Raw genomic sequence first — 72,089 nt, forward strand, 5'->3', positions numbered from 1 at the left:
CGCAAAATTATTGCAAGGAATCAAACATATCATATTCAGCAATGCATAAGTTTTATGTAGGATTTTATGACTAATCATGTGACTAACCAATTCCTATTGACTCGCTAAATAGATATAAGTGAAGCAAGAGAGTTTAATTTTTTTCTACAAAAGACCATGCTCTAATAATTATAAGTGAAGCAAAAGAGCATTCTACAAATAATGGTTTTCTATATATAGAGAAACAGGCAATCCAAACTTCAAATGATATAAGTGAAACACATGAAGCATTATATAAAGCCATACTCAAAATATATAAGTGAAGTGCAATGAGCATTCTATAAATCGACAATGGACTATCTCATACCAGCATGGTGCATAAAATAAAATTGAAAACTAAACACAAAAGACGCTCCAAGATTTACGCATATCACGTGAATGAAACAAAAACTGAAACATACCAATACTTGTTGAAGAAAGATGAGATGCCTTCCGGGGCATCCCCAAGCTTAGACGCTTGAGTCTCCTTGTATATTTATTTTGGGTGCCTTGGGCATCCCCAAGCTTGCACTCTTGCCTCCCCTCCTTCTCCTCATATCGAGACCTCCTCGATCTTTGAACACTTCATCCACAAAAAACTTACCAGAAACCTCTCAAGATCCGTTAGTATAATAATGCAAATTACTAATTTAAGTAATGTTGCAAACCCATTAATATTTTGTTTTTGCAATATCCCTATTGTATCCTAACTTCTCCATGGCTTATATCATCACTAAGATCCATAGTTCTATCAAAACAAGCAAAACAATGCATCAAAAACTGAATCTGTCAAGAACATGACAGTCTGTAGCAGTTTGAACATTGACCATACTTCTGTAACTCTAAAAATTCTGACAAATTAGGACAAAATAAACAATTTTCATAGCAGTACCTTTTAAAAATTTCAGAAACTTTTGACTTTCTAGTAAAAAAATGTAAAATCATGCACTACAACCAAAGCTTCTGTTTTTGCACCACACATACCAACAAGCAATCTAATCACCCTAAAGGCAAATCTTGGCACATTGTTTTTATAATACTATGAATTTTTACAAGGGGATAATCATTTTTGTTGAAAAGTTTTTGTAATTCCAGATTCACAAAGTTTCCATGGGCATGGACAAAGTTCAAGGAGCTCCCCCACTTTAAGGTGCTCGTCTTTCTTACTTTCACTTTTCTTTTTGAAAATTTTTAAGTACCCCTCTATATTTTTTGTTTTAAACTTTTTAAAAGCACACAACATAATAAAATGACTCTCTAAAACTTCGGGGTTGTCTCCCTGGCAGCGCCTTCTTTAAAGCCATTAAGCCAGACATATAGTGCTCAAATAATTGATCCACTCGTATCCCAAGGTATATTAAAGCCAATGTTAATTAGCAATGACTTGTATTTTAGTAGTGACCACAAATAAACATATACCATGCCATGACGAAACCTAAATCTATTCCTATGTATCGGCATGTCATAAAATAACAATTCATGCACATCAATTAAAGGCCAATACATAGCATAAACAGTTTCTTGCAATTTTATCGTGTTGGAAACACAGAAAGGTGGAGATGTAGTTCCTCTCTCATAATAATTGCAAGTAGGAGGAGCAAGCACATGCATGTTATATTTATCAAAATCATCATGTGTAACGGTAGAACGCAACCCATCAATATAATCCTTAATAAGAGCAAACTTCTCCGACAGAGTGAAGTTGGGAGAATTCAAAAAGACAATAGGACTATCATGTGTGGGTGCAATAGCAACAATTTCATTATTAACATAAGGAACTATAGCAAGTTGATCTCCATAAGCATAATTCATATTGGCATCATGGCTGTAAGCATAGCAAGCATCAAGTTCATCAAAAGGGATATGTCAACAGAATCAACGGGATCATAGCAATTATCATAGCGTTCATCCTTCATATGTACGAAGGGAAATTGAACAATATATGAGTTCAAAAGTTACTCTCATTAGAAGATGGGCATAGGTAGCAAATCCACTCTTCCTCCTTTTGTTCTTCGCTCTTCTCCTCATCTTTATCATCTAATGAGCTCACAATTTCAGCACTTTCTTCTTCCATAGTTTCCTGCAGAATATTAGTCTCTTCTTGGACAGCGGAGACTTTCTCAATAAATACATCAATATCAGAATTGTATTTATATTTCTCATAGCAATATTTAAGTATAGCAAAAAATTTCAGGTCCATAAACGGCATCATCATAATCTTCATACTTTTCAAACAGAGATTCGATTTCAAAAGCACCCTCAAAAGCAACAAATTCTTCTATTCGTTCCACATCATAGTAATCATATCTACCATTAGCATAAGAAGCCAAGGTTTCATTATTATTAAATTCACATGAAAAGGGAAGGTGTGGAGTCTTCATCCTAGAGAAACAAGTATAATCATATCTCAAGGATAAATTCCAAGCATAACAATGCAAACAATCAATTTAATCCCATAAGAGTCTCCCTTTTTGATTCAAGCGATAATCCCTAAAGTATTCACGTTGATCCAATGTGTCTCCCATTACCAAGTTGAATGCAGTTTTCCCAGGATTATCAATGTAGTGCTTAATATTTTTCACATAACGAGCATCGAGGGTTCTAGGAGGTTCCCATCTCCATGAGTAGCAAGTACAACTATTTTTTTTTTGGTATTTCGTGTCCCATATCCATAACTCAAGATATAAAACAAGTTAGAACAGAAAATAAAAACTACTTAGTGATAAAGAAAACAAGCATGCCATTTGTTCGGCTGGTCATCGTGGGAGTAACATAACACATCTAAAGACAAGTTTGCTTATGTGGCAAAGAGTTAACAAGGACAGAGCTGTTTGTGGTAATATAATATGTTACCGAAACATAACACAACCCAAGGTAAAAATAAGTCTACAACCTTATAAATGCAATCATTTATGATACTACTTTTAGATACTTTGCACTATAAATGTATAACATAGACTAGTGTCATATGCATGACACTACTCTAAGTTACTCTGCACTATGACTCGCCTTCAAATCAATCCACTTGGTCACCGCACATTTAAAGTATTTTCATCTAGTGCGAAAATAAGTGTTCATAGATTTTTTGCAAAATGTTTTTATCATTAAAAAATGTCCATGACATTTGTAGAATGTTCACATGTTTAAAAATTATGATCATTACCTTTGAGAAAAAATCATGAAAATTTAAAATATTATCCATTTAATTTGTAAAAACCAATTATACCATTCAAAAAAGGTTCAAGACATTTATAAAATGTCGCACATTTGAAAATATATTTCATCACATTTTTCAAAAAAGTTCATGGACTGTAAAAAGTTGTTTGGACACCTTTAAAAAATGCTCAGAACATACAAATTTTTTTATGTTCCATTTAAAAAAATGTGACACGATTTAAAATTAATTAATTTTTTCAAAATATGTTCATGATAATTTTGGAAAACTATAAAACGTTTGTTTAATAATGTTCGCAGTGTATTAAAAACTACTTAGTGTGCATTTTTCAATGCGCAACATGTCTTTGGAAAAAAAATAACATGTATTTGGAATATTTAAATTGTATCTAGAAAATGTTCAACATGTATTCAAATAAAGTCAACATGTATTTTTGAAATGGAAAAAATGAAAAGAAGAATTTTAAAAACCGAATGACAACCAATAAAAAAACACATGGAAGACAAGAAATAAAAAAACCAAACAAAACAAATAAAGATAAAAGAGTAAAACCTAAATGAAATCAAACCACGTTAAAGGTTCTAAAACGGGTCCTTACCGCTGTGTAGAACCTTCTCAAAACCAATTCATTAGGCTGTCCCACAAATATAAGCTACATCTGGCATTAGCGAGATATAGTACTGACACAAAGCGATCGCCTACAACTTCCAGATCGTGGGCCGCGGGCAATCAAGCAGTTTTCCATCAAAAAATTCCTCCCACGTTGAGTTAGCCTGGTTTTTTACATGGGAGGATTTTTATGGAGGTTTGCTCCTACTAGACCTTTATTTGTTCTTGATTTCCTTTTTTATTACATTTTTATTATTTCATTTTTCCGTTTCTTTTTTTTCTTTTCTTACAGTGTTTATTTTCTTTGATAATCGTGTATGGAAAAAGTTCATGGTGTTTAAAAAAATGTTTGTCATGTATTTAAAAAATGTTCATCACATATTAAAAAATATTCATCATGTATAAAATAATTTCTTAGTGTTTTCATAAATGTTAAGCATGTATTTAAAAAAAGTTTACAGTGTATTTGGAGAGACAGAAAAAAAAATCAACGTGTACAAAAAAAGTGCATCATGGTTTGGAAAATGTTCGCCATGTATCTAGGACTTGTTAGTCACGGTCAAGATTATTGAGCTTGTTCATCCACTATCCTCGCCAGAAATCAGCAGCACTTGTGCTCGGCAGGCAGCTCAGCTGCTCGATCGTTTATCTCCACCTAATTGATAGTTATACAACCGCACACATGAGAGAGAAACCCTGGCCACCAATACAACTGAAACTGAAAGCAACGGATATATGTTATTTAGCGACTGCAAGTTTGTGCCTTTATAGGAGATATCTAATTTTGGATCCCAATAAGATGACAGATGATACTAGACATCATAACTAATTATGTTCTACTCCATCTAGTAGGATGGATGAACCGCCCAGGCAACCAGTAGTACCATTCCTCTTCTTCTATAGATGATGCAATAAAATGGTTTGGTGTCATAAAGAAAAATAATTGCCACGATATCTATTGGATACTCGGCCCCGACCGTGATTCCAGAAGTTGCCGACGCATTCTCTAGAGTCAAGTGTCGATTATGAGGGCAGTGTGCTCAGCAACAAGCGACTCGAAGCAGGTCTTTTCTCAAGTCAAGTGTCGATTCTGGGGCTAGTGGATTGAGTTGCCTGCCGAGCACAAGTAAAGATGGCAATGGGGCCCAAAACCCGCGTCCCCGTGTGTTACCATATTAGGGGACAGGGAAGGCTGACTTTCTATCCCCGTGGGGCTGCTAGTCGGCACATTATAAAACCCACACCCAAAACCTGACAATACGCGTCAAAATATGTTTTTTAGCATGCACAGTTCTATCTTGACTGAAGCGGTCCAAAGCCACAGCGGCCTAGCCCCCCAGCGCCGAGGCCTGAAGTACAAAACAACCCCTTGCTTAGGCGCTGGAAGCTCCATGGAGATGTATGGCACAATGTTTTCATTGTAAGAAGAAACTTGGAGGGGAATCAATAACTGGGAGAAAGCATCTTCATGTTTATTTGGCGGCTTCAAATGCTGTTGTTTTCATTGATTGCTCATGGGGATGGGTGTTGGGGAATGCAGTATTTCAAAATTTTCCTACAATCACGCAAGATCTATCTAGGGATGCATAGCAACGAGAGGGGAGAGTGTGTCTACGTACCCTCGTAGACCGAAAGCAGAAGCGTTAAGTAACGCGGTTGATGTAGTTGAATGTCTTCGCGATCCAACCGATCAAGTACTGAACGCACGACACCTCCGCGATCTGCACACGTTCAGCTCGGTGATGTCCCTCGAACTCTAGATCTAGCTGAGGCCGAGGAAGAGTTTCGTCAGCACGACGGCGTGTTGACGGTGATGATGAAGTTACCGACGCAGGGCTTCGCCTAAGCACTACGACAATATGACCGAGGTGGAAATCTGTGGAGGGGGGCACCGCACACGGCTAAGGGATCAATTTGTGTGTCTAAGGGGTGCCCCCTCCCCGGTATATAAAGGAGTGGAGGAGAGGAGGGCTGGCCTCCTATGGAGCGCACCAAGGGGGGGGGATTCCTACTCCTAGTAGGAGTAGGTTTCCTCCTTTCCCTAGTTGGAGTAGGAGAAGAAGGAAGAGTGAGATGGAGAGAAGGAAAGGGGGGACCGACCCCCTCCCAATTCGGATTGGGCTTGGGGGGCGCGAGCCTCCCACTTGGCCGCCTCCTCCTCTCTCCCACCATGGCCCATTAAGGCCCATTAACTCTCCGCGGGTTCCGGTAACCCCCCGGTACTCCGGAAAATGCCCGAACCTATCCGAAACCTTTCCGGTGTCCAAACATAGCCGTCCAATATATCAATCTTTATGTATCGACCATTTCGAGACTCCTCATCATGTCCGTGATCACATCCAGGACTCCGAACTATCTTTGGTACATCAAATCACATAACTCATAATACATATCATCATCGAACGTTAAGCGTGCGGACCCTACGTGTTCGAGAACTATGTAGATTTGACCAAGACTCATCTCTGATCAATAACCAATACCGGAACCTGGATGCTCATATTGGTTCCTACATATTCTACGAAGATCTTTATCAGCCAAACTGCACAACAACATACATTTGTTCCCTTTGTCATCGGTATGTTACTTGCCCGAGATTCGATCGTCGGTATCATCATACCTAGTTCAATCTCGTTACCGGCAAGTCTCTTTACTCGTCCCGTAATGCATCATCCTGTAACTAACTCATTAGTCACATTGCTTGCAAGGCTTATAGTGATGTGCATTACCGAGAGGGCCCAGAGATACCTCTCCGACAATCGGAGTGACAAATCCTAATCTCGACCTATGCCAACTCAACAAACACCATCGGAGACACCTGTAGAGCATCTTTATAATCACCTAGTTACGTTGTGACGTTTGATAGCACACTAAGTGTTCCTCCGGTATTCAGGAGTTGCATAATCTCATAGTCATAGGAACATCTATAAGTCATGAAGAAAGCAATAGCAATAAACTAAACGATCATAGTGCTAAGCTAACGGATGGGTCTTGTCCATCACATCATTCTCTAATGATGTGATCCCGTTCATCAAACGACAACACATGTCTATGGCCAGGGTTAAAAAAACACATGTCTATGGTCAGGAAACTTAACCATCTATGATTAACGAGCTAGTCAAGTAGAGGCATACTAGGGACACTCGGTTTGTCTATGTATTCACACATGTACTATGTTTCCGGTTAATACAATTCTAGCATGAATAATAGACATTTATCATGATATACAGAAATATAAATAACAACTTTATTATTGCCTCTAGGGCATATTTCCTTCAGTCCCCCACTTGCACTAGAGTCAATAATCTAGTTCACATCATCATGTGATTTCACACCAATAGTTCACATATTTATGTGATTAGTTCACATCTCCATGTGACTAATACCCAAAGGGTTTACTAGAGTCAATAATCTAGTTCACATCGCTTTGTGATTAACACCCAAAGAGTGATCATGTTTTGCTTGTGAGAGAAGTTTAGTCAACGGGTCTGCCACATTCAGAGCCGTATGTATTTTGCAAATTTTCTATGTCTACAATGCTCTGCACGGAGCTACTCTAGGTAATCGCTCCCACTTTCAATATGTATCTAGATCGAGACTTAGAGTCATCGAGATCGGTGTCAAAGCTTGCATCGACGTAAATCTTTACGACGAACTCTTTGTCACCTCCATAACCGAGTAATATTTCCTTATTCCACTAAGGATAATTTTGACCGCTGTTCAGTGATCCACTCCTGGATCACTACTGTAACCTCCTGCCAAACTCATGGTGAGGTACACAATAGGTCTGGTACACAACATAGCATACTTTATAGAACCTATGACTGAGACATAGACAATGACTTTTCATTCTCTTTCTATTTTTTTGCCGTGGTCGGGTTTTGAGTCTTTACTTAACTTCACACCTTGCAACACAGACAAGAACTCCTTCTTTGACTGTCCCATTTTGAACTACTTCAAAAAACTTGTCAAGGTATGTACTCATTGAAAAAGTTTATCAAGCATCTTGATCTATCTCTATAGATCTTGATGCTCAACATGTAAGCAGCTTCACCGAGGTCTTTTTTGAAAAACTCCGTTCAAACAGTCCTTTATGCTTTCCAGAAAATTCTACATCATTTCTGATCAACAATATGTCATTCACATATACTTATCAGAAAGGCTGTAGTGCTCCCACTCACTTTCTTGTAAATACATGCTTCACCTCAAGTATATATAAAACTATATGCTTTGATCAACTTATCAAAGCGTATATTCCAACTCTGAGATGCTTACACCAGTCCATAGATGGATCGCTGGAGCTTGCACATTTTGTTAGCACCTTTAGGATTGACAAAACCTTCTGGTTGCATCATATACAACTCTTCTTTAAGAAATTCATTAAGGAATGTAGTTTTGATATCCATTTGCCAGATTTCATAAAATGTGGCAATTTGTTAACATGATTCGGACAGACTTAAGCATCGCTACGAATGAGAAAATCTCATCGTAGTCAACACCTTGAACTTGTTAAAAACTGTTTTTCGACAATTCGAGCTTTGTATATAGTAACACTACTATCAGCGTCCGTCTTCGTCTTGAAGATCTATTTATTCTCTATGGCTTGCCAATCATTGGGCAAGTCCAGCAAAGTCCATACTTTGTTCTCATACATGGATCCCATCTCAGATTTCATGTCCTCAAGCCATGCTGCGGAATCTGGGCTCATCATCGCTTCCTCATAGTTCGTAAGTTCATCATGGTCAAGTAACATGAATTCCAGTACAGGATTACCGTACCACTTTGGTGCGGATCGTGCTCTGGTTGACCTACGAAGTTCTGTAGTAACTTGATCCGAAGTTTCATGATCATCATCATTAACTTCCTCTCTAGTTGGTGTAGGCATCACGGGAACAGATTTCTCTGATGAACTACTTTCCAATTCGAGAGAAGGTACATTTGCCTCATCAAGTTCTACTTTCCTCCCACTCACTTCTTTTGAGAGAAACTCATTCTCTAGAAAGGATCCATTCTTAGCAACGAAAATCTTGCCTTCGGATCTATGATAGAAGGTGTACCCAACAGTTTCCTTTGGGTATCCTATGAAGACGCATTTCTCCGATTTGGGTTCGAGCTTATCAGGTTGAAGCTTTTTCACATAAGCATCATAGCCCCAAATTTTAATAAACGACAGCTTAGGTTTCTTGCTAAACCACAATTCATATGGTGTCGTCTCAACGGATTTAGATGGTGCTCTATTTAACGTGAGTGTAGTTGTCTCTAATGCATAATCCCAAAATGATAGTGGTAAATCCGTAAGAGACATCATAAATCGCACCATATCTAATAAAGTACGGTTACGATGTTCGGACACACCATTATGCTATGGTGTTCTAGGTGGCATGAGTTTGTGAAACTATTCCACATTGTTTTAATTGAAGACCAAACTCGTAACTCAAATATTCGCCGCCGCAATCAGATCGTAGAAACTTTATTTTTCTTGTTAAGATGATTCTCTACTTCACTCTGAAATTCTTTGAACTTTTCAAATGTTTTTTACTTGTGTTTCATTAAGTAGATATACCCATATCTTCTCAAAGCATCTCTGAAGGTCAGAAAATAACGATACCCGCCGCAAGCCTCAACACTCATCGGATCGCATACACCAGTATGTATTATTACCAATAAGTCAGTTGCTCGCTCCATTGTTCCGGAGAACGGAGTCTTAGTCATCTTACCCATGAGGCATGGTTCGCAAGCATCAAGTGATTCATAATCAAGTGATTCCAAAAGCCCATCAACATGGAGTTTCTTCATGCGCTTTACACCAATATGACCTTAACAGCAGTGCCACAAATATGTTGCACTATCATTATCAACTTTTCATCTTTTGGCATCAATATTATGAATATGTGTACCACTACAATCGAGATTCAATAAAGCATTCACCTTGGGTGTATGACCTCAGAAGGTATTATTTATGTAAACAAAATAACAATTATTCTTTGACTTAAATGAATAACTGTATTGCAATAAACATGATCCAATCATATTATGCTCAACGCAAACACCAAATAACATTTATTTTAGGTTCAACACTAATCCCGAAGGTAAAGGGAGTGTGCGATGGTGATCTTATCAACCTTGGAATCACTTCGAACACACATCTTCTCCTTCCCCTCAACTAGTCTTTGTTCATTTTGTAACTCCTGTTTCGAGTTACTAATCATAGCAACTGAACCAGTATCAAATACCCAAGGGCTACTATGAACACTAGTAAAATACACATCAATAACATGTATATCATATATACTTTTGTTCACTTTGCCATCCTTCTTATCCGGCAAGTATTTGGGGCAGTTCCACTTCCAGTGACCATTTCCTTCACAATAGAAGCACTCAGTTTTAGGCTTGGGTCTAGCTTTGGGCTTCTTCATGGGAGTGGCAACTTGCTTGTCATTCTTCTTGAAGTTCCCTTTCTTTCCCTTGCCCTTTTACTTGAAACTAGTGGTCTTGTCAACCATCAACATTTGATGGTTTTCTTGATTTCTACCTTCGTCGATTTCATCATCACGAAGAACTCGAGAATCATTTTCGTCATCCCTTGCATATTATAGTTCATCACGAAGTTCCAGTAACTTGGTGATAGTGACTAGAGAACTCTGTCAATCACTATTTTATCTGGAAGATGAACTCCCACTTGATTCAAGCGATTGTAGTACTTAGACAATCTGAGCACATGCTCACTAGTTGAGCTATTGTCCTCCATCTTGTAGGCAAAGTACTTGTCAGAGGTCTCATACCTCTCGACTCGGGCATGAGTCTGAAATACCAATTTCAACTCTTGGAACATCTCATATGCTCCATGGAGTTTCAAATTTTTTTTGAAGTCCCTGTTCTAAGCCGTAAAGCATGGTGCACTAAACTAACAAGTAATCATCATACCGAACTTGTCAAATGTTCATAACGTATGCATTTGCTCCTGCAATAATTTTGTCACCTAGCGGTGCATCAAGGACATAATTCTTCTATGCAGCAATGAGGATAATCCTCAGATCACGGACCTAGTCTGCATCATTGCTACTATCATCTTTCAACATAGTTTTTCTCTAGGAACATATCAAAAATAAACGAGGAGCTACATCGCGACCTATTGATCTACATCATAGTTATGCAAATACTATCAGGACTAAGTTCATGATAAATTAAAGTTCAATTAATCATATTACTTAAGAACTCCCACTTAGATAGACATCCCTCTGGTCATCTAAATGATAATGTGATCCATATCAACTAAACCATGTCCGATCATCACGTGAGATGGAGAAGTATTCAATGGTGAACATCACTATGTTGATCATATCTACTATATGATTCACGCTCGACCTTTCGGTCTCAGTGTTCCGAGGCCATATCTGCATATGCTAGGCTCGTCAAGTTTAACCCAAGTATTTTGTGCAAAACTGGCTTGCACCCGTTGTATGTGAACATAGAGCTTATCACACCCGATCATCACGTGGTGTCTCGGCCTGACGAACTGTCGCAACGGTGCATACTCAGGGAGAACACTTGTACCTTGAAATTTAGTGAGAGATCATCTTATAATGCTACTGCCGTACTAAGCAAAATAAGATGCATAAAGGATAAACATCACATGCAATTAAATAAGTGATATGATATGGCCATCATCATCTTGTGCCTTTGATCTCCATCTCCAAAGCACCGTCATGATCACCATCGTCACCGGCTTGACACCTTGATCTCCATCGAAGCATCGTTGTCGTTTCGCTAACTATTGCTTCCACGACTATCGCTACCGCTTAGTGATAAAGTAAAGCAATTACATGGCGATTGCATTTCATACAATAAAGCGACAACCATATGGCTCCTGCCAGTTGCCGATAACTGTTACAAAACATGATCATCTCATACAACAATTTATATATCATCACGTCTTGACCATATCACATCATAGCAAGCCCCACGCAAACAAGTTAGACATCCTCTACTTTGTCATTGCAAGTTTTACATGGCTGCTACAGGCTTCTAGCAAGAACCGTTCTTACCTACGCATCAAAACCACAATGATTTTTCATCATGTGTGCTGTTTTAACCTGCAACAAAGATTGGGCGTAGTCAAACTCGATTCAACTAAAGCTGGGGAAACAGACACCCACTGGCCACCTGTGTGCGAAGCACGACGGTAGAACCAGTCTCATGAACGCGGTCATGTAATGTCGGTCTGGGCCGCTTCATCCAACAATACCGTTGAATCAAAGTATGACATGCTGGTAAGCAGTATGACTATTATCGCCCACAACTCTTTGTGTTCTACTCATGCATATAACATCTACGCATAGACCTGGCTCTGATGCCACTATTGGGGAACGCAGTATTTCAAAATTTTCCTACGATCACGCAAGATCTATCTAGGGATGCATAGCAACGAGAGGTCTGAGTGTGTCTACGTACCCTCGTAGACCGAAAGCGGAAGCGTTAAGTAACGCAGTTGATGTAGTCGAACGTCTTTGCGATCCAACCGATCAAGTACCAAATGCACGACACCTCCGCGATCTACACACATTCAGCTCGGTGATGTCCCTCGGACTCTAGATCTAGCTGAGGCCGAGGGAGAGTTTCATCAGCATGACGGCATGTTGACAGTGATGATGAAGTTACCGACGCAGGGCTTCGCCTAAGCACTACGACAATATGACCGAGGTGGAAATCTGTGGAGGGGGGCACCGCACACGGCTAAGAGATCAACTTGTGTGTCTATGGGGTGCCCCCTCCCCCGTATATAAAGGAGTGGAGGAGGGGAGGGCCGACCTCCTTTGGCGCGCCCTAAGGGGGATTCCTACTCCTAGTAGGAGTAGGTTTCCCCCTTTCCCTAGTTGGAGTAGGAGAAGAAGGAAGAGGGAGAGGGAGAGAAGGAAAGGGGGCCCGGCCCCCTCCCAGTTCGGATTGGGCTTGGGGGGCGCGCGCCTCCCACTTGGCTGTGTCCTCCTCTCTCCCACCATGGCTCATTAAGGCCCATTAACTCCGGGGGGGGGGGGGTTCCGGTAACCCCCCGGTACTCCGAAAAATGCCCGAACCTATCCAAAACCTTTTCGGTGTCCAAACATATCCTTCCAATATATCAATATTTATGTCTCAACCATTTCGAGACTCCTCGTCATGTCCGTGATCACATCCGGGACTCCGAACTATCTTTGGTACATCAAATCACATAACTCATAATACATATCATCATCGAATGTTAAGCGTGCGGACCCTACGGGTTCGAGAACTATGTAGACATGACCGAGACTCGTCTCCGGTCAATAACCAATAGCAGAACCTAGATGCTCATATTGGTTTCTACATATTCTATGAAGATCTTTATCGAACAAACCGCATAACAACATACGTTTGTTCCCTTTGTCATCAGTATGTTACTTGCCCGAGATTCGATCGTCAGTATCATCATACCTAGTTCAATCTCGTTATCGGAAAGTCTTTTTACTCGTTCCGTATTGCATCATCCATAACTAACTCATTAGTCACATTGCTTGCAAGGCTTATAGTGATGTGCATTACCGATAGGGCCCAAAGATACCTCTCCGACAATCAGAGTGGCAAATCCTAATCTCGATCTATGCCAACTCAACAAACACCATTGGAGACACCTGTAGAGCATCTTTATAATCACCCAGTTATATTGTGACGTTTGATAGGACACTAAGTGTTCCTCCGGTATTCGGGAGTTGCATAATCTCATAGTCATAGGAACATGTATAAGTCATGAAGAAAGCAATAGCAATAAACTAAATGATCATAGTGCTAATCTAATGGATGGGTCTTGTCCATCACATCATTCTCTAATGATGTGATCCCGTTCATCAAATGACAACACATGTCTATGGTCAGGAAACTTAACCATCTTTGCTTAACGAACTAGTCAAGTAGAGGCATACTAGGGACACTCGGTTTGTCGATGTATTCACACATGTACTAAGTTTCCGGTTAATACAATTCTAGCATGAATAATAAACATTTATCATGATATAAGGAAATATAACTAACAACTTTATTATTGCCTCTAGGGCATATTTCCTTCAATGGGTTCCCCATGCGTTTAGAAAACCCGACATGTTTAGGGAACGGGCGAAAAACTAGTCCTGTGCATGGTGACGAGGATGGGGACGGGCTTGCGATTTTCTCGCGGGGATGGGTTTTGGCAAGCAAAACCCGGTGGGTTTCGTCCTCGTTGCCATTTTGAAGCACAAGTACTACTGATCCATCGAAGGCAGTTTTTTAGTTTGTCACATCAAAGCAGGTATAGTGTTGTATATACTCCCTCCGTTTCTTTTTAGTTCGCATATAAGATTTGGTCAAAGTCAAACTATGTAAAGTTTGACTAGCTTTGTGGAAGAAAATATCAATATTCATAATATGAAATAAATATTATTAGATGCATGATGAAATTAGTTTTTATAATATATAACTTTAGTATTGTAGATGTTGATATTTTCTACTAAAAAGTTGGTCAAACTTTACAACGCTTGACTCTGACCAAATCTTATATGCAGAATAAAAAGAAATGGAGGGAGTATATAAATACCCAAAACTGTCACCAGAGAACAATCAGAGGCCTCCCTTACGTACAACAAAGCAGAGAAAGGAGGCAACATTCATGGAGCCTAACATAGGGCAAGCCCTATGAGGGAGTCCTGGATTAGGGGGTCTCCGGACAGCCGGACTATCTCCATTGGCCGGACTGTTAGACTATGAAGATACAAGATTGAAGACTTCGTCTCGTGTCCAGGTGGGACTCTACTTGGCGTGGAAGGCAAGCTAGGCAATACGGATATGGATATCTCCTCCTTTGTAACCGACCTTGTGTAACCCTAACCCTCTCCGGTGTCTATATAAACCGAAGGGTTTTAGTCCATAGGACAACAATCACAACATACAATCATACCATAGGCTAGCTTCTAGGGTTTAGCCTCTCTGATCTCGTGGTAGATCTACTCTTGTACTACCCATATCATCAATATTAATCAAGCAGGACGTAGGGTTTTACCTCCATCAATAGGGCCCGAACCTGGGTAAAACATCGTGTCCCCTGCCTCCTGTTACCATCCGGCCTAGACGCACAGTTCGGGACCCCCTACCCGAGATCCGCCGGTTTTGACACCGACATTGGTGCTTTCATTGAGAGTTCCTCTGTGTCGTCGCCGTTAGGCTTGATGGCTCCTACTATCATTGATAGCGATGCGGTCCAGGGTGAGACTTTTCTCCCCGGACAGATCTTCGTATTCGGCGGCTTTGCGCTACGGGCTAATTCGCTTGGCTATCTGGAGCAGATTGAAAGCTATGCCCCTGGCCATCAGGTCAGATTTGGAAGTTTGAACTACACGGCCGACATCCACAGAGACTTGATCTTCGATGGATTCGAGCCACAGCCGGGCGCGCCGCACTGTCGCGATGGGTATGACCTAGCTCTGCCGCCGAACAGTACCCCAGAGGCCGCGCCCGCATCAGCTTCGACCCTTAGTTTGGAGCCGACTGCGCCAATCGAGGACAGGTGGTTAGACACCGCCTCAGGGGCTGCAGTCTCAACGGCGATCGAGCCGAACACCAGCATAATCCTCTGCGCAGCCCGTGACTCCAAGGTGCCGGACTCTTTTTCTGACTCCGAACCGCCCGTGCCCCTGCCATCGAATCCGATTGGGCACCGATCATGGAATTCACCGCCGCGGATATCTTTCAGCACTCGCCCTTCGGCGACATTCTGAATTCACTAAGGTCTCTCTCTTTGTCAGGAGAGCCCTGGCCGGATTATGGCCAACAGGATTGGGATGCGGACGATGAAGAAATTCGACGCCCACCCACCACCCACTTCGTAGCCACTGTCGATGATTTAACCGACATGCTCGACTTCGACTCCGAAGATATCGACGGTATGGACAACGATGTAGGAGATGAACATGAACCAGCACCTATAGGGCACTGGAAAGCCACCTCGTCATATGACATATACATGGTGGATACACCCAAAGAAGTCAATGGCGACGGGATAGCGGAGGATGACCCCTCCAAGAAGCAACCCAAATGCCGACGTCAGCGGCGCCGCTCTAAGTCCCGCCAAAGCAAAAGTGGTGATACCGGCACCGGAGATAATAACACTCCGGGTAGTGCCGAAGAAAACAACAAACCCCTCTAGCAAGATTTAGAGCAGGAGGATGGAGGAGCCAGCTCTCCCGAGAAGCAGCAGACAGAGAGGAGGAGGATGACAATCACATGCCCCCCTCCGAAGACGAGGCAAGCCTCGGTGACAATGAATTCGCCGTACCAGAGGATCCCCTCGAACAACAGCGCTTCAAGCACCGGCTTATGGCCACGGCAAATAGCCTGAAGAAAAAGCAGCAGCAGCTTCAAGCTGATCAAGATCTGCTAGCTGACAAATGGACTGAAGTCCCCGCGGCCGAGGAATATAAACTCGAGCGCCCCACCAAGAGTTACCCAAGGCACAGGTTACTACCCCAACTAGAGGAAGAAGCGTATGAGACGGCTGATCGGCCACCTCATGGCCGCGATAGAGAGGCATTCCAGCCAAAAGCTCAGCCTCCACCCCAACGCCATTCAAATAAAAAGGCATGGGGAGATACGCCAGACCTGCGAGACATATTGGAGGACAAGGCAAAGCATTCAAGATCGATCTATGGATCACGAGGGCGCACCACTCTGCGAGACGACAAACGTCATGCCGGATATAGTAAAAGCAAATCCGGCCAGGCCGAACACAGCGGGCAAGACCCATTCGAGCTGCGTCGAGATATAGCCCAATACAGAGGCGCCGCACACCCCTTATGCTTCACAGACGAAGTAATTGAACATCAATTCCCAGAAGGTTTCAAACCTGTAAATATTGAATCATACGACGTCACAACAGATCCCGCAGTATGGATTGAGGACATCCTCCTCCACATCCACATGGCCCGCGACGATGACTTACACGCCATCAAATACCTCCCACTAAAGCTCAAAGGACCAGCGCGGCATTGGCTTAACAGCTTGCCAGCGGACTCCATTAGCTGTTGGGAAGATCTGGAAGCCGCATTCCTCGACAACTTTCAGGGCACTTATGTGCGACCACTAGACGCCGATGATTTGAGCCACATAATTCAGCAACCAGAAGAGTCGGCCAGGCAATTCTGGACTCGGTTCCTTACAAAGAAAAATCAAATCGTCGACTGTCCGGATGCGGAGTCCTTAGCAGCTTTCAAGCACAACATCCGAGACGAGTGGCTAGCCCGACACCTTGGTCAGGAAAAGCCGAAATCTATGGCAGCTCTCACGACGCTCATGACCCGCTTTTGTGCGGGAGAAGACAGCTGGCTGGCTCGTAGTAATAACATATCAAAGAACCATGGTACCTCACATACCCAGGACGGCAATAGCAGGTCACATCGCAACAAGCATAAGCGCCGCATTAACAGCGAAAATACTGAGGATACGACAGTCAATGCCGGATTCAAAGGCTCTAAACCCGGTCAGCGGAAAAAGCCATTCAAACAAAGTATGCCGGGTCCGTCCAGCTTGGACCTTATACTCGATCGCTTGTGTCAAATACACGGCACCCCAGACAAGCCAGCCAATCACACCAACAAGGATTGTTGGGTGTTCAAGCAGGCCGGCAAGTTAATTGCCGAAAACAAGGACAAGGGGCCGCATAGCGATGACGAGGAGGAGCCCCGGCAGCCGCACATTGGAGGACAGAAGAGGTTTCCCCCGCAAGTGCGGACGGTGAACATGATATACGCAACCCACATCCCCAAGAGCGAGCGGAAGCGTGCGCTCAGGGACGTATATGCGTTAGAGCCAGTCGCCCCAAAGTTCAACCCTTGGTCCTCCTGTCCGATCACCTTCGATCGCAGGGACCACCCCACTAGTATCCGTCATGGCGGATTCTCCACACTGGTCCTACACCCAATCATTAACGGATTTCACCTCACTCGAGTCCTTATGGATGGCGGCAGCAGCCTGAACCTGCTTTATCAGGACACAGTGCGCAAAATGGGTATAGACCCCTCAAGGATCAAACCCACAAAGACGACCTTTAAGGGCGTCATTCTAGGTGTAGAGTCCCATTGCACAGGCTCAATTACACTAGAAGTGGTCTTCGGATCCCCGGATAACTTCCGAAGCGAAGAGTTAATCTTCGATATAGTCCCGTTCCGCAGTGGTTATCATGCGCTGCTCGGGCGAACCGCATTTGCTAGATTCAATGCGGTACCGAATTATGCATACCTCAAGCTCAAGATGCCAGGACCTCGCAGAGTTATCACAGTCAATGGAAACACAGAGTGCTCTCTCCGAACATAGGAGCACACTACAGCCCTCGCAGCAGAAACGCAAAGCAGCCTCTCAAGGCAATGAACCAGTTCGGCGCTTCACAGCCCGGACACCTTCAAGCACGCTTGGGGCAATCGGCACATAGACCGCCTGGCGCGATTTGAGCTCGCGTAGCAATACGGCGTCCACCCTAATCCCACCCCACCGGCGAAACTCATGCCGCGCGTACATAATTACGCATTAAAAATACCATGGGCACAGGTGGGGAGGGGGCACAACTACGGCACGCCCCAAGACGCGGCCTAAACTGCACTAGGGGCTTCCCGTTCGGTTATTTTTCCTTTTCTTTCAGGACCTTAATCTCTGGAAACACTGTCCGGCAGCACTATTGCCGAACACATGATGCAGCAACCAAGGAGGCAGACAGCTACGTTATATCACGGAATTCCCAGGTTGATTATAGTAACGAGTGAAACATTCAATTTAATATCATTCCTCAGCTTGCCCTTGGAAGGGACATAGTCCTACTCTTTGCTTATCGCACTATCTGTATCACTCTGCTTTAAGGCGTCTTCATGAGTCATGTCGAAGAGCCTGTTCAGAGTTCGGTGCTGCGCCGGATTCAACTCCCACAAGTTGAATTCCCGTTGTTGGCACGGGAGTATCCCACGGATGAGCATAACTTGGACTATGTTGACGAGCTTGAGCTTCTTGTCCACCATGTTTTGAATACATGTTTGGAGTCCGGTCAGCTCTTTTGAATTACCCCAGGACAGGCCCTTCTTTTTTCAGGAGGTGAGCGGCGTGGGGATGCCAGATCAGAACTCGGGGGCCGCTGCCCATGCAGGGTCGCGCGGCTCGGTGATATAGAACCACCCCGATTGCCACCCCTTTATGGTTTCCACAAAGGAGCCCTCGAGTGATGTTACGTTGGGCATCTTGCCCACCATGGCGCCTCCGCACTCCGCCTGGCGGCCGCCCACCACCTTCGGCTTGACATTGAAGGTCTTCAGACATAAGCCAAAGTGGGGCTTGATGCGGAGGAAGGCCTCGCACATGACGATAAACGCCGAGATGTTGATGATGAAGTTAGGGGCCAGATCGTGGAAATACAGGCCGTAATAAAACATGAGCCCCCGGATGAAGGGGTGGAGAGGGAATCCCAGTCCGTGGAGGAAATGGGTGAGGAACACTACCCTCTCATGGGGCCTGGGGGTGGGGATGAGCTGCCCCTCATCTGGGAGCCGGTGCGCGATGTCGTCGGGCAGGTATCCGGCTATCCTCAGTTTCTTGATGTCTCCCTCCATGACGGAGAAGACCATCCACTTACCTCCCGCTCCGGACATGATTGGAGAAGACCGAGGTGGGAAGTGCGGACTTGGGCGCTAGAGCTCGAGTGTGCGAAAATGGGTGGGCAAGGGAGGAAGAAGGCGTGGATAGAAAGGTGAATCCTTATCCCTTTATATGGGCGGACGAAACTAAGCGTCCCCACTTGCCTGGTAAAACTCGCTTATCCCCCAAGCGCCGCAATTGATGACGCGGTTAGGTTACCGACGCCCGTATTGATGAGAATCCCGTAATAAGGGGACACGATCTCTGCTTTGACAAGACGTGTCGAAAAACTGCCTCGCGTTATGTGCGGGGCTGGTTAAAAGAAACGGTTCGAATAATCATCGGGCCATGACGTAACGTCATGCTGCCAAAACAAGCCAGCAAATTAGATCTGCAAAAATATTATTCTCTCTACGGTGGAATGTGGAACTTATTTTGCAGGGTCGAACACTATCCTCGTATCCCAATTTTTCTGTGATGTATTCGGAGAAGGAACCCGCCTTGCAATGCCGAAGACAATACTGCGCGCCGAACTCATCGTCATTGAAGCCTAGTTCAGGGGCTACTGAGGGAGTCCTGGATTAGGGGGTCTCCAGACAACCGGACTATCTCCATTGGCCGGACTGTTAGACTATGAAGATACAAGATTGAAGACTTCGTCTCGTGTCCGGGTGGGACTCTACTTGGCGTGGAAGGCAAGCTAGGCAATACGGATATGGATATCTCCTCCTTTGTAACCGACCTTGTGTAACCCTAACCCTCTCCGGTGTCTATATAAACCGAAGGGTTTTAGTCCGTAGGACAACAATAACAACATACAATCATACCATAGGCTAGCTTCTAGGGTTTAGCCTCTCTGATCTCGTGGTAGATCTACTCTTGTACTACCCATATCATCAATATTAATCAAGCAGGACGTAGGGTTTTACCTCCATCAAGAGGGCCCGAACCTGGGTAAAACATCGTGTCCCCTGCCTATTGTTACCATCCGACCTAGACGCACAGTTCGGGACCCCCTACCCGAGATCCTCCGGTTTTGACACCAACACCCTGGCCGCTCTCCTCACATTGGGATGGTGCAATCTCCTAAAAACCTGGAGCTATCTGCATGCCCAAGTTTTAAGGAGTTTGCGCAATTCCAACGTACACGCGCTTCCCGTTCATCGGCACATAGATAATTAATAACTCGAGGCTCGAGCACATAACGAATGTTTTGCATCTGAGCTTCATCTACCTTCCAACACACTTGAAAAGTTGTTTCCTGTACTGCAACTTATTTCCAGAAGACTATCTTTTCCAAAGAAAAAAGCTTGTGCGACTATGGCTGGCGGAGGGGTTCATCATGGAGAAGGGTGACATGCAGCACATTAGAAGAAGTGGCAGAAAGCTATGTTAAGGAGTTGGTCAACAGAAAAATGCTTCAACTTGTTGGAAGGAACTCATTTGGTGGGATGAACAGATTCATAATGCACGATATCATTCGTGAACTAGCTGTTGATTTGTGCCTGAAGGATTGTTTTGGTGTTATATATGAGGGGGATAAATTTTTTTTTGGGGGGGGGTCTCTTTAGAGAGATGGTCGTCGATTGGTAGTGCATAAACTAAAGAAGGATATTGAACAACCATTTTCAAGTTTACACAGACTTTGAACTTTCATTGCACTAGAGAAAAGCATGCCATCATTTACCCTACTAGCTCTATTATCTGAGAAGTCAAGACATATGACAGTGCTAGAATTAAGTGGTCTACCCATTGAGAAGATCCCCGATGCTATTGGCGATATTTTTAATCTCCGCCATTTAGGCTCGCGGTACTCCAAAGTGAAGCTTCTCCCGAAATCTATCGAGAGACTTCCGAATTTGTTGACACTGGACCTTGCTATATTAGACATTCAGGAGCTACCTGGAGGGATTGTTAAGCTGAAGAAGCTTAGGCACTTATTTGCTGAGAAAGCTATTCCAACAAGACATATTCAATTTTCTAGAGGTGTATGCATTCCTATTGGGCATGGCAACCTAACAAGTCTGCAAACACTTCAAGTATTGGATGTGCAGGATGGGTCCATTCGAGATTCAACAGATAGGGGAGCTAAGGCAACTAAGAAGCTTGAGGATATGGAATGTGAAGAGAACCTATTGTGAACGCCTCTGTGTGTCTCTAGTACAAATGCCATTTTTGTCTTATCTATGTGTGGGTGCATCTGATGAGAATTAGGTTCTCATGTTGATCAGCCTCCCACCTAGCCTGCAAAAGCTAAATTTGAGAGGATGATTAGTAGAACGGACATTCTTGAGGGAGTCTCCTCTCTTTCAAGCTATGGAGCAGAACTTGTATTCACTACGTCTATCCTGGTCGCAGTTGAGAGAAGATCCTTTATCATCCCTTTCCCAGTTGGCAAATTTGACGGATCTATGTCTCGACAAAGCGTACAACGGAGAGAAGCTGGAGTTTCTCACGGGGTGGTTTCCAAAGCTGAAGGGACTTTTTATCAGGGACGTGCCTGGCCTGGAGAGGCTAGAGATACATCAAGGTGCTATGGCGACTCTGGAAAACTTAGTACTCGGCAACCTAAAAAGCATGACAGAGATCTCACCTGGCCTTGAGTTCCCATTGCCCCTGCAGAATCTATGCTTCCAACAAATCACCCGTGACTTCCTTGATAGATCCTTTGGATCGGGGTAGGCTAGATCATCCGGTAAACCTACCTTCTTTGGGTGCGGATGAGCTCGATCCAGCTCCGGCCATGGTGAAGTAGGGGCCAGTGATAGCAGAGAGATCGAGATGGAGAGGTGGCAGTGGTTCTTACCGTGAGCACTGCGATTGCCCTAGATCGGAAGGGATTTCGGTGGGGAGTCTGGCGGCACGGTTAACCTTGTACCGTGTGCCCCGGCCCCCACCTCTCTATATATCGCAGGTCACAGGGGCCCACCAACAATAAGAGGGTTGCGCGCCCCCGATCAGGGCGCGAATAGATCAGGGCCCGATGGGCCGTTGAGCCCACTCGGTGGAGAGATCAACCTAATATTCTCCCCCTTGATCTTAACTTTTACTTTTAACCTTATACTTTCTTGTTTATTTGTTTCATCACATATTGGTACATAGAGCATGTTTCATCGTCACAACTTAATTGCCGTTAGAATCATACAGCTACAACATACGTTATGATCAGAAGCAAATTCTGTTCCTTTTCGGCCTATCCAGGAATCATAAGGTTTTCCCTTAAACCCATGCTGGCTAAGTGTTCCTTGAACACATTGGGTGGTAAGGCTTTTGTTAGCGGATCCGCAAGCATATCCTTTGTCCTTATATGCTCGAGACTTATAGTTTGATCCTGGATTTTATCTTTCACAACATAATACCTTATCTCTATTGTTTTGGCAGCATTACTCGACTTGTTGTTGTGAGCGCAAAATACTGCTGGTTGGTTGTCGCAGTACATCTTTAGTGGTTTGTGAATACAATCTACCACTTTCAAGTTGGGTACAAATTTCTTTAGCCATATCGCCTGCCCCGTGGCTTCGAAGCATGCTATGAATTCTGCATACATCGTGGATGCTGCAACTATCGACTGTTTGGAGCTTTTCCACGAAATAGCTCCCCAGCGAGAGTGAAGACGTATCCTGACGTGGATTTTCTATCATCTCTGTCCCCCGCAAAATCTGTGTCTGAATACCCTTTTATCTCTAGGGAATCACTTCTCCTGTATATTAGCATGTAGTCCTTCGTGCCTTGTGCATAACACAATGCTTTATTTACCATCTTCCAGTGCTCCATGCCTGGATTCTCTTGATATCTACCGAGTACCCCGGTGATAAAAGCTAAGTCAGGGCGAGTGCACACTTGTGCATACTGTAAGCTGCCAACTGCCGAAGCATATGGTACTGCTTTCATTTGATCGATCTCGTACTGGTTCTTGGGACATTGGAATTTCCCAAAACTATCGCCCTTGACTATAGGAGCAGGTGTGGCTTTACTCGCATGCATATTATACTTTTTAAGAACCTTTTCTAAATATGCTTTCTGCGATAGTCCTAAGACTCCATTGTTCCTATCTCGGTGAATTTCTATGCCCAAAACATATGATGCTTCACCAAGATCTGTTATGTCAAAATTTGAGGATAAATATTTCTTTGTTTCTTGTAGTAGACTAACATCACTACTAGCAAGCAGGATATCATCCACATAAAAGATTAGGAAAATATATTTCCCATTTTTAAGCTTTGCATAAATGCAATTATCCTCAATGTTTTCTTTAAATCCAAAACTTTTAATCGTTTGATTGAACTTTAGATACCACTGTCGAGAGGCTTGTCTTAATCCATAAATGGATTTCTTTAGGCGGCATCCCATATTTTCCTTGCCTTCCATGATAAAACCCTTAGGTTGTTTAATGTAGACATTTTCTTTTAAATCACCATTCAGAAATGCCATCTTAACATCCATTTGATGTAACTCTAAATCAAAATGAGCAACTAATGCCATTATGATTCTGAAGCAATCCTTACATGAGACTAGAGAAAATGTCTCATTGTAATCTATCCTTTCTCTTTGTGTAAATCCTTTTGCCACGAGTCGTGCTTTATACTTTTCTATATTCCCTTTAGAGTCATACTTAATTTTGTAGACCCATTTACAGCCTACTGTTTTGGCTCCCTTAGGAATTTCCTCTAAGTCCCAAACATCTTTGGAACTCATCGATTTCATCTCTTCTTCCATTGCCTTCATCCACTTCGATGAGTGAGAGCTTCTCATGGCTTCTTCATATGAGATGGGATCTTTTTCCATATGAACCATTTCTGTGTTATAAACTTTAAAGTCAGTAGAAATAGCTAACTTTCTTGGTCTTGTAGACCTTCTAAGGGCCTCGCTTTCTGGCACATTCCGTGCCTCAACTTCTGGCACTTCTTCTAAAATTTTTTGTTGCACCTCCCTTTGATGCTCAACAACGGGTTCAGTCGGCTCCTGACGGACAGGTTCCGGGTCTGCTCCCATAATTGTCATGGGTGGAGTTGCAACTGGTAGTGAGAAAAATGGCTCCTGAATCATCGGATTAGGTGCATGCACCCTCTTCTCCTCAAGATCAATTTTCCAAGCTACCAAGCTCCCCCTCATCATTTCGTCCTCAAAGAAGACTGCATGTCTCGTTTCTACAAACTTTGTATATCTGTCTGGGCAGTAGAAACGAAAACCTTTTGATCTGTCTAGATAGCCAATGAAGTGGCAACTTACTGTTTTGGGATCTAACTTTGCAATGTTTGGATTAAACATTTTGGCCTCAGCAGGGCACCCCTACACCCTGAAGTGGTGTAGGGAGGGCACCCTTCCTGTCCATAGCTCATACGGTGTTGTGGGCACCGACTTGCTTGGTACTCTATTGAGAATGTGAATGGAGGTTTTAAGCGCCTCCGTCCATAATCCCAATGGTAAGTTGGAATAACTCATCATGCTGCGCGCCATATCCATAAGTGTACGGTTGCGCCTTTTAGCTACACCATTTTGCTGAGGTTCACCCGGCATTGAATACTAGGCGACTATGCCAGTCTCCTGTAAGAACTTTGCAAAAGGTCCAGGGACTTGGCCATATGGAGTGTGCCGACTGTAGTACTCTCCCCCACGGTCGGACCTTACTATCTTTATTCTTTTATCATGCTGATTCTCAACTTCAGCTTTGAATATTTTAAATTTATCCAACGCTTCAGATCTTTCTTTGATTGGATAAATATAACCATAGCGAGAGTAATCATTTGTGAATGTTATGAACGAGTCATACCATCCACACTTTTCATCGGAAATGATCCACAAATGTCAATGTGGATGATTTCTAGTGTGCTTGTGCTATGGATTGCACCTTTTTTTGATTTGTTTTATATACTTTCCTTTAATGCAATCTACACATTGTTCTAAGTCTGAGAATTCTAACTGTGGAAGAATTTCACATTTGACTAATCTTTCTATTCTCCCCTTTGAAATATGGCCCAAGCGACAGTGCCATAATTTCGATGAGTCGAATGTTCTCTTTCTTTTCTTTTGTTCTTTATTCGACGCGGAAACATGTTCATTCACATTGCATACAGAATGCACTTTTTCATGAAGTGATAACAAATAAAGCTCATCATGTAGTAAAGCATTACCCACATAAGCATTATTATACCAGATGGCACACTTGCCATGTCCAAAATAACACTCATAATTTTCTTTGTCCAAACATGAAACACTAATTAAGTTTCTATTACATGAAGGAACATAAAGAACATCTCTAAGTAGAAGATTGAATCCATCAGCTAACTCCAAGGAGATGTCGCCGACAGCTTCAACTTCCGCTTTTATTCCATTGGCTACTTCAATGCCTCCTTCTCTTCTTAGCGTAGTCCGGGTCGAATGGAATCCCTGTAAACAATTTGCAACATGAACAGTTGCCCCTGAGTCAATCCACCAAGTAGATTTCGAAAACTGTGTGTACAAGGATTCATTAACTAAGGAAACAATGTTGTTACCTTGCTTTGCCATTAAGGACTTCAGCCAAACAGGGCAGTCTTTCTTGTAATGCCCGGTCTGCTTACAGTGGAGACAAGTGTCTTTGTCCACTGGGAAAGACTGTTGCTGACGCTGATGCTGATAGGGAGCTTTTCCTTGTGGCTTTGAAGGAGAACTTATGTTGTTTTGGTTGTAGTTCTTTTTCTTGTAATCCTTCACATAGTTGAGTGTTCCACCATGTGAAGCTTTTAGTCTGTCCTCTTCTTGGACACACATAGCAATTGTCTTTTCTATGTCCCATGTTCCAGGTGACATATTATAGTTCACAACAAAAGTTTCAAACTTCTTTGGCAGTGAAGCCATGACCAGGTGGACCAGGAGCTTTGGTTCGATCTCCAGATCCTCATCCATGGGCTTTAACTTTGCTGCCATATTGCTCATCCTCAGGATGTGCTCTCTTATTCCACCACCTGCGTATTGTTCTTTCACAAGTTGTTTTAACACCTGGGTGGCATTTATCTTTAAAGAGCCAGTGAACTGGCTCTTTATTTTTGTCAGCAACTCCCCTGCGGAAGTGCACTCTGCAATGGAGCCCACAATGGTGCTCTCAACTGTATTCTTTATAAAGGCCATGCATTTTTTATTTGCATTGACCCACTTTTGATTGTCTAGGACATCTCCAAAGGAGCATAATCCCCCCTCTTTTTAGCCCATGCAGCATCATCATCAGTAGTCTCTCTTACTGGCTCTGTAGGTCTGACCGGCTGTGGTTCATCCAGAACCCAGTCCAGATCAGCACAAACAAATGCCAGTTCAACTTTCTTCCTCCACTCAGTGTGGTTGTCACCTCTGAGTGTCGGAACTTCTTTTAGGCAACTCATCAAGTGAAAGCCTCCTGAAATCACAATTTAAGTGACATCAATATAACAATCATATGCATTAATCTAACGTTGGTCAAATTAAACATATAATTGTCTATGCAATTAAATCTATATTACCGTTGGGCAAAATATTAGAAATAAATGCACCTTTAAATTTCAATAATAAAACATGATCATGTTATTAAACAACGTTGGTCATAAAAAATAACATAATCATATTCATTCTAATAATCACTTTAACATGCTCTTAAAAACATAATTCTATTTAAACTTTTATTTTCTTTGTAAAAAACACTATTAATTATTTACGCAGCGGAAAAACATGAATAAAAATTCATGAACTTTTTACTTTTTACGGAAACTTTTCTTTGACCGAATAAAAATCATGAACTTTTCTAGTTCTACAGAAACTTTTACTTTATAAAATACATGAACTTTTCTTTTTCTGGAAATTTTCTATTCTTTAAAAAACAAAAAATAGCAGCAGCACAGCGCCGGCGTGCCCTCTCGACCGGCCCACGGCCTGCTCGCGCGCTGTACGCACCTGTCCTGGCCGAAGACGGCCCAGCCTCTGAAGGCCTATCCGGCTCGCGCGCGCGGCTGCCGGCCCAGCAGCTCAGCTGGCCAGCGCTTTCGGCCCAAAAGGCCCAGCTGTGCAGCGACGGCTTAGGTTTTTAATCTCAGCCATCCACTGAGATCCAACGGCCACCCGCGGATCTAGCCTGAACAAAAACAGGTTCACAACGCCAGCGGGGGGAAACCCTAGTTCATTCGCCCCCAGCCCCCACGCCTCTCCCTGCATCTCTCGCTCCGTGATGGCGGAGCCAAGGAGCTTTGCTCCGGCCGCCCGGTCCGGCCGCCGGCGTCGGCTGCCACCGCGCCGCGCGCGTCTACTCTCCCTTCCCTTTCCCTTCTTCTTTCTTTTCCTCTGTCCTGTCGGGGAAAAAGGGCAGCGCCCTTCTTGGCTGCTCCGGCCGCCGGTGACGGCGGCGAGAGCCACCGTGCCCCGCTGTGCTCTCCTTTTCCCTTCCCCCTTCTCTCACCCATCCACCACCTCCTCCTTCCTGCAGAAAAAGAGAGACCCGAGAGGTCCCGCGCCATCAAACGCAGCGCCCCCGCTGACCCCTTTGTCGGCGTGCGCGAGCACCACGAGGGTAAACGCGCCGCCGTCAAACGGCTTGGTGGTGGTGCTCTTTGCCCCTGAAAAGGGGTGGTGTTCTTCTTCTCGATGCCTCGGCTTGCCGATGCGCATCGAGATCAAGAGGAACGGCGTGGCCTTGCGGCGGCGCTACTTTTTTCGTTTCTGTGAAGGATTCGTTCTTTGCCCTGTCTAGGGTTCTTGGGGGAGGGGATCTCTTTTTCTTTTTCTGTTTTTGTTTCTTTGTACCAAAATCATCTAGCCAGTGGCATCTGATACCATTGATATATCCTTTGGATCGGGGTAGGCTAGATCATCCGGTAAGCATACCTTCTTTGGGTGCGGATGAGCTCGATCCAGCGCCGGCCATGGTGAAGTAGGGGCCGGTTATAGCAGAGAGATCGAGATGGAGAGGTGGCAGTGGTGCTTCCCGTGAGCACTGTGATTGCCCTAGATCGGAAGGGATTTCGGTGGGGAGTCTGGCGGCGCGGTTAACCTCGTACCGTGTGCCCCGGCCCCCACCTCTATATATCGCAGGTCACAGGGGCCCACCAGCCATAAGAGGGTTCGGCGCCCCCGATCAGGGCGGGAATAGATCAGGGCCCGATGGGCCGTTGAGCCCGCTCGGTGGAGAGATCAACCTAACATTCCCGACGTTACTGCGACGAAGCTCCGAACTTGTTGGTACGCAGTGGCAGCACACTCTCCGCAACGATGACCCATGATCTCTGTATTTGTAAGTAAGTCGATAACTTCCAACTCCCAGTCAGTTCTACTTACACCACTCTCAAGATTTACTAACACCTTGCTGGCTATGCAGGTCGCCGCATGGAGTGGAAGGCATATATGCGGTCCATGCATATGCCTGCAGTGGATCTGCCCAACACACATATGTTCATGCACCACGATATTCAGATTGCAAAACTATTTCGTTTATGGCTTTTGAATGACAAAGCACTTGCTCGTGGTGTAAGATTGAATTGTGCTATGACTTTATGCGTTATGCTTTCAAATATTGTATGTATTCAATTGGTGTGAGCTCGTAAACTATAATCGACACTGTCTATTCCTGTTGTGCGTGTTGAATAACTCAACCATTTGTGTGCAAGAATTTTTCCTGGTGTATGGCATTTATATAATTTAATTCATCTGCAAATCTCAGTCTCGGTAATGGATGCCCTATTAAGCATTGATGTGAAGATGGAGGTCCATTGTTACAATTTTCATGTGAAAAGCCATCAGCCTAAGAATCGATGCTCCAAAAATGCTGATTTTTTTTGCCACGCCTTCCACGAATGTGATCTCATGATGAAAATTTGCAAACACTTAGAATATTTGTCAAAATTTATTCCGAGCTCATTTGAGCTCGAGCTCACAAGGGTACTTTCGCCTTCAGCGTAGCTACAAATTATTAGGGTAGCAATCAACTAGTACTGCCTCTGTAAAGAAATATAAGAGCATTTAAATCACTAAAGTAGTGATCTAAATCGTTCTTATATTTGCCTCTATAAAGAAATATAAGAGCGTCTAAAGTAGTGATCTAAACCGTTCTTATATTTCTTTATAGAGGGAGTAGTTTGCAATGATGATCTTGACCACATCTGTGGCGGACATCCCTCACTAGTAGAAAACGGAGCTTTAAAACCGGTTCGTAAGGGCCTTTAGTGCCGGTTCCATAACCGGCATTAATTGGTGGGCACTAAAGGCCTCCCTCCTTTAGTACCAGTTCGGCATGAACCGGCGCTAAAGTGCCATCACGTGGCGTGAGCTCGCGCCCTGGTATGGGGGACCTTTAGTACCGGTTGGTGTTACCAACCGGTACTAATAGATTTTTTTTATAATTTTGGAAATTTTTTTGATTATTTTTTTTCGATTTTTAATTTTTCTGAATTATTTGGTGATTTAGTCTCTAATCACCTCTCTTAACTGCTCAAACGTGGATCACTCATTCCAAATCATCTAACTTCCCGACCGGTCACCCATCCCTCTCACTACTCCAGTCCAAGCACGCTTAACTTTCGGGTTCTATTCTCCTTCGTTTTCAAGTCCGCACTTGTTGTTTTCCTGACAATAGTAAGATGCCAATCCTATTAACCCTCAGGAGTTTAGCTTGAGCATGAAGTCACACATTTCACTCTTTGAGTTTGAAACTATTATTCTAAAAAACAGTAATTATTTAGTAACACTAATATTTCTTGAATAAGTTTGACCATAGTTTGACCACATTTTGACCATAGTTTGACCAGATTTGACCAAAATTCAAAAAATTGAAATAATTATTTAGTAATACTAATATTCTTGAATAATTATGTAGTAACAAATACTTCTTGAATAAGTATTTTGACCAGATTTAACAATTTTTTTAAAAAAAACTTAAATTTGACCATATCTGTTTTCCTTTTGAAATTTGAGGATTCTAAAAAATTGCAAACAGGCCATAGGCCGTCTCCATCGGATGCGGATTTTCGTGCTGAATTTTTTGATATATTATACGTTTTTTTCCGACATCGTATGCAAAAGTTATAGCCGTTTTACATTTTCCCTACACTTTTTGCAAAACATGTCCAAATTTAAGTTTTCAAATTTTCCTAACTAGTAGATGTAGTAACGTAACTACCTCTCGAAGGATTTTATTTTTTGAAGTTTTTATCATTTTCTTTTGATTTTTTCAGAACTAAAATGGCGACACACGGGGGGGGGGGGGGGGGGGGGATAGAGTTTGAAAATTGTCCTATAGTGCCGGTTTGTGTCACAAACCGGTACTATAGGTCAGACCCCTTTAGTACCGGTTCGTGGCACAAACCGGTCCTAAAGGTTAGCCCTTTAGTACCGATTTATGCCACGAACCGGTACTAAAGGTGATCGTGGGGCCCTAGCCTGACGCCAGCCTGCCATCACCCCTTTAGTACCGGTTCGTGGCACGAACCGGTACTAAAGGTTCAACACGAACCGGCATTAATGCAGAGTCGTTCGAACCGGCACTAATGGTACCATTAGTGCCGGCTCAAATTCAAACCGGCACTAATGTGCTTCACGTTTGACCCTTTTTCTACTAGTGCCTGAATGAAATGGCGAGCCATGGCAACGAATTCCGGTTGTTGCTAAGATTGTAGAATCCTTACAAGAGTCATGTGTATGAGCATTATTGCAGCAGCATCTACTACCAAAGATAGCATTATCTTTTCTTTGGAAAAATATTTACCCAAAAAAGGAAATGAATTTTGAAATGCACAACACTGTATTTCTCTGTTGGGTAGGCGGTATAGAGGGAACAAATAGTTACCCAAGGTAGGAGTAAATGGCACCTGCGGTACCACAACTTGTCTAGGGGGTGCACTTTAGTCAGTGAACTCGCAAAACGAAAAACCCGTCGCTCAACTTGCGAGGCAGGTGCAGATTGGTCACAAACTGGCCATATCGGCCACTGGACCAGCCAGCTGCCGGTTTTTTGCTGGACATTGTCATGTGAGGTCGGTGGGGACCGGTGATTTTGCAGGAAATACCCTACTTTATTTTTTCTTCTCCTCCTTGATTGCATGCATCATTCCGTTCCTATTACCACGATAATTTGACATACATAACTAAAACTCACCTAGTTAAAACTAGCATAGGTTTGGATTACATGCCATAAGTTATCTCAGAAAGCCCCCCAAGTTTAAAACACACAGGGTGCGGGTCACATTGCTAGTTGCATAGATGTCAGTATCATATCGTACAAGTTTATAAACATATATGTAGCTTGGAGGAAAATGGTGACATAACAATACATTTCAAATACAGTACATGCTAGTGGCTAGGAGAGACGTGATTCAGGACCATGGTTCAGCCGAACCTATGGTCTATGCCGTATGATTTAACATCCTACTACACGTGGATCTGTGACATACATGCCAACTGAATTTTTTAATCAACCATATATGGATCCTCATGAATAGACATGCATGCCAACTGTATTTTTTTTAATCAACCATACATGGATCCTCATGAATAGTGTCTAGAAATTAATGGTGTTGAGCGTAGGTTCGGCTGAGCCATGGTTCCGTAAAACATTTTCGTGCTAGGTATATTATTTAGTACACTATTGCATAGTACATGACATATCACACTATAGAGCTCCAGTATGATTTTCGCAACAAAAAAAGAGCTCCAGTATGATGTCGCAGGATGATCACACAGCCTGCTGCAGTTTCCTCACGATGAGAGGGAGCCCGTACCTGGGCGTCAGAGTGATGAAATTGCTGGGCTTGTGCACATAAGTAGGGGACAGGGAGAAGGTGAAACTCTTCAGGATGGTGGCTATCACGATCTGCACCTCAACCATGGCGAAATTCTGCCCAGCACAGACCCTAGGACCGCATGAGAAGGCCAACAGCGCGTGCGAATGCTTGGCGGCCTTCAAGAAGCCATTCTGGAACCTCATGGGGTTAAACATGTCAGCGTCAGGCCCCCAGACATCTTTGTCCCGGTGCAACATCACCAACGGTATTGTTATCATAGTTCCTTTCGGCACCTTCATGTGCGCGAGGGTGGTGTCTGAGGAAGTCTTCCTCTGTAGGAAAGCTATGGGGCCATAGAGCCTCAGTGTCTCCAAGAGCAACATGTTAAGCTGCAAGTCACCACGGCGTTTATTGGTTCTATGGACATGGATATATGCATGCATGAGATTTAAGGTCCATCTACACGTCCTTGGCAAATTATATTGTATGTAACATTTTCTAAAAGTTAAACATTTGAAATTTTTACAGAAGCAGTTATACTTATGTATAATACCAAATCAATTCAATTAGATTTATATCATGATTTTTTTATAAGGTCTGGTATAAGCTATAAAATTGCTCATGGTTTATGAAAGTTATATTTTAGACACTAGAAGATATTATATGCATATCATACCAGCTTCAGTTTGCCAGGGGAATCAACTAAGGGCAGGTGGTGAGCAGGATATTCCCGGACGACCTCCTCCCTGACCATCTCCTGCCACTGTGGGTAGCTGGCCAGCAGGAACATCGCCCAGGTAATGAGGCTGGCGCTGGTATCGTACCCAGCCGCGAAGAAGGTCCTGCACTCGCCGACCATTTCCTCGGTGCTCAGAGTCTGGGTCTTGCTACATGCCTGCAGCTGCAGCATCTGCCCCAGCAGGTCGTCTTCGTAGATGCTGCTACCAAGTCGTGCCTCTATGATCCGTGAGATCTTGCTTCTCACAAGCTTGTCAAGTTGCCACGTCCGACGGTTGCGAGGTGTCGGCAGGTACCTAGAATCAACCAAGATTAATTTGTTTCAAGCTCTATATCCATTCAATCGATTTAATTCAAACTTTGGTACTACATGGATTTTCTTGCTACCTACTTGAATCCAGTTACCGGAGGATCCGCAAAAGCATATGTGGCAAGCTTCAACTGCTCTTTACCGGCGACCAGCACCTCCCAGGCCTCCTTGTAGTTCTTGCCCAACATCATTCGTGCAATGACACTCATGGCTATTTCGTCAGAGTCGTGACTCATGTCTATCTCGGTCTGCTGCCTGCTGCTCTCTTGAATTTTTGCGCGCCACCGTTCCATTGTCCGCTGTGTGCACTCCAACGTTATTTCTGACATGGCCTGAACACAAAACATATATTCAAACTCGTAATGCTGTCTTGAGATTTGTCGTTCCAGTACGTTCAAAAGAGGAAAATTTCGGTGACAAACTTACCTTGATCATCCCTTGGTTGAAAGCAGGGTGGATGAATTTGCGGCGCCGCTTCCAGTCGTCTCCGTTTGCGAACACGACCCCGTTCCCCAGAACTGGATCCAAGCTTGGGTTCAAATAGTCCTTTTGGAACATGTCTGTCCTGTCGGTTAACACTTTCTTCACCAGCTCCATGTCTGTACAACACAGTGCTGGTGTCGGTCCCAGCCAGTACAGGAATGTTTTTCCTGATAGTACAAACATGTGATCATATATCTGTATAATACACATATTTATAGACCGTAATGATCAAGTAGGTAGGTAGAGACATTTGAGCTACGTACTTACCATACAGGGGAGGCCCATAATGATCATAGTTGTTTTGTAATTTGTATGATTCGGTGGTGTTGGCGTTGCATACATGTAATCTTGTCTGTGTAAACACTACGGTGGTGGGCTCTTCACCCTTCTTTTCTATCAATATGTGATACACACACTCACGCGTATTCTATAAAAAAGGGTACGTACTTACCATACAGGGAGGCCCATTTACGGAAGAAGGGTTGCACCGTAGTGACGCAGTCGTGGGAGCTGGTGTCCAGATCCTTGGCTCTCCCGGCAACAACCATCCTTTGGCACTCCGGCAGGGACCCAACCAGGAATTTGTAAGGCGGACCTCTAATGCCCTGCCGCCCGAACCACCTGGCTATGGCATACGGCCTCCAGAGCAGATACCACAGTGCTCTCGTGGTCACCAGCAGCGTGAGGACAGCGGCCAGGGCTTGCCCTATGTTAGGCTCCATGAATACTGTTTCTCTCCTTTCTCTGTTTTAGTGTTCTCCGTTAGCTGTTTTGGGTATTAATATATAGCATCACCAGACCGGTTTTTGATGTGTCTACCTGCAAACTGCCTTTGATGGATCAGTACTACCTGAGGAGGGGGAGACACTGGCGAAAAGGAGCTGCTTCCAATCGCTTGCTGCTCAGCCTATTGCCATCAGAAACGATACTCACTACTGGAATTTTCTTCTAGGGGCCGGAAGAATCGTTTCTGGCAAATCATAGATTTTTTTCGTCCAAAATTATTCCGACAAACTTTGAATTTAAATTTCGTTTGCAGGAATATATATAGTTTGTAATCTAGCAAACCCATATCTTCTATCTCCACTCCAATCAATTAGGCGTACACAGATTTCAAAATTAAACTTTAAAACCACTAATTTAACTTATGGATTCGCAAAAAATAATAAAAAATAAACCTACGAACATAAGTTATGTGACTTAAGGCATCTCCAATGTCACCCCCTCCCCAAACGGACACTGTATTTGTATGCGGATTGGTCTGTACTTGTCCGTTGATAAGGATACGGGAGCCGCCATTCAACCCTGTCCCTAAACATCCACCACTATTTTTTGGAGTCCACAACACTCAAAATAATGGCATATCAAATCCTCGACGAGCTAAAATATTTGAAATGCGATAATAGTTCTAAATTAAATATTACAATACAAGTAATTTTCGAAATAAAATAGTTCAAACTTGAATTCAACTCGCACATATGTTTTAATTGTCCCCTTTAACCGCCCATAGATGCTCGGTCAGATCTTTGTTGAGTTGCTCGATGTCGAATTTGTGGATGCATTTGGATATACTCATCAAACATGGCCGGATTCTGATGTGGAGGATCACCCATGATCTCAAATTCCGTACCTCCGACAGCATATTCACCCTCATCCTCCATGATCATGCAAAATCCAGAGATCCTATGATGCAAATGCTTCAAGACAGTTGGTATTGCCCTTAACATGACCCTGATATTGCCCTTGTAGAACTTTTCGGCAGTTCTTCCTTATCTAGTGCATGCAATCAAGAGATCAGAGTGTACCTGGCCATCCTCTTGCTCCCGAGAGTGGCATGAGCATTTCTGTGTCTGTGACAGTTGGTTGTCTCAAGTAATGAGGTCCAAACAGCTCGACAACTGCCGTAGAAAATCTGACCATGGCATCTCCGCATGTGCTATCAAACATCCAGAAGTACTCATCCCACGAATATATGCCATCCCATATGCAAGTATCCGCAATGAAGCCGTACCCAGAGAATCGAATTCTTCTTACATCATCCTTCTTCAAGATGAAGTAGTCATCATAGGACCGTATGCCAATGTAGAGACGATCGAACACATTTTTTTTTGCATCCAAAATACGCTGGCGAAAAGTGTCGGTGAATAGGGCATCGTGGAAAAGTAATGCTCCTTTAGCGTCAAACGCCCCCATGCCCTATTCCAGTTTAGCACTTGATGACCCTTGAACGATCCTTTAAAATATAGAACAGGCTCTTTCCCATGCTCCGCGTGTCCGATGCCTACATCATTTCCATTTCATCCGCAAATCCTCCACGTTGGATGAGTCGTTTGACCATCATTTGGCGGATACTATGCTATCATGTGCCTCGCTCTCTAATATGCTTGCTTAAGCATGATTATTTTGTATTTGATTAAGGGAACCATTTTCTCAGGTTAGGCCACATATTATCAAGTAAATGTTTCGATATAATTTATTCAAGTTTTTTTCTTAGCCTAGGAACAATCTACACCGTTACAACTCGTCTCTACGATAAACATCTCTTAATTTTTTATTAACGTGTATTCTCTATAGATAGATTGATAGATATAGATGTAAAAAAGAAAGAAAGAGAATTAGGACAAATGAGATTTATTGTGACTGACATTCGACATGTGCTACACTGCAATTATGGGGTCATTTTGAGCTGCCGCATTGACGTTGAGACCAGGAATGTTTACTGGGTAGCGACGTATGCATCCGGCCCACGCCTTGTCTGGCTCGGCTGCGGGACGGATGCATTCCCAGACGGCGCTGTTGCACTTGACCCCCGCTCCGAGCCCAACCATCCAGACACGGTCGCCCTTCCGCAATCGGCCCTTGGCCTCGACGTATGCCATCTCGTACCACACCGAGCTGCTGGACGTGTTCCCGAACCGGTGAAGCGTCATGCGAGATGGCTCCACATGCTCGTCCGACAACCCGAGGCTCGACTGGACCTTGTCGACGACTGCACGCCCCCCGGCGTGGATGCACACGTGCTGGAACGCCTTCTGAAAGTCAGGGACGTACGGCTTCACGCCGACGAAGCGCAGTGAGGCCTTGCGGAAGTCAGGGAGGTAAGGCTTCACGCCGGCTCGCCGGGCAAGCTCGAGCACCAGCTTGTTGGCGACGAAGCGCAGCTGCTCGAAGAAGGGGAGCACGAGCGGGCCAAGGGCTGTGATGTTGGCCTTGAGCGCGTCGCCGGCCACCGACATCAGGTCCTTGGAAAGGATGACCCCTACGTTACCATCCGCGTCCTCCTCTTGGAAGATGCACCGGTAGGAGCTGTCTTGTCCGCCGCCGGTGATGGTTCGCACGAGGTGGGCGAGGCGAAACCGCGCCTTGTCCTTGGATGTGGACAGCAGCGCGGCGGCGCCACCCACCCGGAAGAGCAAGTTGGACAGTAGCATGGCGCGCTCCTTGCCGACGTACAGGTTGGGCGTGATGGTCTCCGTGGACACGACGAGAGCGTGCGCAGCACCGTGGGCGTGGGGCAACACACGAAGAAGGCTAGCCGCGAGTCCCACCGAGATCACTCCGGCGCTACACCCCATCCCAGAAACATTTATGCTGCGGACGTCGCTGCGGAGCGCGTATCTGTTGATGATCATGTCGGTGAGGGACGGCACGGGGGCGAAGACGCTGCAGTTGACGACGACGATGTCGATGGCGTCAGGGGTGACACCGGACTTGGCCAACAGTTCATCGATGGCAGAGAAGATGATTAGCTCAGCTTCGTCGCGCGCCATGTCCAAGTTGTTGTCTGGCGGGATGAAGTGGTCGCCGGGGGGCAGGCTAGTCTCGTCGCCGATACCGCTGCTGCTGAGCACGCGCGTCATGAAGCGGATAGTGCGATCGTCCGCGAACGCCGGCACGAGGCGAGCATGCTCGATGAAGGTTGCGTTGGGGAAACGCGAGGTGGGACTGGGAAGGAAGCAAGCGTAATCCACGAGGTACACCGCTCGTGGGCGGTTCACTACCGCCCCCACCACAGCCACCATGCCCACGCAGAGCAGGAGGAGCTTGAAGGGTGAGAAAGCGTAGCCCAGTAGCCGTGTCGCTTTGATGGCGATGATGCTGCATGAAATGACAAGGCCGGAAACAACGGGGAACAAGTCCATGGCCATGATGCTCCTGTTCGGAGGTGAAAGACAATTCGGGTGCTTTTATAGGCACTAGCGGCACAACTATAGTAGTATTTGTGCGCTTGGTTCCAAAACTGCTATATTTTCAAAAACAATAATGCGACACTACTTATTTTGTTAACATAGTATAATCGAAGTCGCTCAGATAAACGAGCATGCACTCACCCCTATGAACACATATTCTGCCCCTATGAGCACTTCAGACAGACTCAGCGGCATAGCATCTTGAGATTGAGGAACCCGCTACAGACACCTCGTAGTCGACGAAACGTCTTCTCCCACTGAACGAACAGCGCCATAAAGTCTAGAACTTAAATCCTGATGGGGTGATGATACCAACGTTCTCCTAACCAGCCAACCACGGGTTGGTTCACCCACACCTGATGTCACATTTGTACACTCTCAACGCGAACATCTTAGCAACCGTTGGATGCACTCACCAATTAATCTTTGACGTGCAATTTCATTGGCAGCTCAGCCGCCACAAGCGTTCGCTCCCATGTGGTCAAGCACGAACGCAAGCGACCTGCTGGTTCGACCTTATTCGTTACTCGACCACTCTCTCTATCCACTCCTCTTTTATTGAGTTGTGAGTTGTTGATTTCTAGGACGATGCAGAGCGCGCGACGGAGACGCGACAGTGTAGCGGTGGGGATGATAGGCAGGAGGCGGTGGAGATGAAGTCGATGCAGGCCGCATAGGGAACACCACCGATGGGCACCAAGGTGGGCGTGCTCGAAGAGCCACTGACGAGCAGCTCGCTGAGGTGGTTCGGGAAGAAACGGTAGCCATCCATGTCGTGTCGCGCCCCTTCATGCCGCCATCCACGCCGTGTTCCCCTCCCAATCTCCTGGTGCAGTGAAGGGTGCCACTGAAGTAGGTCAATGGAGGAGGAAGTCTGGTCCTCCCTGTCGGCAAGGGCAGGCCGGAGGTGGGCGTGGGCACTCAAGGTGCGCTCTCGCTGCTCCCTGCTGAGCGTCCATGAGGCGGTTGTGCTCATCGGGTATGGTGGCGGCGGGTTGTGGTGCCGGTCCGCCTTGCACATCGGAGCACGGCAGCGTGGTGAGGTGCGTCTAGGCGGCGGTTGACATGAGCACACAGGGCTCGGCGCAGCTCTGCGCCCTGCACGTAGCCCCCCCGGGCGGCCACGGCCTCCTCACCGCCGGCAAGACCTGCAAGTCTAAAACCAAACCAGTGTAGCATATTGAGCATGCCCACGCGTTCACTCCCTCAGTTGTCCGTGCGTGTGTCAGCGACCTCAAGCAGTATTTGCTACGACATTATTTGTTCATGGCCGGCTGCCAGTAACTTCATTAGTAGTTGGCGCGTTTGGGACTGATGGCTGCAAACAAGTAGTACAACTTAGTTTTGGGGGAAATACACAGGAGCTCCCGAGTGTTCCACACCTTTATATGAATATTAAATATTAAAAAATCAAAAAAATCTGGAATTTGAGGATATCAAATGGTGTCCAATCTACTCGAGCGTGAAGTTTCGTGCAAAAAATACTAGAAAATGTATCCATAACGAAGGAAATACAATTCAAACTAAAATCCATCTAAACAATTTTTTTCTATAAATAGGAATTATTTGTCCTTTTTTGCCATGAATACATTTCCTGGTATTTTTTTTTGACAAAATTCCACACAGAAGTAGATTGGATACCGAAGTTTGATAACCCCAAATCCCAGTTTTTTCTTCTTCAAATTTCCTAGTATTTTTTTGAACCCATTGGTCATATAGGGGTTGGAGCACCCCCGCGATAGGGGGTCCTTCCCACACGACCTAGAAATCATCTGGGATAGGCCCTCCTGGGACCTAGGCTGGGGCCATTTGCGATCGGGCGAGGCATGGAAACCCAATCATTTTCATAGGTATGTACATCCCACACGGTGAATCCCAGAAATCATTTCCGTAGGTATGTATATCCCACATGGTGAATCCCAGAAATCATTTTCGTAGGTATGTACATCCCACACGGTGAATCTCAGAAAATCATTTCCGTAGGTATGTACATCCCACACAGTTCTTTGTGTGGAAACATTTGTGCAAGGTGGCCTAACACAAATAGTTTGCTGCCGGAAGTCGTGTGTGATTGTTAGTTGATCGAACATGCCTACTTTCTAGAAACCGTGCGGGTTGTTTGAGTTCATCGCCCACGGTGCTCTCTGAGTAACCATTTGCAATAGAAAACCCCAATAAGCAGGGTAATTAGCCTATTATTGATAATTCATGTACTAATCAAACTAATATTTCTTATAAAACATGCCAGATATTTCATATCCGTATAAAAGAAACCAGGATTTCATAATCGAATTACATCAGATAGCTTCGACACTCAGTTACGCCATTACACAACAGCACCAAGTTTCACATGCAGCATCAAAAACCTTTTGAAAGTAGCATCATACACGGTAAATAGACAAATGAATCTCATCTGGGAAACTGCATAAGCGGAAGGCAAATATTGAGCCTTCAGTGATGTTGAATGTCCTTGTAACTTTAGGCCAGTGGCTATGGATAATTGCCCGCCCAACCTTCGTCCTCTTCAGCAAGACTTCAATATTGTACCGTGGGTGTTGAATGAATACCTTCCTCGCCTCTTGACCATGTAGGTTATTTGATAGGTAATCATCGGTGAACTATTTTGAAAATTACTGAAAACAAAGCTATGCATAAATCGCTGTTGTAAATTTTGAAATGGCGCAAGGTGTAAAAACAAGGTAAAAGAGTTAGTACCATCCTATAGTTGACTAATGTCTTCTTCATTGTGCACATAAAGATCTTGCGGTTATTCGTCGCAAGTTTCTTCATCCTAAAAATCTTTCTGAGTTTCTTGACTTGACTGATATTCATGGACATCTCATTTCCCCATATGCAAAATGGGTCGAACAATGGGTCTAAGCCTCTGACAGTAGGACCTACATGCGCAACACCAAATTGTAAGAAACCTAAATATTAGAATGATTCCTGGAACTGCACAATAATTTGCTATTAGCCAAAGGACCCTTCTTGAACAAACATCGATGGTAAACCGCAGTGTCTCCCATTGTTTCCCTGCAACACACATAAGGAAGATCTTGATCAGGTTAACTGAGAGTTGCCATACTATCAGTAGAATATGTATTGAGTACAACCAAATTCGATTAGTGTCACATGCATAACAATACAAAATTGTACCCACAACAAATGAAAATGAAATTGCAGAACTGAACCAAACAGTTAAATGGATAGCAGACCAAATGAACCAAAATAGTTAACTGAGCACGGCATTGCAAAATAGATACATGTACTAGAAGATAAGACAGTTAACAAAACAAAGAATGCTTGAGAATAGTACTATGAAATATAGCAATTGTTGCACTAAAGTGTTAATTTAACATTACATTTCAGAGGACCAAACTGTTAACTGAACATCAGATTGCATATTAACATTACAGAGGACAAATCACTAGAAGACACTAGCAGTGGCCTCGAGAAAACATCACGAACTGTATTTTAAAGTAGACAACTGCGCGGCGGTGTCGACGGTGGCCTGGAAGATGAGGTGCTCCTCCAAGATCGGGCGGTCGACACGCATGGCAGCCATAGCGACCTCGTTCGCGCATGCGGCCGCATGCTACTCAGCTCCACATTATACTGCGTGTAAAATGGCTGTGGGTGGCGCTTAATTGGAGGAGGAGGGTGATGGCCCACAAGTATAGGGGATCTATCGTAGTCCTTTCGATAAGTAAGAGTGTCGAACCCAACGAGGAGCAGAAGGAAACGATAAGCAGTTTCAGTAAGGTATTCTCTGCAAGCACTGAAATTATCGGTAACAGATAGTTTTGTGGTAAGGTAATTTGTAACGGGTAACAAGTAATAAAAGTAAACAAGGTGCAGCAAGATGGCCTTTTTGTAGCAAAGGACAAGCCTGGACAAACTCTTATATAAAGGAAAACGCTCCCGAGGACACATGGGAATTATCGTCAAGCTAGTTTTCATCACGTTCATATGATTCGCGTTCGGTACTTTGATAATTTGATATGTGGGTGGACCGGTGCTTGGGTGCTTCCCTTCCTTGGACAAGCATCCTACTTATGATTAACCCCTCTTGCAAGCATCCGCAACTACAAAAGAAGTATTAAGGTAAACCTAACCATAGCATGAAACATATGGATCAAAATCAGCCCCTTACGAAGCAACTCGTAAACTAGGATTTAAGCTTCTGTCACTCTAGCAACCCATCATCTACTTATTACTTCCCAATTTCTCCCCCTAGGCCCAAACAATGGTGAAATGTCATGTAGTTGACGTTCACATGACACCACTAGAGGAGAGACAACATACATCTCATCAAAATATCGAATGAATACCAAATTCACATGACTACTTATAGCAAGACTTCTCCCATGTCCTCAGGAACAAACGTAACTATTCACAAATCATATTCATGTTCATAATCAGAGGGGTATTAATATGCATAAGGGATCTGAACATATGATCTTCCACCAAGTAAACCAACTAGCATCAACTACAAGGAGTAATCAACACTACTAGCAACCCACAGGTACCAATATGAGGTTTTGGGACAAAGATTGGATATAAGAGATGAACTAGGGTTTGAGATGAGACGGTGCCGATGAAGATGTTGATGGAGATTGGCCCCCTCCCAATGAGAGGATCGATGGCGATGACGATGGTGATGATTTCCCCCCTCCCAGAGGGAAGTTTCCTCGGCAGGACAGCTCCCCCGGAGCCCTAAATTGGTTCCGCCTCGTGGCGGCAGAAGGAAATGATAAGCAGCTGTGGGTGGCGCTTAATTGGAGGAGGAGGGTGATGGCCCACAAGTATAGGGGATCTATCGTAGTCCTTTCGATAAGTAAGAGTGTCGAACCCAACGAGGAGCAGAAGGAAATGATAAGCAGTTTCAGTAAGGTATTCTCTGCAAGCACTGAAATTATCGGTAACAGATAGTTTTGTGGTAAGGTAATTTGTAACGGGTAACAAGTAATAAAAGTAAACAAGGTGCAGCAAGATGGCCTTTTTGTAGCAAAGGACAAGCCTGGACAAACTCTTATATAAAGGAAAACGCTCCCGAGGACACATGGGAATTATCGTCAAGCTAGTTTTCATCACGTTCATATGATTCGCGTTCGGTACTTTGATAATTTGATATGTGGGTGGACCGGTGCTTGGGTGCTTCCCTTCCTTGGACAAGCATCCTACTTATGATTAACCCCTCTTGCAAGCATCCGCAACTACAAAAGAAGTATTAAGGTAAACCTAACCATAGCATGAAACATATGGATCAAAATCAGCCCCTTACGAAGCAACTCGTAAACTAGGATTTAAGCTTCTGTCACTCTAGCAACCCATCATCTACTTATTACTTCCCAATTTCTCCCCCTAGGCCCAAACAATGGTGAAATGTCATGTAGTTGACGTTCACATGACACCACTAGAGGAGAGACAACATACATCTCATCAAAATATCGAATGAATACCAAATTCACATGACTACTTATAGCAAGACTTCTCCCATGTCCTCAGGAACAAACGTAACTATTCACAAATCATATTCATGTTCATAATCAGAGGGGTATTAATATGCATAAGGGATCTGAACATATGATCTTCCACCAAGTAAACCAACTAGCATCAACTACAAGGAGTAATCAACACTACTAGCAACCCACAGGTACCAATATGAGGTTTTGGGACAAAGATTGGATATAAGAGATGAACTAGGGTTTGAGATGAGACGGTGCCGATGAAGATGTTGATGGAGATTGGCCCCCTCCCAATGAGAGGATCGATGGCGATGACGATGGTGATGATTTCCCCCCTCCCAGAGGGAAGTTTCCTCGGCAGGACAGCTCCCCCGGAGCCCTAAATTGGTTCCGCCTCGTGGCGGCAGAAGGAAATGATAAGCAGCTGTGGGTGGCGCTTAATTGGAGGAGGAGGGTGACGGCCCACAAGTATAGGGGATCTATCGTAGTCCTTTCGATAAGTAAGAGTGTCGAACCCAACGAGGAGCAGAAGGAAATGATAAGCAGTTTCAGTAAGGTATTCTCTGCAAGCACTGAAATTATCGGTAACAGATAGTTTTGTGGTAAGGTAATTTGTAACGGGTAACAAGTAATAAAAGTAAACAAGGTGCAGCAAGATGGCCTTTTTGTAGCAAAGGACAAGCCTGGACAAACTCTTATATAAAGGAAAACGCTCCCGAGGACACATGGGAATTATCGTCAAGCTAGTTTCATCACGTTCATATGATTCGCGTTCGGTACTTTGATAATTTGATATGTGGGTGGACCGGTGCTTGGGTGCTTCCCTTCCTTGGACAAGCATCCTACTTATGATTAACCCCTCTTGCAAGCATCCGCAACTACAAAAGAAGTATTAAGGTAAACCTAACCATAGCATGAAACATATGGATCAAAATCAGCCCCTTACGAAGCAACTCGTAAACTAGGATTTAAGCTTCTGTCACTCTAGCAACCCATCATCTACTTATTACTTCCCAATTTCTCTCCCTAGGCCCAAACAATGGTGAAATGTCATGTAGTTGACGTTCACATGACACCACTAGAGGAGAGACAACATACATCTCATCAAAATATCGAATGAATACCAAATTCACATGACTACTTATAGCAAGACTTCTCCCATGTCCTCAGGAACAAACGTAACTATTCACAAATCATATTCATGTTCATAATCAGAGGGGTATTAATATGCATAAGGGATCTGAACATATGATCTTCCACCAAGTAAACCAACTAGCATCAACTACAAGGAGTAATCAACACTACTAGCAACCCACAGGTACCAATATGAGGTTTTGGGACAAAGATTGGATATAAGAGATGAACTAGGGTTTGAGATGAGACGGTGCCGATGAAGATGTTGATGGAGATTGGCCCCCTCCCAATGAGAGGATCGATGGCGATGACGATGGTGATGATTTCCCCCCTCCCAGAGGGAAGTTTCCTCGGCAGGACAGCTCCCCCGGAGCCCTCTTACGAACCACAGTTCAAGCTTTAACATGATCCTTTATTCTAACAGAGAAAGGTGGTTTCTCAATATAAGCAGTAGGAACAATAGAATCATTATAAGTGATAGTCTTTTCTTCAACTTTAATAGGCGCAACTACTTTTACTTCAATGGGAGGATTATATTTAAACCACTTCTCCTTAGGGAGATCAAAATGAGTATCGGTATCCATAAAAGATTTAACACAATCAAACTTAGGTATTATACCTGACTACTTACCTTCGTCGAGATCCCAATCTTCAGAGTTGCGTTTAATTCTTTCCAATAAATCCCAATTGAATTCAATAGTCTTGATCATAAAAGAGCCCGTACAAGAGGTATCGAGCATGGAGCTATTATCGAGAGAAAGCCGAGCATGAAATTTTTGAATAATAATTTCTCTTGAGAGCTCATGATTGGGGCATTAATATAACATTGACTTAAGCCTCCCCCAAGCTTGACTATGCTTTCTCCTTCGCGAGGCCAAAAATTATATATATAATTACGATCACGATGAACAAGATACATAGGATAAAACTTCTGATGAAATTCCAATTTCAATCGATGTAGTTCCATGATCCCATATCATCACATAGCCTAAACCATGTCAATTCCTTTCCCTTCAAAGATAAAGGGAATACCTTCTTCTTGATAACATCCTCAGGCATAGTTTCAAGCTTAAATAATCCAAAAACTTCATCCACATAGATTAGGTGCAAATCGGGATGCAATGTTCCATCTCCTGTAAAAGGATTAGCTAGCAGTTTCTCTATCATACCCGAAGGAATTTTAAAGTAATCATTTTCAGTAGGTTCAGTAGGTTGAGGAGCAACTCTTTGCTCCACTGGTCGGGGTGAAGATACCCCGAACAAGCCCCTTAAAGGATTATGTTCCATAGTAACAAGTGACAGTAAATTTCAGCACACTATATAAATGTTTCCTTACCAAATTCCACCTACCAAAGGCGCTTCACTCCCCGACAATGGCACCATAAAAGAGTCTTGATGACCCACAAGTATAGGGGATCTATCATAGTCCTTTCGATAAGTAAGAGTGTCTAACCCAACGAGGAGCAGCAGGAAATGATAAGCAATTTTCAGTAAGGTATTCTCTGCAAGCACTGAAATTATCGGTAACAGATAGTTTTGTGGTAAGTTATTTGTAACGGGTAACAAGTAATAAAAGTAAACAAGGTGCAGCAAGATGTCCCAATCCTTTTTGTAGCAAAGGACAAGCCTGGACAAACTCTTATATAAAGGAAAACGCTCCCGAGGACACATGGGAATTATCATCAAGCTAGTTTTCATCACGTTCATATGATTTGCGTTCGGTACTTTGATAATTTGATATGTGGGTAGACCGGTGCTTGGGTGCTGCCCTTCCTTGTACAAGCATCCCACTTATGATTAACCCCTCTTGCAAGCATCCGCAACTACAAAAGAAGTATTAAGGCAAACCTAACCATAGCATGAAACATATGGATCCAAATCAGCCCCTTACGACACAACTCATAAACTAGGGTTTGAGCTTCTGTAACTTTAGCAACCCATCACTCTTGCAAACAATGGTGAAGTGTCATGTAGTCGACGTTCGCATGACACTGATACGTCTCCAACGTATCTATATTTTTTGATTGTTCCATGCTATATTATATTCTGTTTTGGACATTATTGGGCTTTATTATACACTTTTATATTATTTTTGGGACTAACCTATTAACCGGAGGGCCAGCCTAGAATTTCTGTTTCTTTGCCTATTTTAGTGTTTCGCAGAAAAATAATATCAAATGGAGTCCAAACGAAATGAAACCTTCGGGAACGTGATTTTCGGAACGAACGTGATCCAGAGGACTTGGACCCTACGTCAAGACATCAACCAGGAGGCCACGAGGTAGGGGGGCGCGCCTACCCCCCTGGGCGTGCCCTCCACCCTCGTGGCCCCCCTGTTGCTCCACCGACGTACACCTTCCTCCTATATATACCTACGTACCCCCAAACTACCAGATACGGAGCCAAAACCCTAATTCCACCGCCGTAACTTTCTGTATCCACAAGATCCCATCTTGGGGCTTTTTCTGGAGCTCCGCCGGAGGGGGCATCGATCACAGAGGGCTTCTACATCAACACCATAGCCTCTCCGATGAAGTGTGAGTAGTTTACTTCAGACCTACAGGTCCATAGTTATTATCTATATGGCTTCTTCTCTCTTTTTGGATCTCAATACAAAGTTCTCCCCTCTCTTGTGGAGATGTATTCGATGTAATCTTGTTTTGCAGTGTGTTTGTTGAGACCGATGAATTTAAGGGTTTATGAACAAGTTTATCTATGGACAATATTTGAATTTTCTATGAATTCTTTTATGTATAATTGGTTATCTTTGCAAGTCTCTTCGAATTATTAGTTTGGTTTGGCCTACTAGATTGATCTTTCTTGCAATGGGAAAAGTGATACGTCTCCAATGTATCTATAATTTTTGATTGCTCCATGCTATATTATCTACTGTTTTGGACATTATTGGGCTTTATTATCCACTTTTATATTATTTTTGGGACTAACCTATTAACTGGAGGCCCAGCCCTGAATTGCTGTTTTTTGCCTGTTTTAGGGTTTCGAAGAAAAGGAATATCAAACGGAGTCCAAACGGAATGAAACCTTCGGGAGCGTGATTTTCTCAATGAACAAGACCCAGGAGACTTGGAACCTACGTCAAGACACAAAAGAGGAGGCCACGAGGTAGGGGGCGCGCCTACCCCCCAGGCGTGCCCTCCACCCTCGTGGGCCCCCTGTTGCTCCACCGATGCACTCCTTCCTCCTATATATACCTACGTACCCCCAAACAATCAGATACGGAGCCAAAACCCTAATTCCACAGCCGCAACTTTCTCTATCCACGAGATCCCATCTTGGGGCCTGTTCCGGAGCTCCGCCGGAGGGGGCATCGATCATGGAGGGCTTCTACATCAACACCATAACCCCTCCGATGAAGTGTGAGTAGTTTACCTCAGACCTACGGGTCTATAGTTACTAGCTAGATGGCATCTTCTCTCTTTTTGGATCTCAATACAATGTTCTCCCCCTCTCTTGTGGAGAGCTACTCGATGTAATCTTCTTTTTGCGATGTGTTTGTTGAGACGATGAATTGTGGGTTTCTGATTAAGTCTATCTATGAAAAATATTTGAATCTTCTCTGAATTCTTTTATGTATGATTGGTTATCTTTGCAAGTCTCTTCGAATTATCAGTTTGGTTTGGCCTACTAGATTGATCTTTCTTGCAATGGGAGAAGTGCTTAGCTTTGTGTTCAATCTTGCGGTGTCCTTTCCCAGTGACAGTAGGGGCAGCAAGGACGTATTGTATTGTTGCCATCAAGGATAACAAGATGGGGTTTTCTTCATATTGCATGAGTCTATCCCTCTACATCATGTCATCTTGCTTAAGGCGTTACTCTGTTTTTAACTTAATACTCTAGATGCATGCTGTATAGCGGTCGATGAGTGGAGTAATAGTAGTAGTTGTAGGCAGGAGTCGGTCTACTTGTCTCGGACGTGATGCCTATATACATGATCATACCTAGGTATTCTCATAACTATGCTCAATTCTGTCAATTGCTCAACAGTAATTTGTTCACCTACCGTAGAATACTTATGCTCTCGAGAGAAGCCACTAGTGAAACCTATGGCCCCCGGGTCTATCTTCATCATATTAGTCTCCTACTACTTAGTTATTTCCTTTGCTATTTCCTTTGCCTTTATTTTACTTTGCATCTTTATCACAAAAATACCAAAAATTTGATCTTATCATATCTATCAGATCTCACTCTCGTAAGTGGCCTTATAGGGATTGACAACCCCTATTTGCGTTGGTTGCGAGGATTTATTTGTTTTGTGCAGGTATGAGGGACTCGTGCGTAGCATCCTACTGGATTGATACCTTGGTTCTCAAAAACTAAGGGAAATACTTACGCTACTTTGTTGCATCATCCCTTCCTCTTCGGGGAAAACCAACACAGTGCTCAAGAGGTAGCAAGAAGGATTTCTGGCGCCGTTGCCGGGGAGGTCTATGCAAAAGTCAACATACCAAGTACCCATCACATACCCTTATCTCCCGCATTACATTATTTGCCATTTGCCTCTCATTTTCCTCTCCCCCACTTCACCCTTGCCGTTTTATTCTCCCTCTCTCTCTATCCTCCCTCTCTTTCTCTATTTTCCTGCTTTTGCCCGCTTGCTTTTTGTTTGCTTGTGTTTTAGTTTGCTTGCTTTTCACGATGGATCAAGATAATACTAAATTGTGTGACTTCACCAATACCAACAACAATGATTTTATTAGCACTCAGATTGCTCCTCTTACTGATATTGTTAAATTAATACTACTTTGCTGAATCTTGTCATGAAAGATCCGTTTTCCGGCCTTCCTAGTGAAGATGTCGCTACCCATCTAAATAGCTTCGTTGATTTGTGTGACATTCAAAAGAAGAAAGATGTGGATAATGATATTGTTAAATTGAAGCTATTTCCTTTTTTGCTTAGAGATCATGCTAAAGCTTGGTTTTCGTCTTTGCCTAAAAATAGTATTGATTCATGGAATAAGTGCAAATATGCTTTTATCTCTAAGTATTTTCCTCCCGCTAAGATCATCTCTCTTAGAAACGATATTATGAATTTTAAGCAACTTGATCATGAACATGTTGCACAAGGTTGGGAGAGAATGAAATTAATGATATGTAATTTCCCTACTCATGGTTTAAATTTGTGGATGATTGTTCAGAATTTTTATGCCGGATTGAATTTTGCTTCTAGAAATCTTTTAGATTCGGCTGCGGGAGGCACTTTTATGGAAATCACTTCAGGAGAAGCAACTAAACTCCTAGATAATATTATGGTCAATTATTCTCAATGGCATACTGAAAGATCTACTAATAAAAAGGTGCATGCGATAGAAGAAATTAATGTTTTGAGTGGAAAGATGGATGAACTTATAAAATTATTTGCTAATAAGAGTGTTTCTTCTGATCCTAATGATATGCCCTTGTCTACTTTGATTGAGAATAATAATGAATTTATGGATGTGAATTTTGTTGGTAAGAAAGATTTTGGTAACAACGCGTATAGAGGAAATTTCAACCCCAGGCCTTATCCTAGTAATCCCTCTTATAATTATGGTAATTGAGGGAGTCCTGGATTAGGGGGTGTCCGGATGGCCGGACTATACCTTCAGCCAGACTCCTGGACTATGAAGATACAAGATTGAAGACTTTGTCCCGTGTCCGGAAGGGACTTTCCTTGGCGTGGAAGGCAAGCTTGGCGATACGGATATGTAGATCTCCTACCATTGTAACCGACTTTGTGTGACCCTAACCCTCTCCGGTGTCTATATAAACCGGAGGGTTTTAGTCCGTAGGACAACATATAGAACAACAATCATACCATAGGCTAGCTTCTACGGTTTAGCCTCTCCGATCTCGTGGTAGATCTACTCTTGTACTACCCATATCATCAATATTAATCAAGCAGGACGTAGGGTTTTACCTCCATCAAGAGGGCCCGAACCTGGGTAAAACTTCGTGTCCCTTGCCTCCCGTTACCATCCGACTTAGACGCACAGTTTGGGACCCCCTACCCGAGATCTGCCGGTTTTGACATCGACATTGGTGCTTTCATTGAGAGTTCCTCTATGTCGTCCCCATCAGGCTTGATGGCTCCTACGATCATCAATAGCGATGCAGTCCAGGGTGAGACCTTCCTCCCTGGACAGATCTTCGTCTTTGGCGGCTTCGCACTGCGGGCCAATTCACTTGGCCATCTGGAGCAGATCGAAAGCTATGCCCCTGGCCGTCAAGTCAGATTGGGAAGTTTAAACTACACGACTGACATCCGCGGGGACTTGATCTTCGATGGATTCGAGCCACTGCCGAGCGTGCCACACTGTCACGACGAGCATGATATAGCTCTGCCGCCGAACAGTGCCCTGGAGGCCGCACCCGCATTGGCTTCGACCCTTAATTCGGAGCCAACTGTGCGGATCGAGGATGGGTGGTTGGACGCCGCCTCGGGGGCTGCGATCCTAACGATGATCGAGCCGAACACCAGCCCCACACTCCGCGAGACTCGTGACTCCAAGGAGCCGGACTCCTCTCCGGACTCCGAACCCTCCGCGCCCCTGCCGATCGAATCCGATTGGGCGCCGATCATGGAGTTTACTGCCGCAGACATCTTTCAGCACTCGCCTTTCGGCGATGTTCTGAAGACACTAAAGTCTCTCTCTTTATCAGGAGAGCCCTGGCCGGACTACGGTCGGCAAGGTTGGGATACGGACGATGAAGAAATTCAAAGCCCACCCACCACCCACTTTGTAGCCACTGTCGACGATTTAACCGACATGCTCAACTTCGACTCCGAAGACATTGACTGTATGGACGCCGATGAAGGAGACGATGAAGAACCAGCGCCTATTGGGACCTGGAAAGCCACCTCGTCATATGACGTATACATGGTGGACGCACCAAAAGATGACGACGAGGAGCGGAAGGACGCACCGAAGGCTTGTTCCCTCGAGAAGCAGTCAAAGCGGCGACGCAAGCGCCGCCCCAAATCCCGCCTTGACAGAAATAACGATCACACAGACCCAGCGCTGGAGCAGGGCGAACCGCTGCCGGACAACGGCAATCCGGATAATCAAACCGAACAAACAAATTCTATCTAGGATAATGGTCCGGACGACATAACGCCGGACACGCACCCGGAGCAGCAGAATGCCCGTAAAAGGTTTGTTGCCACCGCGAGGAGTCTTAAAAAGCAGAAGCAAAGGCTCAAGGCTGCGCAAGACACACTCCAAATCAGATGGAGTAAAATACTCGACACAACAGCGAGGTACGGCGACAATCGCCCCTCCAAGAGCTACCCAAAGCGGAAGCTGCTACCTGAATTCGATGAGGAGGCCTCAGACCCCCACAACCAAATATCAAAGCAGCCACCTGGCCGGATAGACGACCCCTCTACCAACACAGAGCGGCATACAACGCCACTCACAATACAACACGCGACCCATGCGAGGGCTCGCACCCAAAGGACTGTGCAACAAGATCCATCTATGGACCACACAGGCGCCCCCCAGTATACAATGCAGCACAACAAACATCCGAACAACGCGGTACACCCAGCTACAGGGGTGCCGCACACCCTCTATGTTTCAGCGATGAGGTGCTGGACCATGAATTTCCAGAGGGATTCAAACCCGTAAACATAGAGACATACGACGGAACAACAGACCCTGGGGTCTGGATTGAGGACTACATCCTTCATATCCACATGGCTCGAGGAGATGATCTCCACGCCATCAAGTACTTACCCCTCAAGCTCAAAGGGCCAGCTCGTCACTGGCTTAAAGGCCTCCCCGAAAGCTCCATTGGAAGTTGGGAAGAGCTCGAAGACGCCTTTCGAGCAAATTTTCAAGGGACTTATGTCCGACCTCCGGATGCAGACGATTTGAGTCATATAACTCAACAGCCTGGAGAGTCAGCCCGAAAGCTTTGGAACAGGTTTCTTACTAAAAAGAACCAGATCATCGACTCTCCGGATGCCGAAGCCTTGGCAGCTTTTAAGCATAGCGTCCGTGACGAATGGCTCGCCAGACACCTCAGCCAAAATAAGCCGAGAACGATGGCCGCATTAACAGGCCTCATGGACCTGCTTTTGCGCGGGTGAGGACAACTGGCTAGCCAGATGCAGCACCAGCGACCCCAGTACATCTGAAGTTAGAGATGGAAACGAGAAATCACGGCGCAACAGCAATAACAAACGTCGGAATAAAAAAGACAACACGAAGGGCACGACAGTAAACGCCGGATTCAAAAGCTCTCGGCCAGGTCAAAAGCCGCCCTCTAAAGGCACCAGGGATGAACTGTCCAGCCTCAACAAAATTCTGGACCAAGTATGTCAGATCCATAGTATCCCTGGTAAGCCTGCTAATTATACCCACAGAGAATGTTGGGTCTTCAAGCAGTCCGGCAAGCTCAACGCCGTACACAAGGGGGAGGATACACCAAGTGAAGACGAGGACGAGCCTCCCAAGCAAGACACTAGGGAACAAAACAAATTTCCACTAGAAGTCAAAACAGTAAACGTGTTACACATGATCAAGGGAAAAACAATGCGGCACTCCCAGGAAAATATACCCAAGTGCCTGTCACCGCGATGTCCTGCCACTGGTCGTCTCAACCGATCACTTTCGACCATCGCGATTACTCAGCAAGTATCCGACGCGCAGGATGGGCTGCCCTGGTATTAGACCCAGTAATTGTAGGATATCACTTCACACGAGTCTTGATGGACGGTGGCAGCAATCTAAACCTAATATATCAGGATACAATCCACGGGATGGGGTTAGACCCAACAAAAATTCGCCATAGCAATACTACCTTTAAAGGAGTAACGCCAGGCCCAGGGGCTCGTTGTACGGGCTCCCTCCTACTACAAGTTATATTCGGCTCCCCCGATAACTTCCGTCGCGAGCATTTAACCTTCCACATCGCTCCGTTCCAAAGTGGCTATCAAGCACTGCTCGGACGCGAAGCTTTCGCTCGCTTTAATGCAATACCACACTACGCCTCCCTCACACTCAAGATGCCCGGTCCACGTGGCATCATTGCAGTGAACGGAAATATCAAGCGATCTCTGCGCGCTGAAGAGAGTGTGGCTGCCTTGGCAGCCGCACACTAAAGGCGCCCGGACCAGTGAAAGCATCCAATAGGTCGTCAAGACCTCAGACACAACTAATCAAGTCCGGCGCCGCTATTTATACCGAATAAATGGTCACACCCCTATTTGTCCATACAAGGGGCTCAACGCGCGCAGACAAGTGGCAATTTCTTCCCATCTTGAATTATACATGGTTTCTTTAAAAACTATCTTTTTGCACGACAACTTTTTCACCCAAATTCCTCTCTTTTACAGACGATCATCGTGCTACACCTGTCCAGGATACGGCACAATGGAGACACAGGCGCAGACGTGCAGCAGGGACCCGCTCCAAGGATTCTTTTTAGATTAAGACCCTGCGTAAACCTTTTTTACTGTCTCTTGTTGATACATATCCACCGTTGAGAAGGATGCTGACGTCTTGGCATGTGGCCAGCCAGAACAATGCACATACCTGGACACAAGGGGCTTCTTACAAAGTCCATTATTTAGGCACGGTTTATACCATAAAGACCGAATACCTTAGGGAGTGTTCGGCGTCGCGAGTTTGGCCCTATATGCATCAGCTCCGAATCATTGTCTTTGGTCAAATGTTGGGTTTGCCCGGCTCCTGTGTTTTGGTGCCTTACGTTCCGCTTTACCGGCTAAGGTAGCACCAGGAGAACTACTGCGATTGTGCCCTGGTTCATCCGGACGAGCACCTCAGTAGAGAAAGCCGAAAACTGACTGTCATGATATAGCGTGAGACTGGTCAACCACTCGATGACCTGTTGGAATGTTGGAATTCCTCCGCCTTAACGAAGGGCCGTTTTCCGGCCAGGCATGTACGCACCCCGGGATCGGGAGAGTGCGGAGCCACCAGGGGCTATCTAGTAGCCCCACTGTCAAACTCCTATGGCTAAGTGAAAGTGCTAAAGCATTATAGTCCGGTTGCCTCGCTCGCTCCGCTATCACCTCCTTAATAGGACCAAGACGTTGGGTTAAGTGTGAACGCGTGTTTTTTGTGAGCACCTCCGCATTATATGCGTGGGGGTTGAAGCCGACGACTGCAATCTTTTAGGTTATACACATGTATACATAAACGGCCGCCCAGGAGGCATCATATTACTTTCAGGCAAAAGTATAAAATAGCCTTATAAAAATTTATAAAAGCATTTCGCTTACAATGAGATTACATATCACTCAAACATAATATTTTTTGAGCACCGGGTCTCTATTAAACGAGCACCCTCAAGAACTTCTTCAAAGTAGTGCTCAGCAACCATTCGACCTATGGCTGAATCCCGAGCTGCAACAGTGGTAGCATCCATCTCCGCCCAGCATGCTTTAATACGGGCAAAGGCCATCCGTGCGCCCCCTATGCACGCCGACCTCTTCATCGCATTAATGCGCGGCACCACGTCAAGGAACTGCTGCACCAAGCTGAAATAGCTGTTCGGTTTTGGCCTTTCCGGCCATAACTGATCCACAACAGACCTCATGGCGAGTCCGGACAACCTATTCAGTTCGGCCCATTCGGCTAATTGGTCAGTCAATGAAAGCGGACGCTCGGGAGAATGGAATTGTGTCCAAAACAGCTGGTCCACTTCACGGTCCGTCTGACCCTGGAAGTACTTGGCCGCATCGGCAGTGCTCGCCGACAAATCCATATACACATCCTCCGAACTCCACAGCCGATCTAGAGAGGCATACCGTGGATCTCCAAACTTCCTCCGCAACATAAAGGATTTCTCGGCTACAATATCCCCGGCTTCCCGCAGCTCCTCCTTCTTCGCCCTCATCACAGAGCGGAGATCTTTTCTCGTCGCAGCAGCCTTCTCAAGGTTCGATGCCTTCGCTAGGTTTTCCTTGTCAAGAACCCGGCAACGGCCGGCGGCGTCTTTTAATTCTATGGCCATCTTGGCCATCTTATCTCAGCTCTCGCCATGCGCGGCCTTCTCGGCTTTCAACTCTTCGGCCGCCTTCAATGCAGCCGCATATCAAACCTCGCTTGTTCCTTGGCTCGGGCAAGTTCTGCCCGCAAGGCTTCAACAGTGGCAGCTCCATCTGCAGTCACAACATATTAAAGATACTGGCATCATGCTGCTCTTACTATGTGGCGTTCACCAGATAATGACACTTACCCTGTGCCTCGTCAAGCCTTTTGTTAACAAGCTCGATGTCGGCGTCTGCCGCATCCAACTGCCATTTTAAATGGGCAAACTCGCTAGTCCGGCCAGCCACTGGAGCTTCCATCACCTGCACATAGAGGCAGTATGGTTATTACCTGGGAATATGATCCTCTGTTCGTCGTCGTTTCCGATGACAACCAGAGTCTCAGGGGCTACTATCTACACAGGGCACACCTAGCATGTGCAGGACTATCATACATTATTTTACGTACCTCAAAGCCTGTCAGTAGACTCATAAAAGCTTCATGCAATCCGCTTTCGGCGGACGAGATTCTCTCCATCACCGTATTCATCAGCACACGGTGTTCATCTGAGATGGCCGCTCGCCCCACCAACTCCCTCAGAACATCCGATCGCACACCAGACGGTGCCGGACTCTTTTGTCCGCTCTCTTTGGGAGCCGGACACTGGGATCTTCGGGGGTCAATTGGATTATCTTCTGGCCTCACCGGACTCGGAGAGGCCCTCCGCGACGACACTTTGGGATCGCCCGCTTTCGGAGCGGAGGAGTCCGGAGGAGGCGTTTCTCTCTCCATCATCTATGGAAAAAGATCCCCCGAAGACGAGCTCATTTGAGAGGGGCTAAGGCCCGAACTGCAAAGATATATGCGGTGGTTATTTTCTTAGAAGAAAAAGATGGCATACCTGTACTATTAAAGTATTTCGGGTCACTTACGACTCGCTGGAGAATTGATCCCCCCGCGGACTTTGTGCGGCAAAAGCAGCCCCCAAGGTAGGACCCTCTGTGAGAGACTTCTTCTCCCATTTGGAAGCTTCGGCTTCTGAATCCCTGGGCGCAGTCCTTTTCCTCCTCCGGTCGTCTTCCTTCATGGAGACGCTCGCTCCCTCGGTTAGAATGGGCAGCGTTGGGGGCCTGCATCCGCCCGTATTATCCTCCCCAGTATCTTCCTTCAATGGCTCCGGGCAAGGTGCGACCTGGAGCATCTTTTCCAATACCGGATTGTCCAAACCCTCAGGGAGGGGGGCCGAACACCGAATCAACTTCGCCTTTGTTAGCCAGTCCTGGTCAAAAAGCGAACTCTCAGAAATAACTTCGTAACAAATGAGAGATATTACGTTCGGCCGGAAGATTCCTTACCTGTTCGGCGGCGCGGTTACTGCTCACGCCCACATCCTCAGTGATTTCCGGACACTCTACCCGAGGTCCGAAGAATGACTTATACATCTCCTCGTGCGTCAGGCCGAGGAAATTTTGAATGACACGCGGTCCCTCGGGATTGAACTCCCACAAGCGAAGGGGCCGGCGTTTGCAAGGCTGGACTTGACGAACCAGCATAACTTGTATTACCGCAACCAAACTAAAATCTCCATTGAAGAGATCTCGAATGCGGCTTTGCAGTATAGGCACGTCCTTGGCTGGACCCCAGCTCAGACCTCTGCTGATCCATGACATTAGTTGTGGTGGACGGCCCGAGCGGAAAACTGGGGCGGCCGCCCACTTGGCACTTCTAGGAGCCGTGATGTAGAACCACTCCTGTTGCCACAATTCAGACACCTCTGGAATGTAACCTTTGGGCCATGGAGCTCCCGTCATCTTGCATGTTGAGGCACCTCCACACGCCGCATGTTGCCCCTCGATCATCTTCGGCTTTACTTCAAAGGTCTTGAGCCACACGCCAAAGTGAGGGGTAACCCGGAGGAAGGCCTCACACACGACAATAAATGTCGTGATATGGAGAAAGGAGTCCGGAGCTAGATAATGGAAATCTAGCCCGTAATAAAACATCAAACCCCTGACGAAAGGATCCAGAGCAAGGCCTAGACCTCGGAGGAAGTGGGAGACGAACACGACGTTCTCGTTGGGTTCGGGGGAGGGGACGGCCTGCCCTCGGGGCAGGCAGCCGATGCAAAATCTCGGCGGTCAGATATCTGGCCTCCCTCAACTTTTTGATGTCTTCTTCCGTGATGGAGGAAGGCACCCATCGGCCTTGAAGGCTAGATCCGGACATGACTGAAGGTTCAGAGCACCTGACCTGAACTTTGGGCGTTTGAGCTTGAGGTGGGGGAAGGATTCGATTGAGCACAGGAGGGAAAAAATAAAAGACTTGTCCCTTTATAAAGAGGGTGAATATCAAGCGTGCTCTAAGTGGCCGTTTGGACTTGCCTACAGTCTAGGAGTCCTAGAAGCGGTTGGGTTACCCACGCCCGTATTGATGAGAATCCCGGAATAAGGGGACACGATCTCTGCTTTAACAAGACGTGCCATGGAAACCGCCTCGCATGACGGGCTGAGGTGGGTAATAAAACGATTCGGATAAAGGCTTGGCCGTGGTGTGTCACGCTACAGAATACGTCAGTAGATTAGATTTGTGTAGATATTATTCTCTCTCTGGCAATATGTGGAAACTTATTTTGCAGAGCCAGACACTATCTTTGTGTTCAAAATCTTCTATGAAGTACTTGGAGGAGGAACCCGCCTTGCAATGCCAAAGACAATCTGCGCGCCAGACTCGTCGTCATTAAATCCTAGTTTAGGGGCTACTGAGGGAGTCCTGGATTAGGGGGTGTCCGGATGGCTGGACTATACCTTCAGCCGGACTCCTGAACTATGAAGATACAAGATTGAAGACTTCGTCCCGTGTCCAGAAGGGACTTTCCTTGGCGTGGAAGGCAAGCTTGGCGATACCGATATGTAGATTTCCTACCATCGTAACCGACTTTGTGTAACCCTAACCCTCTCCGGTGTCTATATAAACTAGAGGGTTTTAGTCCGTAGGACAATATATAGAACAACAATCATACCATAGGCTAGCTTCTAGGGTTTAGCCTCTCCGATCTCGTGGTAGATCTACTCTTGTACTACCCAAATCATCAATATTAATCAAGCAGGACATAGGGTTTTACCTCCATCAAGAGGGCCCGAACCTGGGTAAAACTTCGTGTCCCTTGCCTCCTGTTACCATCCGGCCTAGACGCACAGTTCGGGACCCCCTATCCGAGATCCGCCGGTTTTGACACCGACAGTAATTCCTACAACAATTCTTATGGAAATTATAATAAGATGCCCTCTGATTTTGAATCTAATATTAAAGAATTTATTACTCCGCAAAAGAATTTTAATGCTTTGATTGAAGAAAAATTCCTTAAGATTCATGATTTGGCTAGGAACGTTGATAGAATTTATCTTGATGTTGATTATTTGAAATTTGATCTATTCCACCTAAGCATGATATCAATGAGTCTCTCAAAGCCATGAGAATTTCCATTGATGAGTGCAAAGAAAGAACCGCTAGGATGCGTGCTAAGAATGATGCCTTTATAAGAGCGTGTTCTTCTAGTTCCTATGAAAATAAAGATGAAGATCTAAAATTTATTGATGTGTCCCCTATTAAATCTTTGTTTTGCAATATTAATCTTGATAATGATTGGACTGAATATGATCCACCTTTACCTAGAAGGCGTTCCAAGAATTCGGAATTTGTTGATCTTGATGCTAAAATTGATAAAAGTGGGATTGAAGAAATTAAAACCCTAGATGTTGCTAAACCCACTATTATGGATTTGAAGGAATTTAACTATGAAAATTGCTCTTTTATTGATTGTATTTCCTTGTTGCAATCCGTGCTAAATCCTCCTCACTCCTATAGTCAAAATAAAGCGTTTACTAAACATATCATTGATGCCTTGATGCAATCTTATGAAGAAAAACTTGAATTGGAAGTTTCTATCCCTAGAAAACTTTATGATGAGTGTGAACCAACTATTAAAATTAAAATTAAAGATCATGAATGCTATGCTTTATGTGATTTGGGTGCTAGTGTTTCCACGATTCCAAATACTTTGTGTGATTTGTTAGGTTTCCGTGATTTTGATGATTGGTCTTTAAACTTGCACCTTGCGGATTCCACTATTAAGAAACCTATGGGAAGAATTAATGATGTTATTATTGTTGCAAATAGGAATTATGTGCCCGTAGATTTCATTGTTCTTGACATAGATTGCAATCCTTCATGTCCTATTATTCTTGGTAGACCTTTCCTTAGAACGATTGGTGCAATTATTGATATGAAGGAAGGAAATATTAGATTCCAATTTACATTAAGGAAACACATGGAACACTTTCCTAGAAAGAAAAATAAATTACCTTATGAATCTATTACGAGAGACACTTATGGATTGCCTACCAAAGATGGCAATACCTAGATCTATTATTGCTTGTTATGCCTAGCTAGGGGCGTTAAACGATAGCGCTTGTTGGGAGGCAACCCAATTTTATTTTCATTCCTTGATTTTTGCTCATGTTTAGTAATAAATAATATATCTAGAATCTGTTTTGGTTGTGTTTCTTGTGTTTATTTAGTGTTTGTGCCAAGTAGAACTGTTGGGAAGACTTGGGGAAAGTCTTGTTGAACTTGCTGTAAAAAACAGAAACTTTAGCGCTCACGAGAACTGCTGTCATTTTTATTTGAAAAGTGATATTTTGTTAATTATTTTTGAAGATGATTAATAGATAAATTCCTCACATCCAGCAATCTATTTTAGAATTGTTGGGGTTCCAGATCTTGCGCTAGCTACAAATTACTACTGACTGTTATGTTTTTGACAGATTCTGTTTTTCGTGTATTGTTTGCTTATTTTGATGAATCAATGGCTAGTAAAATAATTTATAAACCATAGAGAAGTTGGAATACAGTAGGTATAACACCAATATAAATAAGGAATGAGTTCATTACACTACCTTGAAGTGGTCTTTTATTTTCTTTCGCTAACGGAGCTCACGAGATTTTCTACTTTAAGTTTTGTGTTGTGGAGTTTTCAAGTTTTGGGTAAAGATTTGATGGATTATGGAACAAGGAGTGGAAAGAGCCTAAGCTTGGGGATGCCCATGGTACCCCCAAGATAATCTAAGGACACCTAAAAGCCAAAGCTTGGGGATGCCACGGAAGGCATCCCCTCTTTCGTCTTCTTCTATCGGTAACTTTACTTGGAGCTGTATTTTTATTCGCCACATGATATGTGTTTTGCTTGGAGCGTCTTGTATTATTTGAGTCTTTGCTTTTTAGTTTAACACAATCATCCTTGTTGTACACACCTTTTGAGAGAGCCATACATGATTTGGAATTTGTTAGAATACTCTATGTGCTTCGCTTATATCTTTTCAGTTATATAGTTTTGCTCTAGTACTTCACTTATATCTTTTAGAGCACGGTGGTAGATTTGTTTTATAGAAACTATTGATCTCTCATGCTTCACTTAGATTATTTTGAGAGTCTTAATAGCATGGTAATTTTCTTAAAATCCTAATATGCTAGGTATTCAAAGTTAGTAAAATTTTCATAAGAGTGTTTTGTATACTAAGAGAAGTTTGATGCTTGATGATTGTTTTGAGATATGGAGGTAATAATATCAAAGTCGTGCTAGTTGAGTAGTTGTGAAATTGAGAAATACTTGTGTTGAAGTTTGCAAGTCCTGTAGCATGCATGTATGGTAAACGTTATGCAACAAATTTAAAACATGAGGTGTTATTTGATTGTCTTCCTTATGAGTGGCGGTCGGGGATGAGCAATGGTCTTTTCCTACCAATCTATCCCTTAGGAGGATGCGCGTAGTACCGATGTTTTTGATGACTTGTAGATTTTTGCAATAAGTATCTGAGTTCTTTATGACTAATGTTGAGTCTATGGATTATACGCACTCTCACCCTTCCATCCTTGCTAGCCTCTTCGGTACCGTGCATTGCCCTTTCTCACATTGAGAGTTGGCGCAAACTTAGTCGATGCATCCAAACCGCGTGATATGATACGCTCTTTCACACATAAACCTCCTTATATCTTCCTCAAAACAGCCACCATACCTACCTATTATGGCATTTCCATAGCCATTCCGAGATATATTGCCATGAAACTTTCCATCATTCCATTCATCATGACACATTCATTACTGTCATATTTCTTAGCATGATCATGTAGTTGACATAGTATTTGTGGCAAAGCCACCGTTCATAATTCTTTCATACATGTCACTCTTGGTCCATTGCATATCCCGGTACACGGTCGGAGGCATTCATATAGAGTCATCTATTGTTCTAGTATTGTTCTAGTCTTGTGCTTCAAAGTAGCACCTTAATCATCATGTTAGATAGTCTCTTGTTTTGTCACTTTCATATACTAGTGGGAATTTTTCAATATAGAACTTGGCTTGTATATTCCAACAATGGGCCTCCTCAAGTGCCCTAGGTCTTCGTAAGCAAGCAAGTTGGATGCACACCCACTAGTTTCTTTTGTTGAGCTTTCATACATTTATCGCTCTAGTGCATCCGTTGCATGGCAATCCCTACTCCTTGCATTAACATCAATCGGTGGGCATCTCCATAGCCCATTGATTAGCCTCGTTGATGAGAGAATTTCTCCTTTTTTGTCTTCTCCACATAACCCCCCTCATTATATTCTATTCCATCCATAGTGCTATGTCCATGGCTCGCGCTCATATATTGCGTGACAGTTTATAGGTTTGAGATTACTAAAGTATGAAACAATTGCTTGGCTTGTCATCGGGGTTGTGCATGATGACAACATTCTTGTGTGACGAAAATGAAACATGACTAAACTATATGATTTTGTAGGGATAAACATGTCTTTGGATTGATACCTTGGTTCTCAAAAACTGAGGGAAATACTTAAACTACTTTGCTGCATCATCCTTTCCTCTTCGGGGAAAACCAACACAGTGCTCAAGAGGTAGCAAGAAGTGCTTAACTTTGGGTTCAATCTTGCGGTGTCCTTTCCCAGTGACAGTAGGGGCAGCAAGGCACGTATTGTATTATTGCCATCGAGGATAACAAGATGGGGTTTATATCATATTGCATGAGTTTATCCCTCTACATCATGTCATCTTGCTTAAAACATTACTCTGTTCTCTTGAACTTAATACTCTATATGCATGCTGGATAGCGGTCGATGTGTGGAGTAATAGTAGTAGATGCAGGCAGGAGTCGGTCTACTTGTCTCGGACGTGATGCCTCTATACATGATCATACCTAGATATTCTCATAACTATGCTCAATTCTGTCAATTGCTCAATAGTAATTTGTTCACCCACCGTAAATACTTATGCTCTTGAGAGAAGCCACTAGTGAAACCTATGGCCCCCGGGTCTATCTTCCATGATATTAATCTTCCAATACTTAATTATTTCCTTTGCCATTTACTTTACTTTGCATCTTTTGTTTCTCTTTATCATAAAAAATACCAAAATATTATCTTATCATATCTATCAGATCTCACTCTCGTAAGTGACCATGTAGGGATTGACAACCCCTTATCGTGTTGGTTGCGAGGACTCATTTGTTTGTGTAGGTGCGAGGGACTCGTGCGTGGCCTCCTACTGGATTGATACCTTGGTTCTCAAAAACTGAGGGAAATACTTACGCTACTTTGCTGCATCACCCTTTCCTCTTCAAGGGAAAACCAACGCAAGTGCTCAAGAGGTAGCAAGAAGGATTTCTGGCGCCGTTGACGGGGAGGTTCGCGCAAGACAAGCCAAGATTTGGCTCCCGACAACGAGTCACTTGTGGCGCCATTGCAAGCCAGGACATACCAAGTACCCATCACAAACCCTTATCTCCCGCATTACATTATTAGCCATTTGCCTCTCATTTTCCTCTCCCCCACTTCACCCTTGCCGTTTTATTTGCCCTTCTTCTGCTCGTCTTTCCATTTGCTTTGATGTCTCACTTGGCTCGTTTGCTCATTTGGTTGGAATAGTTGTTTATTTATTACTAAACAGTGAACCTAAATGTCTATGGATCCCCATCCGCTTGCTAATCTTTTTAAGAGATCAAATTATGATGAACCAATTGCTAGTGAGTTTTGTGCACTAGATTATCTTTATGAAGTTTTTCTTGAAATTTATGAATCTGAAAATCTTTACCTAATAATAAAGCAAATTGGGTTTCTTTCGTCCGTCATGGCATCTTTCAGAAAAGTCCCTCTATTTCAGAAAATTCAACCCGCAGTCCCGTTTTAAATTAAAACGAATCATTATTTTCGTATTTTACACAAAATCTCTGTCTTTTCTTGAAATGAACCCGCCGTCCGGATTTAAGTCACACCCGAACCGTTATTTACTTTTTCGAAACCCCCCCTGATGTTTTAGATAATTCATCTGCGGATCATATTTAAGTCAACACAAATGCTTTTTAAAATCATCATATCTTTTAAACCGTAACTCCGATTTGAACATCTTATATATGAAATTTGATTAGAAAAATATGTAGAATATGAGTATGAGATTATTTTTATCTATTAAGTATTTTTAAATATTATTTTGAAATATATTTGAGTTAAACCAAACTAAATTACATGTATCTTTTAAACCGTAACTTTCATCTTAACATATTATATATGAAATTTTATTAGAAAAATGTGTGGAATCTATATATGATATTAATTTTACCTATTAAATATTTTTAAGATATTGTTATGGAAGCAAACTTATAATTTATAGCGCAAGATTTGTTTTTTTCATACCAGCGGCGATCCGGGTTGCAAATAAACACCCCACTATAACCATATATGGAAAAGAAAACATCGATAACTACACATGCATACCTCTGAAAAATGTCGCAGGGGAAAAAGAACAGATTTCTCATCGCGAGAGTGAGAGAAAGCGAGAGAGAGAGAGGGAGGAGAGAGAGGGAGAGAGAGGCGCCTTAGGATTAACCATATTCAACACACGTTTTTTGTTGTTTTGTGTGAACACCGAGACCATCACCGGCGAGGGTGAGAAGGAGGATAAGCGGCAACACAAATATGATGCCTCGCAGAAATAAAGGAGATGGACCTATTGTGGTCTTGAGTGATGGTTGTTGAGTTAAGAGCGTGTGTTATGTTTTCTCTCCCGTTGCAACGCACGAGCTCTTTTTCTAGTTGTGATAAAGTACTTTATGGAGTGATTCACGATGAATCTTTGAATAAAAAGCATGATTGCAATGATGATAGTATAAATTCTATTAAGTTCAATTGTGCTTATAATATGCAAAACCCTAAGCTTGGGGATGCTAGTTTTTCTATGTCTACTACTTGTTGCAATGATCATGGTTGGGTTGATTCTTCTTTTGATCTTAAAATTTTATTTAAGACCCATGATGAATACGAGATTGATAATAGTGTTTGCAATGTTATTGAAAGTGGGTTTGGAAGAGTGTCAACTTTAGATCCCACATATTTGGAGAATTTTCAATCTTATGAAAATTTTGATAAAAGTGGGTTTGGAGAAGTCATGACTTTAGTTAATGTTAATCCCACTATTTTGGAAGAGTGTCAACTTTGCATGCATGTGGATCGTGTTGAAAATATTTTATGTGATAGCTATTTTGTTGAATTTTCTTATGATCCTACATGTAATTATTATGAGAGAGGAAAATATGGTGGTAGAAATATTCATGTTACTAAATTACCTCTCGTTATGTTGAGATTGCTACTGTTTCTTTCCGCTTTCTTACATATGCTAGTTTTTGCTTGCCTTGATAATTTGTTTGCCTATAATATGCCTATGCATAGGAATTATGTTAAACTTAGATGTGTTTTTCACGTGTTTTATGATGCTCTCTTTCTGCTTCAATTCTTGTCTTTCATGTGAGCATCGTTGAAATCTTATGCCTAGCTATAAGGCTTTAAAGAAAAGCGCTTGTTGGGAGACAACCCAATATTTTTACTTGCTGTTATTTAATAAATAGTTTATCTAGCCTCTGTTTTGGTTGTGTTTTTTGTGTTTAATTATTGTTTGTGCCAAGTAGAACTGTTGGGAAGACTTGGGGAAAGTCTTTGTAATCTTGCTGTAAAAAACAGAAACTTTAGCGCTCACGAGAATTGCTGCAATTTTTATTTGGAAAGTGCTATTTAGTTAATTCTTTTAGAAGATGATTAATAGATAAATTCCTCACGTCCAGCAATTTATTTTAGAATTTTTCGGGTTCCAGATCTTGTGTTAGTTACAGATTACTACAGACTATTCTGTTTTTCGTGTGTTGTTTCCTTATTTTGATGAATCTATGGCTAGTAATATATTTTATAAACCATAGAGAAGTTGGAATACAGTAGTTTTAACACCAATATAAATAAATAATGAGTTCATTACAGTACATTGAAGTGGTGATTTGTTTTCTTTTGCTAAAGGAGCTCATGCGATTTTCTGTTAAGTTTTGTGTTGTTAAGTTTTCAAGTTTTGGGTGAAAGATTTGATGGATTATGGAACGAGGAGTGGAAAGAGCCTAAGCATGGGGATGCCCATGTCACCCCAAGATAATCTAAGGACACCTAAAAGCCAAAGCTTGGGGATGCCCCGGAAGGCATCCCCTCTTTCGTCTACTTCCATCGGTAACTTTACTTGGAGCTATATTTTTATTCACCACATGATATGTGTTTTGCTTGGAGCGTCTTGTATGTTTGAGTCTTTGCTTTTTTAGTTTACCACAATCATCCTTGATGTACACACCTTTTGAGAGAGACACGCATGATTCAGAAATTATTAGAATACTCTATGTGCTTCACTTATATCTTTTGAGTTATATAGTTTTTGCTCTAGTACTTCACTTATATCTTTTAGAGCACGGTGATGGTTCTGTTTTATAGAAACTATTATTCGATCATGCTTCACTTAGAATATTTTGAGAGTCTTAAATAGCATGGTAATTTACTTAAATAATCCTAATATACTAGGTATTTAAGACTAGTAAAAACTTTCTTATGAGTGTGTTGAATACTAAGAGAAGTTTGATGCTTGATGATTGTTTTGTGACATGGAGGTAGTGATATCAAAGTTGTGCTAGTTGAGTAGTTTTGAATTTGAAAAATACTTGTGTTGAAGTTTGCAAGTCCCGTAGCATGCACGTATGGTAAACGTTATGTAACAAATTTGAAACATGAGGTGTTCTTTGATTGTCCTCCTTATGAGTGGCGGTCGGGGACGAGCGATGGCCTTTTCCTACAAATCTACCCCCCTAGGAGCATGCACGTAGTGCTTGGTTTTTGATGACTTGTAGATTTTTGCAGTAAGTATGTGAGTTCTTTATGACTAATGTTGAGTCCATGGATTATACCCACTCTCACCTTTCCATAATTCCTAGCCTCTTCGGTACCGTGCATTGCCCTTTGTCACATTGAGAGTTGGTGCAAACTTCGCTGGTGAATCCAAACCACGTGATATGATACGCTCTTTCACACATAAATCTCCTTATACCTTCCTCAAAACAGCTGCTATACCTACCTATTATGGCATTCCCATAGCCATTCCAAGATATATTGCCATGCAACTTTCCACCGTTCCATTTATCATGACATGTTCATCATTCTCATATTGCTTTGCATGATCATGTAGTTGACATAGTATTTGTGGCAAAGCCACCATTCATAATCCTTTCATACATGTCACTTTTGGTTCATTGCATATCCCGGTACACCGCCGGAGACATTCATATAGAGTCATACTTTGTTCTAGTATCGAGTTGTAATCATTGACTTGTAAATAAATAGAAGTGTGATGATCATCATTTTCTAGAGCATTGTCCCAAGTAAGGAAAAAAGAGAAAGGCCATAAAAAAGAGAAGGCCCAAAAAAATGAGAGAAAAAGAGAGAAGGGACAATGTTATTATCCTTTTTTACCACACTTGTGCTTCAAAGTAGCACCATAATCTTCATGATAGAGAGTCTTTTGTTTTGTCACTTTCTTATACTAGTGGGAACTTTTCATTATATAACTTGGCTTGTATATTCCAACAATGGGCTTCATCAAATGCCCTAGGTCTTCGTGAGCAAGCAAGTTGGATGCACACCCACTTAGTTTCTTTTGTTGAGCTTTCATATATTTATAGCTCTAGTGCATCCGTTGCATGGCAATCCCTACTCCTTGCATTAACATCAATTGATGGGCATCTCCATAGCTCATTGATTAGCCTCGTTGATGTGAGACTTTATCCCTTTTTTGTCCTCTCCACATAACCCCCATCATTATAGTCTATTCCACCCATAGTGCTATATCCATGGCTAACGCTCATGTATTGCGTGAAGATTCAAAAGTTTGGGATTACTAAAGTATGAAACAATTTCTTGGCTTGTCATCGGGGTTGTGCATGATGAGAACATTCTTGTGTGACGAAAATGGAGCATGACTAAACTATATGACTTTGTAGGGATGAACTTTCTTTGGCCATGTTATTTTGAGAGGACATAATTGCTTAGTTAGTATGCTTGAAGTATTATTATTTTTATGTCAATATTGAACTTTTATCTTTAATCTTTCGGATCTGAATATTCATACCACAATTAAGAAGAATTAAAATGAAATTATGCCAAGTAGCATTCTACATCGAAAATTCTGTTTTTATCATTTACCTACTCAAGGACGAGCATGAATTAAGCTTGGGGATGCTTGATACGTCTCCAATGTATCTATATTTTTTTATTGTTCCATGCTATATTATATTCTGTTTTGGACATTATTGGGCTTTATTATACACTTTTATATTATTTTTGGGACTAACCTATTACCTGGAGGCCCAACCCAGAATTGCTGTTTTTTGCCTATTTCAGAGTTTCGCAGAAAAAGAATATCAGACGGAGTCCAAACGGAATGAAACCTTCGGGAACAAGATTTTCGGAACGAACGTGATCCAGAGGTCTTGGACACTACATCAAGACATCAACCAGGAGGCCACGAGGTAGGGGGCGCGCCCTCCACCCTCATGGGCCCCCTGTTGCTCCACCAACGTACTCCTTCCTCCTATATATACCCATGTACCCCCAAACTACCAGATACGGAGCCAAAACCCTAATTCCATCGCCGTAACTTTCTGTATCCACGAGATCCCATCTTGGGGCCTTTTCCGGAGCTCCGTCGGACGTGGCATCAATCACGGAGGGCTTCTACATCAACACCATAGCCTCTCCGATGAAGTGTGAGTAGTTTACTTCAGACCTACGGGTCCATAATTATTAGCTAGATGGATTCTTCTCTCTTTTTGGATCTCAATACAAATTTCTCCCCCTCTCTTGTGGAGATGGATTCGATGTAATCTTCTTTTGCGGTGTGTTTGTTGAGACCGATGAATTGTGGGTTTATGATCAAGTTTATCGATGAACAATATTTGAATCTTCTCTGAATTCTTTTATGTATGATTGGTTATCTTTGCAAGTCTTTTCGAATTATCAGTTTGGTTTGGCCTACTAGATTGATCTTTCTTGCAATGGGAGAAGTGCTTAGCTTTGAGTTCAATCTTGTGGTGTCTTTTACCAGTGACAATAGGGGCTGCAAGGCACACATTGTATTGTTACCATCGAGGATAACAAGATGGGGTTTATATCATATTGCATGAGTTCATCCCTCTACATCATGTCATCTTGCTTAAAGTGTTACTCTGTTCTCTTGAACTTGATACTCTAGATGCATGCTGGATAGTGGTCGATGTGTGGAGTTATAGTAGTAGATGCAGGCAGGAGTCGGTCTATTTGTCTCGGACGTGATGCCTATATACATGATCATACCTAGATATTCTCATAGCTATGCTCAATTTTTTCAATTGCTCAACAGTAATTTGTTCACCCACCGTAAATACTTATGCTCTTGAGAGAAGCCACTAGTGAAACCTATGGCCCCCGGGTCTATCTTCCATCATATTGATATTCCAATACTTAGTTATTTCCTTTGCCATTTACTTTACTTTGCATATTTTGTTTCTCTTTATCATAAAAAAATACCAAAAATATTATCTTATCATATCTATCAGATCTCACTCTCGTAAGTGACCATGTAGGGATTGACAACCCCTTATCACATTGGTTGCGAGGATTTATTTGTTTGTGTAGGTGCGAGGGACTTGTGCGTGGCCTCCTACTGGATTGATACCTTGGTTCTCAAAAACCGAGGGAAATACTTACGCTACTTTGCTGCATCACCCTTTCCTCTTCAAGGGAAAACCAACGCAAGTGCTCAAGAGGTAGCAGACACCACTAGAGGAGAGACAACATACATCTCATCAAAATATTGAACGAATACCAAATTCACATGACTACTTATAGCAAGACTTACGTACACTGCCTTCTCCCGCCTTAATTTTTTTACACAGCCATATTAGACCAAATAGAAGCACCGTGCTAAATTATGGAATTATTCCGGGTTCATTTGGCCTTTTTATACATTAATTGAGTTTCTAGGCATTTAATGTGCATAATTCAAATTTGAACTACAAGCACAGGCTCCAGTGCACAAAAGTTGTTTGAAAAATCACATGTGTGTCCTCGGGTGAATTTCTAGGTCCCATGCAAGAGATTGGAGTGAAATTAAAACATCTGGGCGTCGTGGGTCGGCTAGAAAGATTGAGAAACTTGGTTTTTCAATTCCTGTAATTCCAAAACATGCCTGAAAATCCTGAAACTTGTCATGGTGTCATGACATGGCACCAACATGCTGCGGTAATTTTTTGGGGGAATTGGGACAAGCTTTGGTGTACGCTTCTTGCAAACCGGAGCTTCCCTCAAGAAGGCTCGTGGTTCCGAGAGGGAACGTGTCACCTCCGTGTGCGAAACGACATACATACACTGCCTTGTCCCGCCTTAATTTTTTCCACAGCCAAATTAGACCAAATAGAAGCACCGTGCTAAATTTTGGAATTATTGCGGGTTCGTTTGGCCTTTTATACATTAATTGAGTTTTTGGGCATTTAATGTGCATAATTCAAATTTGAACTACAAGCACATGCTCTAGTGCACCAAAGTTGTTTGAAAAATCACATGTGTGTCCTTGGGTGAATTTCTAGGTCCCATGCAAGAGATTGGAGTGAAATTCAAACATCTGGGCATCGTGCCTCGGCCGGAAAGATTGAGAAACTTGATTTTTTCATTATTGTAATTCCAAAACACGCCTAAAAATCATGAAACTTGGCGTGGTCTCATGACATGGCACCAACATGATGCGGTAATTTTTTTGGCCGAATTGGGACAAGCTTTGGTGTAAGCTTCTTGCAAATCGGAGCTTCCCTCAAGAAGCCTCGTGGTTACCAGAGGGAACATGTCACCTCCGTGTGCGAAACGACATACGTACACTGCCTTCTCCCGCCTTAAATTTTTTACACATCCAGATTAGACCAAATAGAAGTATCATGCTAAATTTTGGAATTATTCCGGGTTCGTTTGGCCTTTTTTATACATTGCTTGGGTTTTTGGGCATTTAATGTGTATAACTCAAATTTGAACTACAAGCACAGGCTCCAGTGCACCAAAGTTGTTTGAAAAATCACATGTGTGTCCTTGGGTAAATTTCTAGGTCCCATGCAAGAGATTGGAGTGAAATTCAATCATCTGGGCGTCGTGGCTCGACTGGAAAGATTGAGAAACTTGGTTTTTTCATTCCTGTAATTCGAAAACACGCTTGAAAATTATGAAACTTGGCATGGTCTCATGACATGACACCAACATGTTGTGGTAATTTTTCTGTCCGATTTGCGAAGGCACACACATTAACAATCAACAAAGTTATTTTGGAACATGTGCTGTAACATTACAAATCAGAAACACACGTATTATTGAAACCATGGGCGTTCGAATTACCAATTACGTGCGGCCACGTGTCCCCTTTTTTTATTGGCTAGGAGGTGCCGTGCGAGGTATCTATTTGAGTACGGGAGACGTGCGATCAGACCCTTGTGCATGCTCATCATGAGGAGAGCCCTTTGACCCCTACCCGCCACACACCTCCCTCCCAACGTCTCCATTAATGGCGCTCGAGCACCTGTTCTACGGCGTGGCATATGTTTCACTGGACTGAGATTTAAGAGAGAAAGATGAAAATCTGAAAAGAAAGTTTTGAACGAATCTTCATGCAAGATCCGATGGCCCTATATAGCATCGACTGTGACTTATAGCAAGCAGGATGAATATAAGGACGATGACATTGGATAATAATGGTCTTACATATTTCTAAACATAATTAAAAAAGCCACATGCGGCAACGCCCGATATACACATTGGCAAAAGAAGAAGGAAGACAACGATCTGGCTCACTGATCTTTACTTTGTTGATGCGTTGCTGCAGGCTGCGGGAACTAGTCTCCGCGGCGGGCGGCGACGAGCTCTTTCTTGTCCTCAAGATGCTGGTTGACAGCATCCACGGATTCCTCCACCAGCCTTCTGCGCTCGATGCGCAACATGGCATTCTCGTCCATAAGTTTCTCGACGATGACGCCGATCCTCCTCAACAAGGCAGTGGTCCAGTCCTACTGCTCCGCACTTCCGACGATCTTCGCCCTCAGCAGGTCGCGCCCAGTCCGGAGCTTCACATTGATCTCATTTAGTTCCCGGATGACATTGGTAGACTTTTCAAACGAGGCTTTCAGGTCAT

General features: G+C 43.7%; 2 protein-coding genes and 1 long non-coding RNA gene across 4 annotated transcripts; 1 reads left to right on the plus strand and 2 right to left on the minus strand.

Moving 5' to 3' along the window:
* The first annotated feature begins 27,496 nt into the window (after positions 1-27,496).
* LOC123186960 (uncharacterized) lies at positions 27,497-29,054 on the plus strand. Of its 2 annotated transcripts, none has more exons than XR_006493757.1 (2): positions 27,497-28,683; positions 28,764-29,054. It is a non-coding gene; the product is annotated as an uncharacterized lncRNA (long non-coding RNA). The 2 variants fall into 2 exon arrangements; XR_006493758.1 differs by having other exon boundaries at positions 27,497-28,679.
* Positions 29,055-31,591: 2,537 nt separating this feature from the next.
* On the minus strand, positions 31,592-34,423 carry LOC123184200 (cytochrome P450 709B2). The gene is made up of 5 exons (XM_044596357.1): positions 34,143-34,423; positions 33,635-33,858; positions 33,290-33,540; positions 32,837-33,194; positions 31,592-32,549 (listed from the first exon to the last, which is right to left on the minus strand). Exons 1-5 carry the CDS (start codon positions 34,411-34,413, stop codon positions 32,112-32,114), a joined length of 1,542 nt encoding a protein of 513 aa, XP_044452292.1. The 5' UTR covers positions 34,414-34,423; the 3' UTR covers positions 31,592-32,111.
* A 1,858-nt stretch (positions 34,424-36,281) lies between these two features.
* Positions 36,282-37,824, minus strand: LOC123184201 (3-ketoacyl-CoA synthase 6-like). Its single transcript, XM_044596358.1, has one exon. The coding sequence runs from the start codon at positions 37,711-37,713 to the stop codon at positions 36,349-36,351; it is 1,365 nt and encodes a 454-aa protein (XP_044452293.1). The 5' UTR covers positions 37,714-37,824; the 3' UTR covers positions 36,282-36,348.
* Positions 37,825-72,089: the final 34,265 nt, after the last annotated feature.

Source organism: Triticum aestivum, chromosome 2A, assembly GCF_018294505.1.
Source record: "Triticum aestivum cultivar Chinese Spring chromosome 2A, IWGSC CS RefSeq v2.1, whole genome shotgun sequence".
Classification (NCBI taxonomy): Eukaryota; Viridiplantae; Streptophyta; class Magnoliopsida; order Poales; family Poaceae; genus Triticum; species Triticum aestivum.

Coding starts and splice junctions, on each gene's coding strand:
- LOC123184200 (XM_044596357.1), bottom strand. CDS start 34,413: ATGGAGCCTAACATAGGGCAAGCCCTGGCCGCTGTCCTCACGCTGCTG. Junction 33,859..34,142: donor TAAATGGGCCTCCCTGTATG/GTAAGTACGTAC, acceptor TTGTACTATCAG/GAAAAACATTCCTGTACTGG. Junction 32,550..32,836: donor CCCCTGGCAAACTGAAGCTG/GTATGATATGCA, acceptor GGTGACTTGCAG/CTTAACATGTTGCTCTTGGA.
- LOC123184201 (XM_044596358.1), bottom strand. CDS start 37,713: ATGGTGGCTGTGGTGGGGGCGGTAGTGAACCGCCCACGAGCGGTGTAC.